Source organism: Sturnira hondurensis, unplaced genomic scaffold, assembly GCF_014824575.4.
Source record: "Sturnira hondurensis isolate 20B ecotype Veracruz unplaced genomic scaffold, ASM1482457v3 Scaffold0010803, whole genome shotgun sequence".
Lineage (NCBI taxonomy): Eukaryota > Metazoa > Chordata > Mammalia > Chiroptera > Phyllostomidae > Sturnira > Sturnira hondurensis.
This window is the reverse complement of record NW_028083434.1, coordinates 1098047-1170135: the sequence shown is the minus strand read 5'-3', so window position 1 is coordinate 1170135 and position 72089 is coordinate 1098047. Positions and strand designations below refer to the sequence as shown.

General features: G+C 39.1%; 3 protein-coding genes across 5 annotated transcripts in view; 1 reads left to right on the top strand and 2 right to left on the bottom strand.

The window, feature by feature from the left end:
• The window catches only part of RBMX2 (RNA binding motif protein X-linked 2), a 17386-nt gene extending 5783 nt beyond the window's left edge, over window positions 1–11603 (bottom strand). The window contains exons 1-3 of the mRNA XM_037059334.1: window positions 11517–11603; window positions 11174–11289; window positions 9393–9444 (exon numbers count right to left, since the gene is read on the bottom strand). Coding sequence (XP_036915229.1) covers window positions 9393–9444; window positions 11174–11289; window positions 11517–11521 — 173 coding nt within the window. The 5' untranslated portion in view covers window positions 11522–11603. The remainder of the gene's footprint in view (window positions 1–9392; window positions 9445–11173; window positions 11290–11516) is intronic.
• Window positions 11604–25414: 13811 nt separating this feature from the next.
• On the top strand, window positions 25415–26422 carry GPR119 (G protein-coupled receptor 119). The gene has a single exon (XM_037059337.1). It carries the CDS (start codon window positions 25415–25417, stop codon window positions 26420–26422), a length of 1008 nt encoding a protein of 335 aa, XP_036915232.1.
• Window positions 26423–39865: 13443 nt separating this feature from the next.
• SLC25A14 (solute carrier family 25 member 14) lies at window positions 39866–71132 on the bottom strand. 3 transcript variants are annotated; one of them, XM_037059332.1, is made up of 11 exons: window positions 70798–70861; window positions 70412–70658; window positions 66229–66322; window positions 65287–65434; window positions 62297–62391; window positions 60440–60525; window positions 57649–57744; window positions 52176–52300; window positions 50953–51088; window positions 41259–41339; window positions 39866–40305 (listed from the first exon to the last, which is right to left on the bottom strand). In XM_037059332.1, exons 2-11 carry the CDS (start codon window positions 70484–70486, stop codon window positions 40264–40266), a joined length of 978 nt encoding a protein of 325 aa, XP_036915227.1. In that variant the 5' UTR covers window positions 70487–70658; window positions 70798–70861; the 3' UTR covers window positions 39866–40263. The 3 variants fall into 3 exon arrangements, with proteins under 3 accessions (XP_036915227.1, XP_036915228.1, XP_036915225.1); XM_037059333.1 differs by having other exon boundaries at window positions 70421–70658; XM_037059330.1 differs by lacking the exon at window positions 70412–70658 and having other exon boundaries at window positions 70798–71132.
• Window positions 71133–72089: the final 957 nt, after the last annotated feature.

The following is a 72089-nucleotide window of genomic DNA, read 5'->3' as shown; positions in this document are numbered from 1 at the left end:
CTCCAGGGCAAATGCAACTAAGCAAAGAAAAGATAGCCAACCTATCAGGTGCATAGTTGAAAACACGGGTGACTAGGATACTCACAGAATTGGTTGAATTTAGTCACAAATTAGATGACAAAATGAAGGTTATGGTAAGTGAAACGAAGGAAAATGCACAGGGAACCAATAGTGATGGGAAGTAAACTGGGACTCAAATTAATGGGGTGGACCAGAAGGAAGAAAAAAATAACCAAACAGAAAAGAATTAAATAAACAAGAATTCAAAAAAATGAGGAGAGGCTTAGGAACCTTGAGGACATCTTTAAACATACCAATATCCGAATTATAGGGGTACCAGAAGGGGAAGAAGAAAAGCAACAACTGGAAAACTTATTTGAACAAATAATAAAGGAGAACTTCCCCAATCTGGCAAAGGAAATAGACTTCTAGGAAGTCCAGGAAGCTCAGAGAGTCCCAAAGAAAGTGGGCCCAAAGAGGAACACACCAAGGCACATCATAATTACATTAGCCAAGATGAAAATGAAGGAGAGAATCCTAGAAGCATCAAGAGATAAGGGGACAGTCACCTACAAAGGAGTTCCCATCAGATTGTCAGCTGCTTTCTCAAAAGAGACCTTATAGGCAAGAAGGGGCCGGAAAAGAAGTATTCCAAGTCATGACAGGCAAAGACCTACATCCAAGATTGCTTTATCCAGCAAAGCTTTCATTTGGAATGGAAGGGCAGATAAAGTGCTTCTCAGGTAAAGTCAAGTTAAAGGAGTTCATCATCACCAAGCCTTTATTTTATGAAATATTAAAGGGACTTATCTAAGAAAAAGAAGATAAAAAACATGTATAGTAAAATGACAGCAAACTCAAAATTATTAACAACCACACCTAAAACAAAAACAAAAACTAAGGAAACAACTAGAACAGGAACAGAACCACAGATATGGAGATCACATGGAGGGTTAGCAACAGGGGAATGGGAGGGGAGAGAGGGGGAAAAGGTACAGAGAACAAGTAGCATTGATGGTAGGTAGAAAATAAGATGGGGAAGGCAAGAATAGTATGGGAAATGTAGAAGCTAAAGAACTTATAACACATGGACATGAACTAAAGGAGGGAATGTGGGTGGGAGAGGGTGTGCAGGTTAGAAAATGGGACAACTATAGTAGCATAATCAATAAAATATATTTTAAAATATATTCTTCTTCTCAAGAATCTATGACACATGTATTAAAATTGAGTACAGCACAGGCCTCAAAATAAACTGAGAACCTGAAACCTACTATCCCGGTTATCAAATGAATGAAAGAGAAAATGAAATACAAAAAAGAAAAAGCCAGTGACAGACTGTTTAGAAAATTACAAAAATTAGAATAATAATATATACCAAAAGTTATGGGATATAGCTACAACAACACTCAAGAAAAATCTGTACGCTACTAAAAGTGAGGGGCTGGAAACAAATTTTCCAAGCAAACGGCCAGGGAAAAACAGGCGGGGTACCAATACCCATCTCAGACAAAACAGTCTTCAAAAAAAGTGCCATAGCACTGGCTGCTGTAGCTCAGTGGATTGAGTGCGGGCCTGGGAAGCAAAGGATTGCGGTTCGATTCCCAGTCAGGGTACATGCCTAGGTTGCAGGCCAGTTCCCAGTGGGGGACAAATGAGATGCAACCCCACATTGATATTTCTCTCCCTCTCTCCTTCCCGTCCCCTCTCTATGAAAATAAATAAATAAAATATACAGTTTTTAAAAAGGGCCATAAAGAGAGACCCAGAAGGTCACTTCATAATACTCAAGGGAAGAATCCACCAAGAAGACACAAACATTGTAAATATATATGCACCCAACATAGGAGCACCCAAATATATAAGAAAAAATCCTAGAGGACTTCAAGAAAGACATTGACAGCAACACAATTATAGTAGGGGATTTTAACACCCCACTGCCAAAAATGGACAGATCTTCCAAACAAAATATCAACAAAAATATAGCTGCACTAAACAACACCCTAGATGAAATGGACTTGACTGATATATATAGAGCCCTTCATCCCAAAGAAGCTAAATACACATTCTTTTCAAATACACACGGAACATTTTTGAAGATAGACCACATGATAGGACACAAAACAAGCCTCAACAAATTTAAGAAAATTGAAATCACCCCAAGCATTTTCTCCAATCACAAGGGACTGAAACCGGAAACTAACCCCAAGACCCAAAACATTCAAAATCACGGAGATTGAATAGCATGCTATTAAACAACAAATGGGTAAAGAATGAAATTAGAGAAGAAATCAAAAATTTCTGGAAACAAATGAAAATGAACTCACAACAACCCAAAACTTATGGGACACGGCCAAGGCAGTCCTGAGAGGGAAGCTCATAGCCATACAGGCCTACCTAAAGAAGATAGAAACATTTCAAACAAACAACCTAACCCTACACCTACAAGAATTTGAGGAACAACAACAATATCTGAGATTTGTTTGAACAACAAAGAGAGCCCAGAGCAAGTAGAAGGAAGGAAATAACCAAGATCAGAGCAGAATTAAATGACATAGGGACTAAAAGCACAATTCTAAAAATCAATGAATCCAGGAGCTGGTTCTTTGAAAAAATAAACAAAATAGACACGCCTTTCGGCAGGCTCATCAAGAAAAAAAGAGAGAGGACCCAAATAAATATAATCAGAAATGAAAGAGGAGAGATTACAACTGATACCACAGAAATAGAAGGGATTGTAAGAAATTACTATGAAGAACTTTATGCCAAGAAATTTGAAAACTTAGGTGAAATGGACAAATTTCTAGAAAAATAAAATCTTCCAAAACTCAATGAAGAAGAAGCAGAATGCCTGAATAGACCAATAACAGCAAATGCCCTTGAAGCAGTAATCAAAAATCTCCTGACCCACAAAAGCCCTGGAACAGATGGTTTCACAGGAGAATTCTACAAAGCATTTAAAGAAGAGCTAACCCCTATTCTTTCCAGACTATTCCAAAAAATCCAAAATGATAGAAGACTCCCAAACTCTTTGTATGAAGCCAGCATCATCCTAATTCCAAAAGCCAGATAAAGATACAACAAAGAAAGAAAACTTCAGGCCAATATTGCTATTGCTGATGAACATAGACGCTAAAATCCTCAACAAAACATTGGAAAACCACATCCAAAAATATATTTAAAAGATCATACAGCATGATCAAGTGGGATTCATCCCAGGGATGCAAGGATGGTTCAATATTCACAAATCAGTAAATGTAATACATCACATAAACAAAAGCAAGTACAAAAACCACATGGTCATATCAATAGATGCAAAAAAAGCTTTTTAAGGTACACCATCCATTCATGATAAAAACACTCAGCAAAGTGGCAATAGAGGGATCATTCCTCAATATAATAAAGGCCATATATGAAAGACCTACAGCCAACATCATACTCAACAGGCAAAAACTAAAAGCTTTTCCTCTGAGATCAGGAAGAAGACAAAGTGGACAAAGTTGTCCACTTTGACCACTTCTATTCAATACAGTATTGGAAGTTTTAGCCACAGTGATCAGACAAGAAAAGGAAATAAAAGGCATCCAAGTCAGAAAGGAGGAAAAAAAACTGTCACTGTTTGCAGATGACATTATAGTGTACAAGGAAAATCCTATAGACTCTACCCCAAACCTGCTTGACCTAATAAATGATTTTGGCAAAACAGCAGGTTAGAAAGTCAATATCCAGAAATCAAAGGCATTTTTGTGTACCAACAATGAAATGCCAGATGCATAAATAAAGAAAAAAATCCCATTCTACATAGCAAAAACAAAAATAAAATACCTAGGAATAAACCTAACCAAGGATGTAAAAGACCTGTATGCAGAAAACTACACAGCACTGAAGAAAAAAAATCAAGGAAGACACAAACAAATGGAGACATATACCATGTTCATGGATTGGAAGAATTAACATCATCAAAATGTCCATACTACCCAAAGCAATTTACAGATTCAATGCAATACCTACTAAAGTACCAATGACATACTTCACAGACATAGAACAAACACTTCAAAAATTTATATGGAATCATAAATGACCCCAAATAGCAGCTACAATTTTGAGAAAGAAGAACAAAGTAGGAGGGAATCACAATACCTGATACCAAACTATAGTACAAGGCAACTGTAATCAAAACAGCATGGTACTGGCATAAACAGGCACATAGACCAATGGAACACAACAGAGAGCCCAGCAATAAACACAAATCTCTACGGCCAATTAATATTCCACAAAGGGGGCAGCAACATAAAATGGAGTAAAGATAGCCTCTTCAACAAATAGTGTTGGGAGAACTGAACAGCTACATGCAAAAAAAAAAAAAAAAAAAGAAGAAAGGAAACTCCAGCACCAACTTACACCATACACCAAAATAAATTCAAGGTGGATGGAAGACTTAAATATAAGCCGTGACACCATTAAAGTCCTAGAGGAGAACATTGGCAAGAAAATCTCAGATATTTCACGCAGCAACTTTTTTACTGATAGGTCCCCTAGAGTAAGGGACATAAAGGAAAGAATAAACAAATGGGATCTCATCAAAATTAAAAGCTTCTGCACAGCTAAAGAAAACAGCATGAAAATAAAAAGACAACCAACTGTATGGGAAAACATATTTGCCAATGATACCTCAGACAAGGGTTTAATTTCCAAAATATACAAAGAACTTACACGACTCCACTCTAAGAAGACAAGCAACCCAATTAAAAAGTGGGCAAAGGACTTGAGCAGACACTTCTGCAAGGAGGACATACAGAAGATCCAGAGACACATGAAAAGATGCTCAATATCACTAGCTATCAGAGATATGCAAATTAAAACCACAATGAGATCCACTTTACACCAGTTAGAATGGCCATCATAAACAAAGCAACAAACAACAAGTGTTGGAGAGGTTGTGGAGAAGATGGGACCCTAATCCATTGTTGGTGGGATTGCAGACTGGTACAAGCATTATGGAAAACAGTATGGGATTTTCTCAGAAAACTAAAAATGGACCTGCCTTTTGACCTAGCAACTCCACTGCTCGGATTATATCCTAAGAACCCTAAAACACCAATCCAAAAGAACCTATGCACCCCAATGTTCTTACCAGCACAATTTAAGATAGCCAAGAGTTGGAAGCAACCTAGGTGCCTGTCAGTAAATGAATGGATCAAAAGATTATGGTACATTTACACAATGGAATTCTATACAGCAGAAAGAAAGAAGGAGCTCCTACCCTTTGCAACATCATGGATGGAACTGGAAGGCATTATGCTGAGTCAAATAAGCCAGGTGTTGAAAGAAAAATACATATGATATCACATTTAAAAGGAAGCTAAACAACAAAACAAACAAGCAAGCAAAATATGACCAAAGACACTAAAATACAGAACAGGGGGACAGTGACCAGAGGGGAGAGGGGAGGGAATTTCAGGGGAAAAGGGGAAGGATTCACAGGAACAAGCATAAAGGACACATGGACAACAACTAAGGGGGGGGGTGAAAATGGGAGGGAGGTGGGGAGCACTGGGGGGCGGTGGGCTGGGATGGGAGTAAAAGTCAGAAAATTGTACTTGAACAATAATTTTAAAAATTAAAATTAAAATGAAAAAAGAAAATCTGGAAGCTTAAAGAAGTTCACTGTTAAAAAAGGAAAAATGAATATAAAAGAAAGCAAATCTAAGGAAAGCAGATGAGAGTCAATAAAATTTTACCTTACTCCTTATCCAAAAATAAATTCCACATAATTTAAAGCATCACAAATTTAAAAATAAGCCATAAAATTAAAATGGGAATTGATGGATACATTATATAACATGATCACATACACACACCTGGGCGTGAAATCTAGCATCTTACTTAACAGAAATTACTAGAGATGATTCAACGAAGATCAGGAACTATTTAACACTATTTAACACTGTGGGTATTAGCCAATGCAATTAGTAGAAAACAGATAAGAAATGAAAAAAGTAGTAAAATTATCTCTGTTTTAAGATTACATATAGTAGTAGTATAGAAAACCCAAGAGAATCAATGATAAGCAATGATAAAAACAAAGAGTATAACAATTCAGTAAGGTGCCAGGATATGAAGTTAGCAAAAATAAACCATCTTCTTCATATAAGCAACTATCAGATTAGATCAATATTAAAACATATAATCAATGTACAAAGCCTATATAAAGAAGAAAAATTAAAGATTTTATTTATTTTTAGAGAGAGGGAAAGGAAAAGAGAAAGAGGGTTAGAGAAACATCAATGTGTCGTTGCCTCTCACGTAGCCCCCACTGGGGACCTGGCCCGCAACCCAGGCATGTGCCTTGACTGGGAATCGAACTGGCAACCCCTTGGTTAACAGCCCACACTCAATCCACTGAGCTACACCAACCAGGGCTAAAGAAAATTTTTTAAACTGCTGAAAGATACAAATATATGTTTAAACAAATATAAAGACATCCCTTGTTCTTGTATAGTATGAGTCAACATCATAAAGATATCAAAATCTTCCCCAAAGTTAATACTGAAATCTAATATAATTCCAATTTTAAATACAAGTTGTGTTTTCCCCCTGGAGCTGGATAAGTTGATTCTAAAGTTATTATGGAAAAATTAACAGAATAGCTGGAAAAACTTTTAAAAAGTATGGAGGAGTAACTCTCCCAGATATTATACACACTGCAAAGTTTCTTTGATTAATTAGTGTGGTACTGGCACATGAAGAGACAGAGAGACCAATAAAACAGAATATGAAACCAAGAGACAGACTTAGGTATTTATGGAAAAATAATATATGATAAGGATGACATCCCGATTTGTTGGGGGGAAAATACAGGCACTTTTACAAATATTGTTGGAACAACTGGATACCCATTTGGAAAAAAAAACAGAACAAGAAATTGGATCCATATCTCACACTATATATCAAAATAACTCTAAATGGATCAGAGAGTTCAATGTATGAAATTGAAACCATATAAGTACTACACAAGAACACAGATGGGTGGGTAGGGAGAAATACTTTCTAATTATGACTCTAAAACCAGAAGCAATTAAAAAAGACCACATAAATTTGACCACATAAAATACCAGAGGGGGAGACTATAAAGTGACAGCATGAGGGAATTTTGGGAACTGTTCTCCATTCTAATTGTGGAAATAATCACACAAATCTTTCCTGTATTAAAACTCATAGGACTGTACACCTCCTAAAAAGTCCACTTTACCATCAGATAATTTACAAATATGAATATATAAAATAAAAATAATAATTCTGCATAGCATAAAATCATAATAAGCAAAGTATGAAGACAAATGACAAACTAGGAGAAAATATTATTTGCAATTTACTTCACAGTTTAAGGATCAGAAAGCTATTTTTTTTTCCTTTTGCTATAAAGGACATTATCAGGATAACTGGTCAAGTTGAATAAAGTTTATAGATAATACTATTTTATCAGTGTTGGTGTCCTGAATTAGATCACTACACTGAGATTAAACCAGAGAATGTCCTTGTTTTGGGAAAATACATATTGAAGAATTTAGAGATCAATGGGCATCAGGTCTGCAGCTGACTCTCAAATGGTTCAGAAAAAAAAAATATGTATCCATGAAGAGAAGTAACAATAAAGAAAACATGGTAAAATGCTAACATCTGGGGGCTCTGGGGAAAAGGGATAAAGGTATTCTTTATACCATTTTATATCTTTGCAGTTTGAAGCCTGAAATTATTTCAAATGAAAATGTTAAAGAAAGAAGATTATAGGAGCTGGCTTGAAAGGACTCATAATAGACCAAATTGGAACAATTTGTGCATCAAGAAATAATAATGACGGCACTGCAGTGTAACACACCAAATGTTCAAAAAACAAGTCCACAGTAATACAATGCATGACAAAGTGTTATAACAAAGTTAATATCCTTAATAAATGAAGGACTCTTGTAAAGCCAATAAGAAAATGAAGAACACACCAGTAGAAAAAAATAGGCAAAGGATATGAATAGACAATTGACAAAAAAGAAATAATAATGGCTTGTAAATCTATGAAAAAATGTTCTACCTCACTGATGATGAAATAAAGGCAAAGTAAAATAAAATAAGAAGCCATATGGCAAGTATTTTTTTAAGATAACCGTTGCTGGTTAGGAGTCAGAAAAATGAGCATTCTAGTGAGCGTGGAAACTGATATAACCTTTTCAGAAAGCAATATGGCAATGTTTTAAAACATCTTAAAAATGCTGATGTCTGGATCCAGTGATTTCACCAAGGAAACCATCAGGAATGCATACAAAGATGTAGGTAACACAATGAACGTGGCAATATAAATTTTGTAACAGCAAAATATTGAAAATTATGCCCAACATTTTTAAAAAGATGATAAAGAAGTACACCAAATTGTTAACAGTTTTCATTAAAGTACATTTTATTTTCTTCTTTATACCTTTTCTTTTCACCAAACTTTCTATAATGACTATACATACTTTGATAATCAGAAAACCTGCTACACCCTGTTTGCCATGGTCCTCTGCCTGTACATGCTATCCAAATTCTCTGCAACAGTCCTCTGTTCCTGTGGCCTCACAACCCAGAAGCCATAGCCCTCTGCTCTTGTGAGCTGCCGAGGCCCTCTGGCCCTATGAACTTTCTAATCACTCTGTGTAGCTCTAGGGTTATACCCAGCCCCTCTTCTACCAGTTGCCACTATCACTGTGAGCTGCCAAGTCCCCGTCCCACCCAGTGCTGCTGCTATCATCTCATAGAATGAAGACCATGAGGTTCTTCTATTCATTTGTGTTCTTCATCAGCCAGTGATTCTCAGCCTCTGGGTAAAGAGATCAGTTCTGCTCACCAACCATACACTCATTTAGAAACAAAGAAAGCAAACAACTGCCTAAACCTTTTGCTTTTTTCCCACCAGTTACTCAGTGCTTTGCCCCCAATTCTACAAGGCCACAAAGGTGTGCACCCAGAAGCACCCTGTCACCATGAGTTAGTTACTCCTAGTTTGTAGGAGTCTGAGGAAGATTGGTAGTATCTTCGTGGGAGTGGCAATCTGTTTCAGTATAGGCTCATGCTGAACAATCCCCAGTGAAAACAACAGTAAAAAACAATCCCCCGTAAAAATAGACCAAAATTCCCCAAACTGCCTCCCAAAACATCCAATTTCTTGGATTTTGCACATTGGAAGAATTCTAGAACCACGTCCTGTGACTGACCTAGACTAGAGTAGAAGCTCCAGCCCTCCCCATGCAGGCATGCCAGTCAGCCTAGAACTAAAATAAATGGCTTTTGTGATGCCACAAAAAAGCATTATGGAAGTAAAATACTCTGACAACATTGAAGGCAGGAAATGAAAGGGGACTTACTGTGAGAACACACAGATGATGTCCCCTTCAGTCAGTTCATAAGGAAGTCCTCCTAAAAGAGAAAACCACATTTCAGTTCTACAAACACCAAGTATCTATAACATACCACGCATGAAGCCAAGTGCAGAGAGTGCAAACAAGAGTAAGCCATAGGACCTGCCCTCAGAGAACTAACAGTGTGATGCAATGACAGAAGCATATATACACTGCAACAATAGTACAAACATGGGGTGAGTGAGTGGAAAGGTCACCACTACCAAACTAATCCTCCTCATACCTAAACTTCTATGGACAAAGCAGACTGTTTTCAGCACAAAATTCTCTTCCCACAAACATATCTTGAACTCGCCTGCTCTTTACTCAAAAATTCACCAGTAAGATCCAAAATCACTTTAAATATGCAAATACTAACTCCACCTCACACAGACTAAGTATTTTATACAGACAATTGTTAAGCATTTCACAGAAAATAAGTTCCCCTGCAAATGTTTCCTTCCTCACCTGTAAAGTGGGGATATGAATACTTACCTCACAGAATTGTTATAAAAATTAAATAAAACAATGAATATAATGTGCCTAGCACCATGACTGATGCAACTGTCTCCTTGAATAAGCTGTCAAATTACTGGATGTGACACAAAGTGAATGTACAGATGGTAATATGACCATGGACAGAAGGCAGCAGCTAATCAGATGAGGAAAATTAATTCTGAAGGAAGGGGATGGAGGTGGGGGGCAATTAACAGTAATATGTGATAGTGGTTAAGACCATGAGTTCTAGAATCCCATAGTTCTGGATATTTCACTTACTAGCTATTTGACCTTAAAAAGTCCATTAACTTCTCAGTGCCTCAGTTTCCTCAGCTGTATGAGGGGAAGGGGATGATGATAATGATATCAGACAAAGAAAGACAAACGCCATATGATTTCACTTATATGTGGGATATAAACAGCAAATGGACAAACAAAACAGAAAAATTCCTAGATACAGAGAACACACTGATGGTTGCCAGAGTGGAGGGAAGTTGGGGAATGGGAGGAAAAAGGTGAAGGGATTAAGATGTACAAATTGTCCCCTGGCTGGTCTGGCTCACTGGATTGAGTGCTGACCTGTGAACTAAAGGGTCACCAATTTGATTCCCAGTCAGGGCACATGCTTGGGTTGCCAGTCAGGTCCTCAGTAGGGGGCGCCCAAGAGGCAACCACACATTAATGTTTCCCTCCCTTCCCCTCCCTCTAAAAACTAATCAATAAAACCTTAAAAAAACAAGTAAGTACAAGTTGGTAGTTACAAAACAGTCACCCGGACATGAAGGACAGCATAGGGAATATAGTCAATAATATTGTAATAACTATGTACAGTGTTGGATGGGTAGCAGACTTAACCAGGTGATCACTTTGTAAATTATATAAACATCTAATCACTATGTTGTACACCTAAAACTAATATAATATCGTACAACAACTGTACAGATGTATAACATCTGTACATTATTTTTGTAACTGCAAAATAAAAAGCTATAAAAATATTAACAGTCTGAGAAACAAAGTGGCAAAATTCTTGGTACAGTAAATAGCAGACTATAACTATGAGACCACTGATTTGGTAGGCAGAGCAAACTAGACATGAGGGAGAAAAGAGATGGAAAACAGATTCATGGGCAGACAGCAGAAACAAAAGTGGGTGATGAATGTCAGGAAGAACGAAGAGCAGAAAAACTGAAATGTTACGAAGCAGGGCAGGAGAGAACGAGGAGCACTACGAAAGAGGGGAACCTCACCTAGGAAGATCCAGGCGCTGTCCTTGTACTCGGAGTGCCAAGACACCTCATCTGCCACACCGAGCTGGACCTCACGTTCATTCAGCTCATTGATCAGCTTCACTTTAGTTAAAGGGCTGCACGGGGGCGGAAAAATGGACAAGTAAGTGCGGCCTGGCCTGGGGCAAGGAGAGCAAAACTAGGAGTCTAATTTTCTCCTCTTCGAGCCACTCCCGCCCCTCGGCCGGATGAATGATCTACCACATCAACCCAGTGGGTCACTCCCAGCGGCCCACCCCCAACCGACCCTCACCGTCCCCACAGCTCACCACTGCCCCCCCCTTAAAAGAAGTGGAGGCCTTACTTCATCTCCTCGGGTTCGCGCTCAAGACGATATTTCCTATGGGCGTGGCTGCAAGGCGCACGCGCAGCCCTGGCGTGGCGCACCCGTTAACTTTGCGTAGCTCGTTCCGCGCCGGAAGTGCTCCGCGCCGGAAGTGCTCCGCGCCTCTTTCACCGCTCGCGTTAGCCCCGCGGCCCAAGGGCACGACGCCTGCGCAATACTTCTTGAAGCGGCTACGTTCTTCAAGCGGCAGGGTGGAGTTTGAATTAGCTCTTCCAGTAAATTTTCCTCTGCTACCTAGCTACCTTTCTCTGTGAAATGGGGCAGGGTGTGAGCCTGGCGCACTACAAAACCCCCAGTTCCTGGGCGATGCCTAGCAGTGATTGGGTTAACTCTAAATGTTTGGTGAATGAATGTTTGAAAAAGGCGCCTGATATAACGACTTTACTCCCAGCCTTCCCTCCCGGTGCAAATCCCCATTCAGGCTAACCCCCGCCCCCGCCCCGCTCCCGACACACACACACACACACTCATCACTCACAGTAGTTCAGAATTCACAGCAGAAAAGTAAAAATGATATGTGAGAGGGTAAATCTTTTCTGTTCCTCAATTCCAAAGCATAGGTAATGGACCACTCGGCTTTTACAGGCTTACTCGAATACATTGTTTTGTGTGAGAGTTGCTACACTCGCCCTTTTCCATAGTCTGTCTCACTTAAGCAGTAGGCAGAATTTATTTATTTTATTTATTTATTTTTTATTTTTTTATTTTTTCCTTATCCCCTTTTATTCTCATTTCAAAAAACAGCTCTTTGGGGGAACTTTAAATTTAATATCATTTTCTCTAGTCACCAAAGGCCTAAAATCCTTTCACAGACAATGCTTAAAATTACTCAGGGCACTTGATATTCTGATCAAACCTATTTAGGGTTTTTTTTAAATAATTTTTTTTATTTAATTCTTGTTCAAGTACAGCTTTCTGTCATATTCCCAACCCTGCCCACGCCCCCCCATGCTGCCCGCCTCCCTCCCATTTCCGCCCCCACCCTTAGTTATTGTCCATTGTGTCCTTTATACTTGTTCATGTGAGTCCATCCCCTTTTCCCCTATGATTCTCTCCCCTCTCCCCTCTGGACCCTGTCAGCCTGTTCCATATTTGAGTGTCAGTGGTCATATTTTGCTTGTTTGTTTTGTTTAGATCCCTGTTAACGGTGATATCATATGGTATTTGTCTTTCACCGCCTGGCTAGAAGGCAGAATTTAATATTGTTAAATTAATACCTCACACTTGAGTAGGTAATGCTAGGTTATGTGCTAAGCCATTTGCATATATTGGCTCCTCAATCCTCACAATAACCCCATAAATTCTGTAGTTACCATCACCATTTTATAGAGGAAGAAACTGAGGTTCAAAGGAGTTAATTAACTTAAAAGGTACTCCGTCTTGATTCATAGGGTCTGGTTGATTTAATCAGTCCTTACTGAGCATCTATATTTGTCCTTTACAGCAAGTCTGTAGACAGGAATATAAGGTTGGGTTCTTGGCCCTCAAGGAGCTAATAATATTCCAGAAAAGACAAGATATATTTGCATGATAAACTTTATACCAGAAATAATCATTAAACCATAGAGGAGATGGTGGCATATCATGTGTGACTTCAGCCATATTGATGATTTGAATCCATCCTGCATGAGTCCACATCGATATCTGTTCTCAAACCATGTATGGTCTAAAAGTGAAGGTCCAGAGCTGTGTAGTTCTGTGTAGGCCTAACTCTAAGCCCTTCATAAAAACATTTTGATGATGATGGTGATGATGACAACTATACCCTCAACAAGTCATCATATACCTAATGTCCTTACAAGAAGCAGAACAGAGGCTTCATTCATTCTCTACCCCTCCCCACTCTAACCCAGCTATTCATTAACTTTGTAGAATTATCTTAGCAATGAAAACTAAACAGTGACAGATTGCATATGGTTTTATTTGCTCCTAGGAATCTTAGGTTGCTTAGCTGTACAGTTGGAGTAGCCCTTGCAAAGTGGTAAATTAGGATGCAGCATTATCTGGTTGGATTCTTCAGGCCACTGTGAAATGAGAGAATTGAGGCAACACCTGGGCCTTTCTCATCATAGTTCAAAAAGAAACTGACGCAAAAGAGAAGAGTAAGACCAATGAAAAGGAAAGACAATTTTGGTTGAGGGAAACATGAGAAGACTGCTACTCTCCAGCTGGTGGGTTCAGCAGAGATTTTCAGAAGCTAAGAGAGCTCAAAACTGTCCCAGTTTGCCTGGGACAACTCAATGGGTGTGCTTGCAATTGTTAAAAACTGGTAGGTTAAATGATCCCTAGAGATTTTCATAAGTGAGTGGAAAGGAGATGGGGGTCCAGAGAACCCTCTAAACATCATGTCTGAGAAGAGGACCAGAGTTTGCCATCCAAGGTGGCTATTAGTGATCTTCACCAGTAACATTCATTTAGGCCCTGGCTGCGGTAGCTCAGTGGATTGAGCACAGGCCTGCGAACCAGAGGATCGCAGTTCGATTCCCAGTTAGGGCACATGCCTGGGTTGCAGGCCGGTTCCCTGCAGGCCAACTCCCAGCAAGGGGATGCACAAAAGGCAACCATACATTGATGTTTCTCTCCCTCTCTCCTTCCCCTCTAAAGAAAAGTAAATAAATAGAATCTTTTAAAAAATTAAAAAATAAACATTCATTTAGCACCCACTGTATGCAGAGCTCAGTTCAAGATTCTGCAGGTAATGCTAAGGAAGCCAAAGGCAATCCCCACATTTAAGGAAAAGCTGTACAATGTGTCTAGCCAAATTAATCTCCCCACTTCACAGTCCTCCTGTTTCAAGTGATTATTGCACACCTACTAACTCTTTCAGCACTCTCATAATTGCCCCAGCCCCTATTCTCCAGCCTTTCCTCCCACTGGTTCCCAACACAACTCTTCAATTTCAGCCAGACTTCACTTCTATTCATTCACTCAAGGGCCCCTTTCACTATTCAACTGAGATACCCTTACTGAGAGAGCCCAACACCTGGGACCACTCTCTCACTGAATGAAAGCTGCCCAAACTCCAAACTCCCATCAAGGAATCTTTCATGCAGGAAACCTTTCCTGACCTTGCCAGCCCACAGTGATTGTTCCCATCTCTGAACTCTGAAGCACATCATAATTCTTTTATGTTCTCCCCAGCCCCGGAAAGACTTGAAAATATGAGAAAGTAAATGCTCTGCATTTTTAATTGCTCAGCACCAGACCTCAAATATTTTCCTGCAGCCCTGGCTGATGCAGCTCAGTGGATTGAGCACGGGCCTGCAAACCAAAGGACAGTGGTTCAATTCCCAGTCAGGGCACATGCCTGGGTCATAGGCCAGTTCCCAGCAGGGGATGCACGAGAGGCAACCATACACTGATATTTCTCTCCCTCTCTCCTTCCTTTCCCCTCTAAAGGTAAATAAATAAAATCTAAAATAAAACAAAACTATTTAAAAAATACATTTTCCCGCACACATAGCAAGCAACCAATACACTTACTTGGTTAATGAAATTGAAAGTACACACAACTTTGGTTACTTTTAGGGAAACAGATGGTTACAGGAGGAGAGGGGCTTTTCCCTTTCTTCCTTTCTAAACTTAACATTTTCTTACTTTTATCTAGATATTGCTTACATTTCTATTGCCATGTTTTCTTGGCAGAGAGATCATAACCTTTATATTCTCACTTTTGTCTTTCATTCATCCATTCAAATATCTGTTGAACAACTATTATATGCTAGACACTGTTTTAGGTGCTGGGGTTATAACAGCAAACAAGGCAAGCAGAGTTCCTACTCTCCTGGAGTTTACATTCTTGTTGAGAAAAAGGAAAATACACATATAAATATATACTTAATGTTGATAAGTACTATGAAGAAAAAATAAAGCGGGGTAAGGGGACAGAGAGTAAGAGTGTTGCTACTTTTATAAAGAGTAATCGATCAAAGAAGGCCTCTTTGATAAAGTGACATGGAGGCAGAGACCCACAAGAAGATGGGGAGCGATCCATGGTAAATCTGGTAGAAGAGTGAAGGTCCTGAGACAGGAGTATATTTGAAAAACAAGAAAACCAGAGTGTCCAGAGAGGAGCAAGCAAGGGGGAGAATATTGGGAAATTTTTTGTTTATCTAACAAAATCTGATTTAGTACCCGCCATGTATCAGACACTGTTCTAGGTACTTTACACACATTAACTCATTTACTTGTCACAACAACCCTATGAGGTAGGCACTATTATCCCCATTTTTGAAGATGAAACTGAGGCACAGAGAGATTAATTCATTTACCGTAGGTCACTCAGCTGGTAAATGGTAGAGTCAGGATTTGAACCCAAGTAGTGTGACTCCAAAGTCTGTATCCTTAGCCACTATGCACAATATAGGTGGGGATAAAGGGAGCAGATCAGGCAGGGCCATGTTGGGTAGACACTTTGCATTTTGCTCAATGTGAGGTGAGAATCCACCAAAGAATTTTATTCTGACTTACATTTTAGCAGGATTACCTTAGCCACAGACAGGAGGGGCGGGGAGAGCAAGCAGATGGTGGGGGGCATCTGGGATAGAAGCAGTAGAACTAGTTAGGCAGCTCTGTGATAATTCAGGCAAAAGATTATGGTGGCTTGCCTCAGGATGACAGCAAAGGAGGTGGTATTCCTCCCTTTTCAGCTAAAATGCATGTTAAAATAAATAAGAACACTCATGAAACCAACATAAAGGCATATACTGTGTTTGTGAGTGCTTAGGTGCTGGGCTAGATGCTGGGACTACTGCAGCGAACAAGACCATAAGACCTAGTCCCTGCCCTTGACCATCTCACAGTGTTGCCAGATAGTTACAAATATGAATAAATACAATACAGAGGGATGAGTGTCACAGTGAAGGTATGAGTGAAATGCTCTTGGAACCAGATGAGGAATTCTTTCATTCTGACTCTTGAGGGTTAGAGGGAGCTGGAGGTAGAAAGCCGATTGTTGGGGGGACACTATAGAGGCAAGTGACAGTTGAACTGGGTCTTAAAGGCAGTCACCGTGTAGTTGGAAGACAGGGGATGGGTGCCATGCAGAGAGAGCTTTTCGAGCAGAGGAACCAGCAGAAGAGCCTCCATAGGCAAAATCATCAGTGTGAAAAGGATATGGTATGACCAGATAATAGGATGGGGTAGGGCATCCCAGGAAGATGGAAGAGTTTAGGCCATTTTGTGAAAGGCCTCATAGATGAAGCAAGAAACTCAGATTCTAGCCTGTAGGCACTGAGAAGTGATCATATGGTTCAATCATTCAGTCATTCAGCCTACCAACAGGCAGCCACTTTTGTTGAGAAACTGCTATATGCAGACACTGAATCAGGTGCTGAGAATATAAAGGTGAACATGCTCAGTCAGTCTCAAGGGAAAAAAAATATATGTGAAAAATACAATCCAAGTATGCTCCCTTGACTCTGGGAATGCAATGGTCATTTTATTTTAGATCACCTTGAAACCAGTATAAAGGATGAATTGAAGACACACGAATCTTGATTTGGAGAGACCAGTTGACTGTGATGAGCAGGAACAAAGTCAACAGATTTCCATGGCATAAAATGTTGAGTAAAGCAGATGTGGGTAATGAGGAAACATCTAAGAATGACGCCTAGGTTTCTGGTTTGAGAGACTAGTCGGGTAGTGAAACTCTTTGCCAAAGTAAGGAAGGCAGGCAGGAAGATTGATGTGGGGATGTGGGGGGAAATGATGAACTGAGCTGGCAAATTGTTGAGTCAAAAGTCCCTGAGGACTCTGGCTGGTGTGGCTCAGTGGATTGAGTGCCAGCCTGCGAATAAAGTGGTTGCTGGTTCAATTCCCAGTCAGGGCACATGCCTGGGTTGCAGGCTGGGTCCCCAGTGGGGGACACACGAGAGGCAACCTCACATTGATGTGATCTCTTTCTCCCTCCCTTCTCTAAAAATGTCTTTTTAAAAAAAACTTTTTAAAAAAGTGCCTGAGGAGACAACAATGGAAACCATGGAGGAGGATGAAAAATAAGGATAAAGCAGCAGGAGAAAGTAAATTTGGGAAGAGAGCAAGAGGTAACTAACATTGTCAAACACTGCAGAAAAGTGTTCTTGGTAGAAGGACCTTTCGTTTTTCATTGTTTTCACTTACTTATTTCAGTTGATCCACAAACAATGTCACCATCACAATAGTGGACTCTAGAGGACACATAAATCTAACCATCAAGCAATCCTGTACTTGTTTGCCCCCACACTGAAGACTTTGGGGTAATGCTATCCGATGGAAGCAAAATAGAAGCCTAAAAGGGTGGGTGTGTTTTCTTCAACACTTCCCTTGAGTTGAAGAAAACTGATTAAATGTATTTGTTTAAAGATCTGTTTCTTAATCGTAGGTTGCCTAGAGAAATAAAGGGAATAAGAAATGATGCATCATGTTAACAGAGGATCTGTTCCAGAGATAGTAACCTAAATTATATATATATATATATATATATATATATATATATATATATAGTGCATTTTTATTTTATTTTTAAGTGCATTTATTTTTTAAACATTTTTATTATTGTTCAAGTACAGTTTTCTGCCTTTTCCTCCCATTCCTCCCCACCGTCCCAGCTCTCCCCACCTCTCTCCCCCATTTCCACGCCACCTTGTTATTGTCCATGTGTCCTTTATAACTGTTCCTGCAATCCCTTCACCCTTTTCCCCTATAATCCCTTCCTCTCTCCCCTCTGGTCACTGTCAGCCTGTTCTCAATTTCAGTGTCTTTGGTTATATTTTGTTTGCTTTGAACACATGCATTTTTAGAAGGTCCACAGTTTATATCAGATTCTTTTTTTAAAGATAAAAGATATTTTATCTTTATTTATTTATTTTTTTAGAGAGGGGAAGGGAGGAAGAAAGAGAGAGAGAAATATCAATGTGTGGTTGCCTCTCACATGGCCTGCACTGGGGATCTGGCTTGCAACCCAGGCATGTGCCCTGACTGAGAATCGAACCAGCGACCCTTTGGTTTGCAGTCTGCACTCAATCCACTGAGTTACACCAGCTAGGGCTATGTCAGATTCTCAAAAGGTTCCATTGTTCAGAAACAACAGCTAAGGACCACTGCCTTAGAGCATCTAAGGATTTTCTGTGAATATCATCATCCACAGATAATTGAGAGCAGTTTGAAAAGCTTAGCTGGAAGCTGATGCAGGAAAATGTGCATGAGTCATATGAAGCAAATATTGATGAATTTGAAACACAGCTGTACCCCAGTGGTCTGCCCCCAGGCTCAGCTCCGCTGCTTGCTCCCAGCAATCTGATATGTAGGTAGAATTTTGAATAGGTGGATAGAGAATTCCAAACCTCTGAGGAGGAATCCAAGTTTCTTTCAGGGGAAAGTATGCTTTCTAGAAGACACACAACAGATGTCCTCATACTATCTGGCTTTCATTTTTCACCCTTCCCCCCCATGCCCAGGCCAAAGCACAAGCTTTCCATACCTCAATCAGCACAAATTTCAGAATCTGCCGAAGTTTCTGATGAGCTGACTTAAAAAGCAGAATCTAGTTCCAGGGAAGAAAGGGACAGAGTAGAGAAGAAATTGCTAAGGGAGTATATGGCTCTGATCCAAGTGAAACCTACCTGTCATCGCAAATCACATTTACTCTAAATTCATAATGAGAAGTCTTCATTGGCATGCAAGCCTCAGTAGCATGCATGTGGAATTGAAATGAATACAAGAAACAGACCCAGTGTGATGAGGAGCAGAGCTAGGCTGATCTAACTGGAGCTGAATGGAAAAGAATTTTTGAGGGATGATAGGAGCCTGTCTAGAGCAGGTGTTCCAAAATGGTTATCACAATTGCATCTAAGCAGGTAAATACGGAGTAGACACTCGATAGACTAATGACTAATGTCCCACTTCCTATTCTCCAAAAGATTCCTTCCATAGTCAGCTTTTACCTTCCCCTCAATCATTTTCACTATTCTGAGCCAGACATTTTCTGGGGTATTCTATTGCTGAGACAGGTCATAGGATGCCATGTTGAGATCAGGATAAAGTTACCTGGAGTGCCAGATTAAACACTGATCCAGGGAATAGGAGATACTCTGCACATTAGGGCAAGGAGTAGGTGGGCCATGGGGCAGAGAAGCCAGATAACTGAAACATATCATTGTGAAGACAAGAACAGATGGGTGGTCAGGGAGACCAGCTGAGGGGCAAGCAAAGGACTCAGAGATGAAGCGCAGAGCAGATTTGTCTCGACTCAAGTCACAGTGACATTGTATGTTGGCCTGCAGCATTCTTCTTGTGCATGGTGGGGGCTAGCATCCCTTGAGAGGCTGAACACAGATTTTGAAAGCTGTAGAATGATGCTACACGTTTTTCATTTTATTTCTGTTCAGCAAGTTACTCTCTGGAGAGACCAAGTTAGTAGCAAGTTAGAAGAATGTAGATTCTGAGACTTGTCAGAACTTGGGTTCAAATCCAATTTCCACTATTTTCTAGCTATAAAACCTTGGGCAATTTAGTTGGCTTCAATTAAGTTCTTTGTGCATTGGTGATAATATCACCTCACAGGGATGTTGTGAGAATTAAATAATATCATGCATGTAAAGTTTGTCTGATAAGAGGTAGGTATTACCAATTTAATAATAATTTCTCAGGTTCCAAATACCCCCAGCCATTGTTACAATCCTTCAAATTGTTGCCCCCAAATCTTAACCCCAGCTCTTCCTCACAGAAAAGTTGGAAATGGCTCTCTGAGACATGGAGGCCTGCAATATATGATTCAGGGTTAAAATAACAACCCCCCCCCCACCGCAGTCTTTCTTAAAGAATGGCCTTCAAGAAAGACTTTCCCTGAAAAAAAAAGTATCAATTGAATGTATATTTTTAACTCTCATCCCACCCCATTCCATAAGCCATGGGAATGAATCAGAAATGTGTGTGCCTATTTACCCAACTCCTACTTTGCAGGAGAAGGAAGGATTTTAATGTACTAGCCCAATAATATAAAGAAATGAATGAAGCAAAAAGGGTCTGAGCCCTGAGTGGCAAATGAAAAGGTTTTCGTACTCATCATGCTCCTCTAGCTTGCATGAAGGTATGGCTAAGATGCAACACAATCCCAGCAACCCAGAAATGCCTAGAAGTATCTTTCCTTTTAGAGGCCCTTCAGGTATATATAGCTAGGTGGGAGCAAAGCCATTCCAAAGATTGCTTTCTCCTTGCAGATTGCCTGCCCTCTGCTGGGCTCCCTGGTCATTGGCATTTTGGCATCTCAGGCCTTCAAAGTGCTCTTTTCTGGTTAAGTAGAATCCTTTGTAGTATCACAACTGAATGTCTCTTAGGCAGGAGGCACTGCCAAGCAGCAATATAACCAGGACCAAGTTTTTGAATATTAACCCTTTAGCTCAGTCTATTAGTTTCCTATTACTGATGTAACAAATCATCACAAACTTAGTCCTTAGAACAACACACATTTATTAGCTTAGAGTTCTTAAGATCAGGAATGTGAACTAAGCTTCACTTGGCTAACATCAAAGTACCAGTAGGTCCGGTTCCTACTGTAGACTCTAGGGGAGAATTTGTTCCTTGCCTTTTCCAGCTTCTAGAGGCTGCCTGCAATCTTTGATTTATGACCCTCTTCCTTGATCACTCCAAGCTCTTGCTTCTGTCATCATATTCCCCAATACTTCTCACTCTGATCTCCTGCCTTCTTCTTTATAATGATCCTTATGATTGTATCATTGGGTCCACCCAGAAAATCCAGGATAATCTTCCCATCGTAAGAGCTTTAGGCCCTGGCTAGCGTAGCTCAGTGGATTGAGCGCGGGCCTGCGAACCAGACGATCGCGGTTCGATTCCCAGTCAGGGCACATGCCTGGGTTGCAGGCCAGTTCCTTGCAGGCTAACTACCAGCAGGGGACGCACAAAAGGCAACCATACATTGATGTTTCTCTCCCTTTCTCCTTCCCCTCTAAAGATAAATAAATAAATAAAATCTTTAAAAAAAGGGCTTTAATCACAATTACAAAAACCCTTTTGCCATGTAAGGTAACATACTCACAGGTTCCAGGGATTAAAACATTTACATCTTTGTGGAGCATTATTCACCCTACCATACTCAGACTTCCCTAACGTAAGTTGCAAAATGACCATTGGACCAGGAGTGAGGATAACTGGATTCCATACCCAGTTCTGCTACTCCTTCCCAATTGGGTAATTTTAGGCACATCCCTTTGACTCTCCAAGCCTTAGCTTCTTTACTTGTAAACTGGGAATAATAACATCTACCTCACAAGGTGTTACTTAAATGTATGAAAAGCTCTTTCCAATCATAGTAACTAGCACAGAGTAAGCACTCAATAAACAGGCTTGAAAAGGGATGCCAGCATGGGGAAAGATAGGATGAGCAGTTAGAAGGCCATAACAGTACTTCAGATAATGAAATGCTAAATAAGAGAGGCAATAGCAAGAATGGAAAGCAGGAGCAGGAAAACAAATGGAGAGGTATATATGAATTCAGATTTATATACTTCCTTGGGCTTAGGGCAAAAAATGATTCTCATTTTCCACAATCATTTGGCTTTAGCAACAACAATAACAACATAAAGGGCTTGTACTTAATCTCAGCTCAAGCACCTTAAAAAAAAGCCCAAAACATAAAAATATCAACTTGAAAGTCACAGGAAGTAGGATGTGCAAAGGCACAGAAGCACATAACTGGCAAGAAAAGGAGACAACATGTAGTCTCTATCAAGAGATATGACAAACTCTTGCTGGCTGTCCCACACAAGCTTCTGGCCTGTGTGCCAATTTCCAACACCTACAGCTCACAAGCTGTGAGGTGTTGGGCAAATAAGTCATCTGGTCTGTGTGCCTCGGTTTCCTCAACTGTAAAATTGAGGTATTAATAGTGTCTGCCTTATGGAAATGTTGTGAGGATGAAGTGAAAATCCATGCTGCATGTTTAGCACAGTGCTCAGTACTTACAGGCCCTATAAGTGTTAGCTGGTATCATTATTACAAAAGGCTCAGATGCCCCAGAAGGCTAGGTCTCTCTCCTCAAAACGACTCCCACTTCAAGGGGAGACTAAAGCCTCAAATACTGATTCTCCAACCCTATCTTGCCCTATCCTTTCTCTGTCCACACACACAGGTAAAAACAATATGAGCCCAAGCAAATATATAACTATGTATATCAATATATACATATATGCACATATATAAATATATACACATATACATATATAAATATACATAACTACATCACATAAATATACACACATATAAAATATACATATAAATACATATATAAATATGAATATACACCACATTTTTGTGTGGTCTGGAAAAGACCTTTCCAAAATGGTGGCTAAGCTGGAATAGGGAGGGGGAGTTTTGAGGAGGTTTTTTCCTTTGAAATTACTTGAATACATTCTCACTGGGAAACTATATATAACAACTCAGAAGTATTCAAAGTAAATTGTGACAGTGACTCTTCACTTCCCCCGCCAATCCTACCGCCCTCCTTAAAGTTATTCATTGTCTTAACAATCTCCTTTCTATGCATTTACACACAAATATAGATGGAGTCTGGGGGTTTTATTTTAATAAATGAACCCAGACTCTACATATTGATGTGTGACTTGATTTATCAATCAACAGTATAGCTTGGAGGTCTCTCTGTGTCAGGACATATAAAACCTATCCCATTTTTTCTTCACACAGCTGCATAATATTTCATAGTTATGGATGTAACAGTCTAGTCATTCAGGAAAATATATTAACTGTCACTGCTGCTTTTGTCCTTGAGCAAGATACAACTAAACAGGTGGATGGTCTAGGCACCATGAGAAATCAGGCACCATGTGCCTTGGTTATCTTCCTAGAGCTCCTTTTCCAGGGGCCTGGCTCCAAAGGTGGGCTGTGTTGAAGCCATGTGTGTCCCACATTCCCATTCCAGCTGAAACCTCTGGTCATCAGCCCCATGCAGTCAGTGTAGATGAAGCACTCTTTTGTATCCTTGGTGACAGCCCAGTATGACCAGCCTTTAGTGCACTCATTATGGGATAATTTGACCAGGGAATAAACCCTCTTATCCTTTTCTTTTTCCCTATATTTTACTTATTTATTTTTAGACAGGAGAAGGGAGGGAGAAACACAGGGAGAAAAACATCAATGTGTGGTTGCCTCTCAGGAGCCCCCTACTGGGGACCTGGCCCACAACCCAGGCATGTGCCCTGACTGGGAATCTAACCAGCGACCCTTTGGTTCACAAGCTGGCACTCAATCCACTGAGCCACCAAATGGTTAGAAATGCAGATTCTCAAGCCCACTGCAGACTTAATGAATCCAAAACTCTGGAGAGGAGGTCCAAGCCCTATAGGGGATTCCAATGCACTCTTAAGTTTGAGCATTGGCTTGAAAAGGGCCATCTTGACTACATGCATGGAGTCTAGGCTGGGGAAACAAAAGCATACCTTATATCCAGGTATAAAATTAGGCCAAGTGCCAAGCGACTGAAATCAGCCTTCTAATGGATGTTACAAAGAACAGTTACAAGGCTGGCAACTGGAATACCAAGTCCCCACACCACAGCCTTTCTGATCCTTTATAGGAGAGACATCTGCCAAAGGCCCATTCATTCTATTAAAACATCTGAATATATTTGCCTCCAACCCTGCAGCTTGCTCCACTCTGTCACTTAAAATAATCTTTCCCATTTGTGCTCTCACCTGAAATGAGTAAATAAGCTTCTAGCCACCCCTTTCTCCACCCTTTCTTCTTGGTATCCATGAAGAGAGCAGGGGGCAAAAGGTTAGTTCTAATGTACCCGAGCAAATGGATAGATATACAACCTAAAATAGGAGTGACCTACAGAGCTGCTCTCCAAGCCCATCTCACCTGCTTCAATAATACCAGCACCCTTTGTTGGCAAATGGAAAATTCCACAACCAAACATTAGAGCAGACACTTTTCTAGAATGCAGTCCACCTCCTCTTCTCCTGTCCCAGAAATACCTCAGGTCTACAGGATTAAGAAAGGCAAGAGTACATGATAAAGAAAGGCAAGGCTGGCAGCCACTACTCATGACCAGAAAAATGGCCTGACATGGTGCAGAAAAATTCTCAATGAGTACATCCAACAGAAACGGATGCCTTAGACAGGGATGGGCTCTATTCTAAATGGAATGAAGGCTAGTAACAATTTTCAGCTTTGTTTTTTTCCACCCTTATAGGTTCTCAACTAATTGAATTCCGAGGGATGAGAAAGAGGGGGACAGCACACCCCGTTTCAGAGAATTAGAATCTGAGGCATTAGAAAGCAGTAACTGAGAATTGGTTATTAAGCAAATGCTTGATTAAGCTGAGGTTAGTTAGTTGTTAAGCTCATAGTTGAGGCTGAGGAAGAAAAGAAGTGGAAATTAATATCCAGCTATGGTGGAAGAAAAAGGGTGGTTAGAATCAATTACATCTTCTGCCAGACCAGGAGCCCTGCTGAATGCTCCAGTCCCTCCAAAGTCCATCAAGCATCAGTGAAAGGAGAGAGAGCCTGGTGAGACAGCATGTACTATGTACTTGAGAGTTGTCTAGTAACTTGGTTGTTGGAGGGGGAGGGACTAGCTCAGGATCCAGGGGAGATCTGCACGGAAATTGCTGACTTCAGAGAGCTGGGGAGGCAAGAGGCTGAGGTCTGAAAAAGAGAGGGTGAATGATTATTAATACCCAGCAGGATCCCAGAGATGGCAAGCTGTCAGCCTGGACTGCCAGTGATGACCAGAACTGTGCTGCAGCTCTGAATTCACAGCTCATTCTCCCTCAGCCCACAAGAATTTGAGTTGGAGAGCCAGCATGCTCTGGTAAGTGGAAATCCTGACACTTCCAGAGATGGAGTCATCTTTCCCATTTGGAGTGATCCTTGCTGTCCTGGCCTCCCTCATTATTGCTGCTAATGCACTAGTGGCCGTGGCTGTGCTGTTGTCGATCCACAAGAATGTTGGTGTCAATCTCTGCTTCACCTTGAATCTGGCTGTGGCTGACACCTTGCTTGGTGTGGCCATTTCTGGCATAGTCACAGACCAGCTCTCCAGCCCAGCTCAGCCCACACAGAAGAACCTGTGCAGTCTTCGGATGGCATTTGTCACTTCTTCTGCAGCTGCCTCTGTCCTCACAGTCATGCTGATTGCCTTTGATAGGTACCTTGCCATCAAGCAGCCCCTCCGCTACTTTCAGATCATGAATGGGCTCGTGGCTGGAGCCTGCCTTGCTGGGCTGTGGTTGGTGTCTTACCTCATTGGCTTCCTCCCACTTGGAATCCCTCTGTTCCAGCAGACCACCTACCAGGGCCCCTGCAGCTTCTTTGCTGTGTTTCACCCACGCTTTGTGCTCACACTCTCCTGCATTGGCTTCTTCCCAGCCCTGCTCCTTTTTGTCTTCTTCTACTGTGACATGCTCAAGATTGCCTCTGCGCACAGCCAGCAGATCCGAAAGATGGAGCATGCAGGAGCCACGGCTGGAGCTTACCAGCCCCCACGGACTCCCAGCGACTTCAAGGCTGTCCTCACTGTAGCTGTTCTCATCGGGAGCTTCACTCTATCCTGGACCCCATTTCTTATCACTGGCATTGTGCAAGTGGCCTGCCAGGAGTGCCACCTCTACATAGTGCTGGAACGGTACCTATGGCTACTTGGTGTGTGCAATTCCCTACTCAACCCACTCATCTATGCCTATTGGCACAAGGAGGTGCGGCAGCAGCTCTATCAGATGGCCCTGGGAGTGAAGAAGGGGCTTGCTTCATTACTTCTCCTTCTCTTGGGCAGGGATGGTGGCCCAGAGGTGTCAACGGAAAGTTCCGGTCACATTGCCACTATCTCCCACCCACAGCTTGATGACTAAGATGGTAAGGACAAAGAAGTTCAAAGTGCCTTTCCCCTCCTCTCTCAGGGTCCCAAATAGTAGATCAGAAGGAGCAAGAGGAATGAGAACACTTATTTCAGGCAATGGACCACCCCTCACACTACCTCACCCCAGGCTACTGAGAGGTAACTGGTCCAGAGAGCTGACTTTCTTCTATAGTGTTTCCTCACTTGAAAATCTCCACTCCTCTTGGTCCTTCTCTTGCAAAATGAGTCTGTTTCTCCTGTACAAGTATACTCACTTAAAATGAGAAATGTACTACTATAAAGATGCTTAACAGTCAAACTCTATTTTTTATTACACTAGAGGAGCACCATTCAATAGGAATGTAATGCAAGCCACAGATGTAGGTTTAAATGTTCTAGTAGCCACATTAAAAGGATTAAAAAAAGAAACAGGTGAAACTAATGTTAATGCTTCATTTAACCCAATATTTCCAAACATTATTTCAATGTAATCAATATAAAACACTGTAACATTATTTTTCATGCTAAATCTTTGAAGTTTTGTGTGTATTTTACTCTTACAGAACATCTCAATTCAAACTAGCCATATTTCAAATGCTCAATAGCCACATGTGGCTAGTGGCTACCATATTAAACAACATAGCACTAGAGAAAAGAAGTCCTGTTGTTTTTAACTATTTACTATAGTGATTGCTTTGGTAAAGCAAAAAGTCCTGTCCCCTGATGCAAATCAGACATTTTAAGTAGTGAGTTTGTATAAAATGTAGGAACCTGTATTAGATTCAAAAGCATGTCTTTCCCCATACTTCACAGTGTTCAAAAACAGTGTTTCTTTGGGAAATAGCCTATCCCGTGATTTTTTTTCTATTAAACCTCCCAGTCTACCACCTTTCTAACCCTGTGTTGCCTCTTTCCCTCAGTTGGCCTCTTAATTCACTTGTAGCTACTTGATGACAATGCTGAACCACAAATTCTGAGACACTGGAAGGGAAAGGAGAGGAAAAGGGGGTAGATGACCAAGGAAAGCACTACCAAGCTCTCCACACTGGGCCCACTTTGCTCCTCAGAGCTTGACCTTCCTCCATTTGCTCCCAAACTTTCATTTTCCTAAGAAACTTGATCACATACGAAGATGTCTCCAAAATGGCTCAGGAGACCAGCAGAGGAGCAGGTGCCTCTTTCTGCTCTCTGTGGGTACAGAAAATGACTGTTGGCATCTGGGAATTATACTCAGGCTCTCTCTGGGAAACCTGGCAGCAGAAATTCAAAAACAGAGTGGGGAAGAATCTCAGGAACTATGCTCAGCCTTCCTGAGCTTCCCTGTAACCCTTTCTTCACCCTCCTGGTCTTCACAGTGATTCACAGTGAATTCCTAGAATGTTTGTCTCTTAAGACCCCAAACTAGATTATCTCCCTAGAAAGCTGAATAAAGAGTGCAAGAAGAAACCTCAACAGTATGGATTAATTTGTCTAGGATTTGGTGCCAAAACCAAAAACCATTAGTTAACCATTAGTTAACCCTGGAAAGTTAACCGCTCTGTATCTCTAAAATGATGGCCTGAGAATACATTTGAGTCCAATGTCTAATTTCCAGAGACCTGTGAAAATTTTCATTCAGATCTCACTGTGATGTTCAGAAGCTGGAAGGAATCTGGCATTATCCCTCTCAAAAGGATAGCACCACACCATGACACTTTGCACTTCGGTTTTAAATCCCCTTCAACCTTAAATAAACTCCTAGTTTGTTTTCCCTAAATTGTTCAAAGGTTAATGATCATCCCTTTCAATTTCTATATTCTTGAACATTTCCCCTATCTTCATCCTCTACCTTCAGGACAAATGATCTGTTTCTAATTTATTCTACTTTTTTAAGATTTTATTTATTTATTTTTAGAGAGAGGAGAAGGGAGACAAAGAGAGGGAGAGAAACATAGATGTGTGGTTGCCTCTCATGCGCCCCCTACTGGGGACCTGGCCTGCAACCCAGGCGTGTGCCCTGACTGGGAATGAAACTGGCAACCCTTTGGTTTGCAGGCTGGCACTCAATCCATTGAGCCACACCAGCCAGGGCTCACTAATTTATTCTAATATGTAAACCCTCCTTTGTCAGATCTTTTTGCAGTGGCTTTGCTTACCCCTCTGGCACAGAGGAGGACTGTGCTTGCCTTCACTGTGCTTGCTTTGTGTTCCTTGACAACAGGAGAACTTTTCTGCTGTCAAGGAGATGATAGAAGCCAATTTGATTTGAAGCGTTGACTGCCCAGCAAGGCCCAGTTACGTCAGGAATAAGGCACACTCTTGGATTGGATTATGAATTACTGGGAACTAGGTAAAACAAAAACAGTAACTGGGTTTTTGGACAAAATTGGAAGCTGCCTCCAGTGAGTGCCCTTCTTACTGGTGGTTCAAGGCTTAATTTCCTGGCTTTGATGCAAAGAATTTATCTTGCCAAGGTAACACAAGCAAATTATAATATAAATTAGTTAATTACAGGGTAAAGGCAGGATCTGAGGGGAGGCTGGGTGATTATTGTGTTATTAGATTCAGTCTGAGAAACCCTGCTATCCCTGGAAGTCAGTACGTGCGGTGGAAAAATTACGGGCTTTGAAGTCCAACAGGCCAATGTTCAAATTATGACTCAGTCACTTAAATTCTCAAAGCTGTAGTTTCCTCATTTGTAAGACTGGGGTAATAATGTCTGCTTTCTATGGTTATAGTGAGGACTAACTCCAATAACATATGTGAGAAATGCCTAGTAAACTACAGCCCATTGTTAGTGCTCAGAAAATGTTCTCTTTCTTCCTTAAAAATCCAGAAGAATAAAACATCAAACTGGCCAATTTAAGGGTGCCCCTCATATGTGTAGATGTTATGACCTCCGGGACAAGGATAATTAGACTCTGAACTGTGAATTCCTCAACCCTTGAATAAGGTTTATTAAAATGAGTGATGAGAGGTGACTCAGTTTGAAAAACACAAAAAGTAAAATCTAATAGAAATATCAAGGCAGAGCAGATACAAGCAATACACTATTATCATACACTTGGGCTTAAGAGTAACTGAACTTAAAAACACTGCATATAAAAAGCCACCACAAGCAGAGATACAGAATGCTATGCAAAAGTCCAGTGGCTTTCTTTGACACAGCCTCCTTCACAGATAAGAGAATGCACTGGAGAAGAGACATTTAGATTTCATCCATGCGTCCAATGTTGTCTCTGGGTAGATTTGAAAAAAGCCAGATCCTGTTCAGCAATTTGATCAAACTAGCCAAAAGATATTAAGATCTTGTAGGACAGAATGTAGGTCAATTGGTCCCATGTATAATTTCTATAAACAGCTTATTGTGAATTTGTTATGAAAATTGTGACCACTAAGTTTTATACTGATTCCTCAGGTAGCTAACATTGTACATAGCACAACTCAGTTCCAGAGGGCTACTCTTGAGAACATTAAGAACACACAGCACTCAGAACATGCCCAGGGGCATTTTGAGTGGTCTCACAAGTGTTAGAGGCAGGTTTCCTTAATCCACCAACACTCGCCTGCTTGTCCACATAACCAGTAAGCCCATTTCTGAGAGTTGGCTCCCCAGAGTTAGTCTTGGGATATCTTTTTCCTATATGGAGAAGTGATCATGGTTCAAATGGGAAATGAACTCATGACTTTTATTTCATTTTCACTTAGTAACTGACAAAACTGAATAGAAACCAGTGAAATCAGCAGGCATCAGAGATACTTCACGGACACAAATATAACAAGAGGAAAAATGGTGTTGATAGCTGAGCAACAAGAGCAACAACGGACCTAAGGCCAGACCACAACCCCTTGGCTGCCATCAGCCACTCACTTATTCTGTGACTCTCCCAGTACCTTCCATGTCATCCTTCAAACTGCTGACTGATATGGAATTTCTTCCTTTTAATTGAAAAAATCTTCATGTTATTTCTGCAGTTATATGAACTCAGTGATGGTGCCTACAGGTGTCAATCGTCATTCATTCATCTGTCTGCCTACCCCACAAACATTCATTCAGAGTGAGATATTAAAATTGCCCCAGCTTTCCTGGGATGTTAGAGATATACATTGATGCATATATAGTTGTAATGATTCTTTGCTGATTATAAAAGCAATTTTTGCTTATTTTAGAAATTTTTGAAAATATATAAAATAACCTATAATTGCATCATCCAGAGATGATCACTGTTATTCTCCATCTGTTTTCTTCACTTAACATTATATTGTGCACTTGTTCTATCATTAAGTTTTCCTCAAAAATATGTCTTCTAAAGGTTATATGTTCTTTTTCAGCATGAGCATATAATATTTTAACCATTTCCTTATAGTTGTACCTTTATTTTATTTCCAATTTCTCACTGTTATAATAGCACTATAGATATCCTTGTGTATAAATATTTGACATGTCTGTTTAATTCCTTAGGATAAGCAGTATTACTAGGTCAAAGAGCATTAAACATTTATAAGAATTCTGATTCATGTTCTTGCTGGCATTTCTTAAAGTGTAATGTTTCCCTAAGGTATCTGCTAAGAAAAGTCAAAAGTGAGCCATAAATGAACAGACTACACTGATATGAGTATCTCAAAGAAATAAAAGTACATGATTTTCTCAGAATATAAACCATACAGAGGGGGTTTATCTAGTTGTTTTTCAGAAAAGAAAACTTATTAATATGTCCTACTGCTAGAGTTATGCCAAAGTTAGAAATCTGGACTAATGGGGCACAGCACTTTAAGAACAACCCTCACAGTGCAACTAGATCATCAACCCAGCATTGTATGATATACAGGTATTGATTTCAATGTATTTTCACTCTTAAAATTTTCTGAGGTAGTTGCTTTGTACAATATCATAAAATGCTAAGGCATGAGAATATGAAAACATAATCATATGGAGCCAGGAGACAGGTCTTGATACATTTAAGCCTTGAAGCTGTAGTCTCACAGCCTTGCAGAGAGTGAATGGTGTGCTGCACCTAATGGATCAACTGTAGTGGGGTAAAGTGCATGAGACCTTAACATGCTACTACCCAGCCATATGTTCACTGGATTTATAAGCTGTTGGGACCATAATCAGCTACTGGGCTCAAAGAGGCATCTCATGAGGAGTCCTAGAAACGAGCAGTGCAGCTGCTAAGGGTCTCAGAGTCTGTTTCAATGCACAAAGCAGCTTCTATTTTTTTTTCAAAGCATTTTCTATACAACGGGACAGGCAGAATTCATTTGCTTCGGAGCACTGGAGGGGCTAAAATCATGTAAGACCAAGAGCCTGAAGGAAGGGTCTCTTTTATTTGTTTAGGTTTGTTTATATTTGGTGTGTGTCACCCAACAACCCTGTGATTGAATCATATTTCCCACTTACTATAATAAATCCACATCAGTTCCAGTTCTGTCTCAATTGTGTTGACATTACACACTAAAAAGCTGATAAACACACCAAGATAACTCAGTCATTGGCCCAGTAAAATGCCACGCTGTCTTACAAAACTGTTCATTGTGCTTTTATCACTCATAATATTTTTTGTAGATTTGCCCACTGGGCCATTTAACAAATACTAAAGCACTTCCTACAGAAAAGCAAACTGGTGTCATATTGTCTCAGAGGAGGTTTAAAAAGTGAGAAAACTGGCCGGCAAAGATGGAGGCATAGGTGGAAACACTGTGCCGCCTCCCACAACTAAATTTAAAGACAGCTAAATTTGAGAAACAAAGACGCAGCCAAAACAGTGAAAATTGAACTGTACAGAAGTCCAACAACAACGATCCACTCAGCCAGCCTGGTAAAAGGGGCGGAGGCAGCAGTGGAGCAGGGTCCAGCTGGAAAGATCCTTCCATCCCACCGACCCAGGAGCAGAGGCGGAGGCAGTTCATGGATCCCAGGAGTAGGGTGGCGACAGGCAGACCCAGTGAGGGCGCAGGGCAGTTGGCTGACTGCAGTCACACATTCGCGTACAGATAAACCAAGTGAAGGAGTGAACAGTGAGACAGACCCTGCAGGCTAGGGCCCCAACGACGGGAATTAGAGCCTGAAAGCACCAACTAGAAAGACTTTCTCAGGGTTGAAGGGCCGGGAGAGGCTCCCAGGCCCACAGAGAGTTCGTTGGAGAGATCCACAGGGTCCTGGAGAGTACTCGGGCCCACACACCCAGGAACCAGCACCAGAGGGGCCCAATTTGCTTGTGGGAAGCCTCAGAGGGGACAGAAATCTGAGACAGAGCGGAGCAAAGTGCCACTTTTTTACCCTCTCTGACCCCGCCCCCACGTACAGGGTCACAACCCAGCGACTGGGTCGCCCCGCCCTGGTGAACACCTAAGGCTCCACCCCTCATACATAACAGGTGCGAACAGACCAAACATTATGACTCAAGAACAGCTCAAAGCCCCAGAGCCTATAATTCTAAGTGAACAAGAAATAGCCAGCCTTTCGGATGCACAGTTCAAAATACTGGTGATCAGGATGCTCACAGAATTGAGCATCAAATTGTGGTTGATTTTAGCCACAAATTAGAGGAACATATGAAGGCTAAACTGATTGAAATGAAGGGAAATGCACAGGAAACCAACAGTGATGGAAAGGAAACTGGGACTCAAATCAAGGGAGTGGACCAGAAGGAAGAAAGAAACAACCAGACAGAAAAGAAGGAAGAAACAAGAAATCACAAAAATGAGGAGAGGCTTAGGAACCTCCAGGACATCTTTAAACGCTCCAAAATCCAAATTATAGGGGTACCAGAAGGGGGAAAGAAACAGCCACAAGTGGCAAACATATTTGAACAAATAATAAAGGAGAACTTCCCCAGTCTGGCAAAGGAAATAGACTTCCAGGAAATCCACGAAGCTCAGAGAGTCCCAAAGAAGTTGGACCCAAGAACGAACACACCAAGGCACATCATCATTACATTGCCCAAGATTAAAATGAAGAAGAGAATTCTAGAAGCAGCAAGAGATAAGGGGACAGTCACCTACAAAGGAGTTACCATCAGACTGTCAGCTGATTTCTCAAAAGAGACCTTCCAGGCAAGGGGGCTGGAAAGAAGTATTCCAAGTCATGAAATCCAAAGACCTACATCCAAGATTGCTTTATCCAGCAAAGCTTTCATTTAGAATGGAAGGGCAGATAAAGTGCTTCTCAGATAAGGGCAAATTCAAGGAGTTCATCATCACCAAGCCCTTATTATAGGAAATGTTAAAGGGTCTTTTCTAAGAAAAAGAAGATAAAAAATATGAACAGTGAAAGGACAGAAAACTCACAGTTATTAACAACCACACCTGAAACAAAAGCAAACTAAGAGGACAGCTAGATCAGGAGTGGAACCATAGAAATGAAGAACACATGGAGGGTTAGCAACAGGGGAGTGGGATGAGGAGAAGGGGGAGAAGGTACAGAAAATAGCATAGACAGTAGGTAGAAAATAGACAGGGGGAGGGCAGGAATACTATGGGAAATACAGAATCTAAAGAACTTGTGACACATGCACATGAAGGAAAGGGGGGGAATGGTGGGGGAGGGGTGTGCAGGGTGGAGGGGAGCGAAGGAGGGAATGGGACGACTGTAATGGCATAATCAATAAAATATATTTTTGAGAAAGTGAGAAAACTGAACTAAAAAATTATTGCTGAATGGTGAGAGGTTATTTCAAATGTGTAAAAGACTTACAATCCAAAATTTCAACTACTAAAGTATCTAAGATTATCAGATCCCTCAGTAGTCTTATACACTGATGTGTTAAATTGGTTTCCTTATTTACTAAATAAATGGGACAGACAAGGATGCATGAGAAGTGTTTAGAGTTAGTTAGGCTCAGCCCAAAATACAACAGAATTTTGATACTGTAATACTGAATAAAGAGAATAAATATCCTTTACTGAAACCTTAGGAATTAAGATTAATACAATGTGGTCATTCTGAGAAAATATTAATATATTTGTTTTTTAAAGCAATATTATTTTAACTTACATGTAACATCCTGACTGGCTAGGGTAACAAAAATATTACCCCTTATATGATATACTTTAGTGAACAGGAAAAAAAGTATTTATAATCAGGTTCATAATACTTTAATCATTCCTCCCATAAATTTATAAGACTAACAACACACTTCTTTGCACTGGATGCGAGAGGGTGAGAAGCCTAGCCCCGTGTTCACATTATTCAATTTCAAACTAGAGGCATCTGTATCAATAATTCCAAGTTCTTTAATAAATAGTAAAACACACAAGAACAAGGTCCTCTGTGTGTTGGGCTAGTGATGAAAGAGGTCCTGGAGAAGAAAGACCAACAAAGAAAAGAGAGAGAAAGCAGTAGAAAGTGAAGAATAAAAGTTATACATTTTACCATCACATGCCTCCAGGAAAATAGTTGAAGTGCAGTACTATAGTTAAGTGTCAGAGAGTGACCAACCACAACTACTGACCTTCTTTCTCCCAGAGCACTATAAAGATAGGGGAATAATGAAATCAATATTCTTTACTGCTCACCTGCCATAAACTTTAAGTGAGCCTAAACAAGGCTGAGTCAGTACACCTCTAGCATAGAGATTACGAGCATGGGCTCATGAACCAGACTGCCCGGGTTAGAATCTTAGTTCTGCTATTTCCTAGTAACAAAAGTATTTTACCTTTCTGTACCTCAGTTTTTCATTGAAAAATAAGAATAGTACCTACCTCATAGGGTGGTTGGAAGAATGTAAGCAGAGTTTTATAAACACAATATACTTATAACAGTATCTGGCACATAATAAAGCAATATTAAGTGCCAGCTGTTATTATCATTATCATCATCATCATTATTATAGTTGTATCATGCTCTAGCCTCTCAAATTAAAAAAATAAAATTAAAGAAAAAAATAAAACTTTTTCATCATATAGCCTACAGACTTTGATCATTATTTTATCCCTTCAAACCCAGGGGTTCCTAATCAGAAATGTCAGTCATTTGATCTTCAGGTCACTGGTAACATGGGGCACTGGCTTATTCCAAAGGAAAAATATCCATGTAATCATCTGGAGTTAATATGAATCAACCTGTATTTTGTTACTAAGCAGCTTCATTGAAATTCCTCACTAGCCATCCCAATCACATTCTAGTCTTTAGAAAAAAAAACTTGCTTGAGATATAACTTACACACCATAATGATTGCCTATTTAAAGCATATAATTTAATGTTTATTAGTATATTTAGAGTTGCGCAACCATCAACATTGTCAGCCCAAAATGTAATTTTATACCCATTTCCAGTCCCATCCATCCCTCCCACAAGCCATAGGCAACCACCAATTTATTTTCTATCTTTATGGAATTTCCTATTATGGATATTTAATTTAACTGGGATGATATCATACATGGTTTTTTGTTTGACTTCTTGCATTTATAATGTTTTCAAGATTAATCCATGTCATAGCACATATCAGCACTTCATACCTCTATGACTGAATAATACTCCATTGTATGGATAAACCACTATTTGTTTATCCATTCACCAAGTGATAGACATATAGGTTGTTTCTTCCTTTTCATTTTCACTTCTCTCTTACAATCCAAATCCTATCCTTTAGCAAGTCATTATTTACTATTCTCCAAAATATAGGTATTTCAACCACTTCTCACAGCCTCTACTGCCACTACCATCATCCAAGCCACCATCCCTTCTTGCTTGTATCATCACATTAGACTCCAGGTACATGCTCCCCTCAGGGCCTTTGCATTTGCTTTAAACCTATATTGGCTTTTATCTCACCTCCTATAGACTTCAATCAAATTTGGCTATCTCAATGTACCACCTTGCCCCAATAGTCCCCATTCCTCTTCCCTGCTTTATTTTTCTACAAAGCATCTATCACTTTCCAATATATTACATGTTTACTTGTTAATCTTTTATTATATCTCCCTTCTATACACAGTAAGCTCCATGAGACAGAGATACATGTTGAATAAATATAGTTAAAAAGACCAGGTGTATTTCCCCAAGCACTTTTATTTTCCCTTAAAAACCTACTATTTATCTACCATCCCATTATCAATAATTCAAAATTTAACTTCATGCCATTTAAATCCCACAGTATTTGCTGAACCCTTGCTATATTTTAGGCATTTTATCAGACCTTTGGGTATTGATCAATTCACTTATTCATTTAACAAATATTTATTAAATAATATAATGCTATGCACTGAGAACACAGCAGTAAACAAAATCAACAGAATCCCTATTTTTTTCTTAAGCTTACAGGCTGATAGGAGATAGAGATATTAATCAAATAATCACACAAATATATAGTTATAAATAGATAGTATGAGAAATTATAATGAGCCCTGGTTGGGTTGCTCAGTTGGTTGGATCATTGTCCCATACACCAAAAGGCTGAGGGTTTGATCCTGAGTCAGGGCACATACCTAGGTTACAGGTTCCATCCCCAGTGGGGGCACATACAGGAGGCAACTTTTTAATGTTTCTCACCTCCCTCTCTCTCTCTCTCTCTCTCTCTCTCTCTCTCTCTCCCCCCCCCTCCCTCCCTTCTCTAAAATCAATAAACATATCCTCGGGTGAGAATTAGGGGAAAAAATTATGAGAAAAATTCTTTAGATCGGTAAAGAGAAAAGGAATGGAAAATTCCCCTGAAGAAATTACATTTACCTGGAGGTGAATGAAACCCAATTTCCAATATATATAAACTTAAGAAACTATCTTTCATTCTAATACCAGCGATTTTCAACCTTTTCCATCAAGTGACACACAAAAACTAATTACTAAAATTCTGCAGCACACCAAAAATATATATATTTTTGCTTATCTGACAAAACCTAGGTATAGTTTTGATTCCTTCACACTGGACAGCTACTGTTGTGTTGGCTGTTGTCATTTCTTTATTTGATAATCTAAGGAAAAGAGGTCAGTGCCCCTAACTAAATAGTCAGGTATTACATGTTTTTTTTTAAACACACACCCATTTTTTATTAGTAAGTATATATTTTAAACCTAAAATACATATATATTTTAAATTTTTTTATTGTTGTTCAAGTATAGTCGTCTGCATTTTTACCACACCATGCCCCCTATTCCACCCACCCCCACTTACCACCCTCTAACCTGCTCCCCTTTGACTTTGGAAGACATTTTGGAACTTTCTTATAAAACTAAATTTATTCTTACCATACCATCCAGCAATTGTACTCTTTGGTATTTACCCAAATGAGCTTAAAACTTGTGCTCACACACATACACACACAAAAAAACTGCACATGAATATTTATAGCAGCTTTATTCATAATTGCCAAAGCTTTGAAACAACCAAGACATCATCCTTCAGAAGATGAATGAATATACTGTGATACATCCAAATGCAAAAAAAAAAAAAAGAGAGAGAGAGAGAGATATAAAGCCACAAACAGCTGTGGGGGAACCTTAAGTGCATACTACTAAGTGAAAGGAGCCAACCTGAAAGGATTTCATACTGAGTGATTCTAACTATATGACACTCTGGAAAAGGCAAACCCATAGAGACAGTAAAAGGATCAATAGATTCCAGTGATTATGGGAGAGAGAAGAATAAGTAGGCAGACAACAGAGGATTATCAGGACAGTGAAACTATTCTGTATGATTCTATGATGGTAGGTAACATGTCATTATACATTTCACAAAACCCACAGAATGTGTAACACCAAGAGGGAACCCTAATGTAAATGATGAACCCTGGCTGGTGTAGCTCAATGGGTTGAGCACGGGCCTGCGAACCACACGATCGCGGTTCGATTCCCAGTCAGGGCACATGCCTGGGTTGCAGGCCAGTTCCCAGCAGGGAACTCACTAGAGGCAACCATACATTGATATTTCTCTCCTTCTCTCCTTCCCTTCCCCTTTAAAGATAAATTAAATCTTTTTAAAAAATGATGGATTTGGGGTGAAAATGACATGCCAATGTAGGTAGGTTGTAATAAATGAATCACTCTGGTGATGAATTTTGTTGGCGGAAAGCTGGGCACATGTGTGAATACGGAATATATGGGAAATCTCTGGACCTTCTGCACAATTTTGTTGGGAACCTAAAACATCTCTTTAAAAAGTCTATTAAAATTAATTTTGAAAAAGTAGTACTTTAGACTGACAGTTCAGGAGCCACTGTGGGGTGGTAGAATGAGACAAAGAAATATGATAACTCTGTTTTAGTCTCAAACCTGCCACAGTCTGGCTATGTGATTTAGAACAAATTTTCTTAGTTTATCCGGACCCAATTTTGTCTACCTCTACATAAAGGAGAATAGATTTCAGTGTGCCCGAACCTTTTTAGGGTTGTTCTGTTCCAGATTACCCTCCACACGAGGGTTACCTTCCTAAAAAACAAAAGCTGGTTATATTATTTACCTATTTTAAACTTCCTTTGTCTGCCCCATCTCTCAGGATAAAAGTCAAACTTTCCTTGTGCATATAGAGACTCTTCATAATTTGACCCTTTGGCCACATTATTCTTATTTCCTTTCATTCTAGCCCACATTTCTTTACAAGTGTTTCGCAAAGTATAATCTAAGGTCCCCCCTCACTGACTGCCTATAACAAAAGCAAAATGGCTTTGACCCAAGTAAGGTTAGGTTCTCAGATGATGGGACACAAGCACCTACATTTGCACAGGATTTCCAAGTGATTCTGCCCCACATGGTTTTTGAAAACCACTGCCCTACATCTTTGCCACTCTGAACTATTCCCCATTCTCCCGCCTGGAATTGTCATTTCCTGCATCATCCACATGGTAACTAACATCTGCTTTTTAGCACAAATGTCACCTCCACTATGAAGCCTTTGCCCAATCCCCTAGGTAACTGGCTATTCCTTCCTCTGTGCTCCTTCAGAAATTTATCTTTCACATAGTACTTAGTGCCTACTATAATTATTGACTTAAATTGTTTCTCCTACTATGATGTGAGTTTGGAAACAGAGGTTGTCTTAACTTTTTTATATTCCCAGCATCTAGTACATAACACACACATAATGTTTTCTTGAACAAATAATGAATGGATAGACATGAAGAAACTAAACTACTCATTCCACAAATATTTGAGTGCCTACAATGTGCCGGGCACTCTTCTAGTACAAGAAAGTAGGCAGAACTTCTGCACATAAGATAATTAGAAGCCTAGACACAGGGTTGTAGTTTAAGCCTTTTTAAAGCACTCTATCTGAAGAAACTTCCAAATGAGTCAACTTGTTTTTTTTATTATTTATACTTAGGAATGGACCATTTGCCTGATGTTTACACGTGAGTGGCATTATGACAGTGGAAAAAATATATACGTAGTCACACTTAGTCTGTTCCCATAAATGTCCTTAGGTGTTCAGACTCAATTTCATAGTCACCTTCTCTTTACCACTTTCAGGAAAATGCAACTTATAAAGAGGAAAATGTAACTTAGCAAATGAGAAAATACTAAATGAAGACAAAGCCAAAGTGATTCTTGCAATAAATACTTTAATGAGAACCAAGGTCAGTAATATACATAGCCGTAACTGCCCTAGCCTATGCCTTCTGCTCTAGTCTGGGCTAACCAACTACATTTAACCCACATTTGAAAAGAAGGCCATTATCAGTGTCACCCATCAGTATCCATCTTCACAGAAGATACCAATCAGGGTCCAGAATCTCAATGTTAATACCTCCTCTCGGGGAAGTTAACATGGTAACACAAACAAATGAACAATTTTGAATCATTCTATTGTTCTTCCATCAGGAGGCTCTTGGGAGACCAACGGTTCAGTAAACACTTACAAGTTTGTCAAAATACATTTGAACAAGGAAACAGAGAAAAGAGTAAAAAGGTTGGCAGGGCTTGGTTCACATATAATTCAGTCCTTAGATCTGAAGCCTCTTAAGCTGCTCGTACGTGATAAAAAACTGAAGATGAAGTCATGGAAGATCACTGACATAACACTGAAAGCCAAATCTAAAATTGTGCATTGCATTCTTAAATTAAGGTACTTAGACTGTGCTATTCTAAGTTGCACTTGCTTAAGTTTTTTTAAAGAACAATTCCTGACAAATCAAGCATGCACTGAGTGCCCACCATGTGCCTGTTTTCATCATTGGTATTTAGCAATATAAACAGATTAAAACTCTAACGTACTCATAGTCTTCAGGGACACACAACACACACACACACACAACCAAGAACATCAAGGACAACAAACATATAGTTCAGCGCTAGAATGACTGTTACAAACATTAGGTGATCAGAGCAATCCCAAGGAGGGAGAAAGATACTATTTCCATTGACCTATAGACTCCATGATGGCAAGAAATTACTGTTCGATCCTGCAGTGCTCACCACTACACACACGACACCACACACAGGGTCCAATTCATGGCTCTGCATGTAGAAGGCACTCAAATGTAGCTAAAGGAAGGAGATTCACCCCTGAGGAAATATCCCTATTTGACCCTGGATTCTTTCCCCCTACCAATGTTTTCTGTCTTACAATTTCCTTAGCTGCTTGGCTCCTATAGTTAGGGGATAGGAAATATGGACCTCCTCAGCATGGGGTTTTCTGTGGCATCTCCCAGCAGAGTTTCCAAAAACTTCACAGCACCTTCCAGATTTTGTTGTTACAGTTAGTGCTTTGTTGTTGTTTTTTTAAGTGGAAACTTTGCCATCTCTTTTCTAGTCCTTTCAGTTTGCTTTAGACTCTAACTGAAAGTCATTTCTCAATTCCATCATCAATGGTCACTATTAGAATGCTTGAGTTTCTCACCTGCCTAAAGGCTTCCAGAATCAAATTTTCCTTCCTATAGCCTAGAATTACCTGGGAGCTTGAAACATTTGCTTTCATTCTCATGTTCGAAAAGGATACAATGATGTTCCAGGGTCCAAGCCGAAGCCAGTTTGGCCAAAATCCTTTATAGAGTGCAAAAAAACCCTCGTGTTTCCACATCTGAGAGAAAGATAGTAAAAAATAGTGAATTCCCTTTACTGTTTACATCTGATAATTACTTATATTTTAGTGCTCATCTTCTAAGCCCCTCCCCAACAACTTGTGGCTCCATGAATGGTCTCTTTTGTTTCTAAAGACACACATTTGAATTCATTTATAGTCTAAATCCACCCACCCATTCATTCAACAAATATTTATGAAGCACCTAATATATGCAAAGTATTCTTGATGCTAAGATAATAGTAATACTAGTAAACAAGAAACAAAAAGTATTTGTGGTAGAGAGCTTCCAAGATGGTCCCCAAAGAAAGCCACCTCCAGTTATTCACACACTTGTGTAGGCCCTTCCACACATATCGGGATTGGTCTGTATCACCAATAGAATAAGGCAGTAGTGAACACATGTCACTTCCAATGCTGATATATATATATGGCTTCTGCCTCTTGGATCATTCACTCTGGAGGAAGCCAGCTTCTGCGTCATGAAGAGAGGCCCACATGGTAAGAAACTAAGGCCTCTTGCCAACAGCCAGAGAGGAAGAGAGATGTCCTACTAACAGCCACATGAATCATCTTTGAAGCAGATAACCCAGCCCCAATTAAGCCATCAGATGACTGAGGCCCTAGTTTGGACAACACCCTCATGAGAATCTAAGTTAAAATCTGCCCTGGCTGGCATAGCTCAGTGGATTGAGCACAGGCCTGTGAAGCACGGGGTCACCGGTTCAATTCCCGGTCAGGACACGTGCCTGGGTTGCAGGCCAGGTCCCTGGTGGGGGACGCATGAGACGCAGCCGCACAATGATGTTTCTCTCCCACTCTTCCTCCTTCCATTCTTTCTCTAAAAGTAAGTAAGTATTTTTAAAAAATCCCTAAACTGCTTCTGAATCGCTGACCCACAGAAAAATGTGAGATAATAAATGTTGGTTTTTTAAAGATTTTATTTATTTATCTTTAGAGGGGAAGGTAAGGAGAGAGGGAAATATCAATGTATGGTTGCCTCTCGTGCGCCCCCTGCCGGGAACTACATCCCCTGCTGGGAACTGGCCTGCAACCCAGGCATGTGCCCTGACTGAGAATCGAACCGTGATCCTCTGGTTCACAGGCCCGCACTCAATCCACTGAGCTACACCAGCCAGGACTAAATGTTTGTTGTTTTAAGGCACTGAGTTTTGGAGTAATTTGTGGCACAGCAAAAGATAACTTATATAGTCCCTGCCCTCATGAAGTGCATACTCCAGTGGAGGTGACAAATACATAAACTTATGTACATTCAGAAATACGCACTAATAAGAAAAGTAAAGCAAGGTAGGTGAATAGGGAGTTGGGCAAGTCGCTATCCTCTGAGTGTAGTTCATCATTGTAAGTTCCGCGTAATGCCATGGCCTACCTCATATCAATGCTTTGAGGATCTGAGTTTGCATTTCCTGTTTTATACAAAGGGCTCTACACACACCAAGTGAATGGTTATTATGAATTAAATGACAAATCATGTATATCAAAGGTCACAAACTGGTGGTGAATTTTGAATTCAACTTATAGAAACAGTTCCTATTTCATTGACAAATATCTATTAAGTGATTCCTGTGATTTAGACATTGTATTAGACATAGAAAAAATGTGATTTTGCCTTTCCACTGATGAAGTGAAACCATTATTCTAGAAATGGATATCTCTGGATTAGACAATATTATCAGAATCCAGGTTTATAAATATCCCTTATCACATCCTATAGATTAAGAACACTCAACTTCTTTGGACAAATATCCAAAAGTGGAATTGTTACATTGTATAGTGGTGATCATATTGTAAGGTATAAAAACGTTGAATCACTATATTATACACCTGAAACTAATATAATATTATGTACCAACTATACTTACATTTTACATAACAAATAGTCAAGATAATTATCCTTACCATTTTTTAGAGGACATAGCAATTCAATAAGGGCATTATTTCTGAAAACATGATGGTTAATATAGTTTCCCCAATGGATCACCAGCAAATGCCCTGGGTCTCAGATGAAAACAGATGTTGAAAAATTGTGAAAATCAGCAAAAATAAAGCCCAGATGCAGATAACCTACAATCACAGATTGCTAAAATTACAAGGCATCTTAGAAATACAATCCAACCACATCACCTCTCACCTGAACCACCACAATAAGCCTCCTAACTAGTCTACAATCTCCACCTAAAGAATCTTTTAACAATCTTTTGAAATTTCAAATCAGACAGTATCACTTTCCTGCTTGATGCTCTCCAATGATTTCCCAGTGGAATTCATTCTAATTACAAGTTTTCTGTGATGACCTATAGGATCCTACATGATTTAGTCCCTGCCTCTCTCTCTGGTTTCATTTCCTGCTATTGAGTTAGCCAAAAAGTTCATTTAGTTTTTCTCCACAAAAGACACACTTCTTCATTTTCACCAATAACTTTATTGTTTTGGATATTTTGAGTATGTCAGCTATTTCCCACATGGTATAAGGTCAATTGTTCTCACTTACTGTCTTAATTTGATCACTATCAACTTCAACTGGTCCACCTGACCATGGAGCATCATTCAGTGAGAAACTTCCAGCACAAAATTTCGCAAACCACTTTTGATGCATTTGATCAGTCACAGTACTTTCTCCATACACTGCAAATTTTTTTTTTGCATTTCAGTTGTGTTTTTCCTTTCTTGCAATAATAAAGCATAGTGTGCCAAAAATACTGCTTATTTTCTTCCATCTTCAATATTAAAATGGCTACATAAAAATTCACAAATTTTGATGAGTTTTTTTTTTTTTAATGAATAGTGATATGAGCCCTGGCTGGTGTGGCTCAGTGGATTGAGTGCTGGCCTGCAAACCAAAGGGTTGCCAGTTTGATTCCCAGTCAGGGCACATGCCTGGGTTGCAGGCCAGGTCCCCAGGAGGGGGCACGAGAGGCAACCACACATTGATATTTCTCTCCCTCTCTCTCTCCCACCCTTCCCCTCTTTCTAAAAATAAATAAAATCTTTCAAAAAACAAAAAACAAATAAATGCACACTGATATGACAGCTGTCACAACACAATCTAACACAATTGTTTCAAATGAAGTTAAAGACAACTAACTATTTTTTTCCATAAGATGGCTCTAATAACTAACCATTACTAGAGCCATCTTATGGGGGAAAAAAACCCAAATGAACTTTTTGACTAACCCAATACTTTCTCCTTCATTTACCACACTCAGCCACATCAGCCTTCTTTTTAATGCTTGAACATGTCCAGCTCATTCCCAACTCAGGGCCTTTGTACCTGTTCCTTCTTTATGAAATACCTTTCTCTCAGATCTTCATGTGGCCACCTTCTTCTTTTCACCATTCAGACTTCTGCTCTAATATCACCTCCTCCCAGCCTTTTCCTGTCCACTCTAGCTAAAGTAGTTTTCCACCATCATCATGGAGTCACTATCTCATTATGTTGTTTGTTTCTTCATAGCATTTACTGCTATCTGAAATTATACTGTTCATTATTTGTCTGTTTATCATCTGTCTGCCTCAACTACAACATAATCTCCAGGAAAGTAAGGACTACATTGTCTCATTCAACATTATATCCCTACCACCTAACATTATCTGGCATATAAAGTTTCCAATAAATATCTAAATACATATGTATTGAGTACATGAACACACAAACACAGTGAGAGTCTCTAACACTCCCATGAGCCATCTGAATCCTTATAAAGCTCCAAAACATTGACTAATTTCTTTAGAACATTAGAACTAGGAAGCACATTTTTTGGCTTAGGCAGTTATGTGGAAACAAGAATTTCTGTAAATAAACAGAGACAACAGGGTACTTCATAAAATTCATTCATTCATTCATTCAACCAATAATTTGCTGTGAATAAACATTATATCCCTATAATGTTGATAAACGAGATGCACACTGCCTTGCCTTCAAGAAACTTACAATCCACTGGGTCAAGCAGATAGACATAAAAAGTAATTACAGAGAGGAGGGTTGTTAGGGAACAAGGTGAAAAAAATGAATGGATTAAGATTATATATATTTATTTATAATATACAATAGTATATTATATAATACATTTATTTTATCATATGCAATACATAATATAGTATAACTATATTACATATTATATGACATATTATATACACTATATATCATATAATACAATATACTAATATATTATATGTTACAAAATATTATGTATTATGTGTTGTTTTATTATATATCTATAAAATACATAGACATAGACAACAGCATTGTGTTAACCAGAGGGAAAGGGGGTGGGGGGAGGTAGAAGACAACAAAGAGGGGATAAATGGAGAAGGAAAGAAACTTTGCTTTGGGTGATGGGGAGACAATGCAGTGTACAGATGGTGTTTTGTTGAGTTGTACACTTGAAACCTGTATGGTTTTGTTAACCAAATATCAGCCTAATAAATTCAATAAAAAGAATAAAATTAAATTAAAAATAAAAGTAATTACAATAAAATGAAAAAAAATGTGAATGTCATTTAGTCACACGATGGTGTATTATCCAGTTATAAAAAGGAACAAAGCAGTGATACATGTTACAACATGAATAAACCTTGAAACATTACAGTAAATGAAAGGAGCCAGTCAAGCCCTGACAAGGTTAGGCATAGTCCCGATATGCCAAGGTTGCACGTTTAACACAGTCAGGGTACATACAAGAAATCAGCTGGTGAATGCATAGCTAACTAACAACATACTGATGTTTCTCTGTCTCCCTCCCTCCCTCTGTCTCTCTAAAATCAAATAATTTTTTTAAAAAAGAAAGGTAGAGGATTCCAGCCAGGGTGAAGGCACAGGCAGGAATGCTTCACTTCCTAGCACACCAAAAGAGGGATAACAATCACTTTAAAAACAAACAACAACCAGAACTGCCAGAAAAAAAAATTGCGTGGAAGTCCAACAACCAAGGAGTTAAAGAAATATTCATGAGGATTAGTAGGAGAGGCACACAAGCAGCCAGGGCAGAGACGGGCAGCCAGCATGGACAGAACATGGGGAAAGGCAGCAGCTGGCAGACTGGGTGGGTGATTTCACATTCACATGCAGATAAGCCAGGAGGAACAATGGGGGAATGAGACAGACCCCCAAACCCAGGATTTCAGTGCAGGGAAACTAAAGACTCAAAAACCCTTGCTATAAAAAATCTGTGGGAGTCACGGAAAAGGGGAAACTCCCAGTCTCACATGAGAGTCTATTGGAGAGGTCCACGGGGTCCTAAAACGTACACAAACACACCCACCTGCGAATCAGTACCTAAAAGGGCACAATCCACTTGTGGGAAGTGAGGGAAGTGATAGAACGTGGGGACGGGAACTGAGCAAGTGGCATTGCTCCCTCTTGGATCCCTCCCTTACAGACAGTGCCCCAACACAGCAAAAGGGTTGCCTCACCCTGGCAAATACCTAAGGCTCCACCCCTTACTATATAACAGGTACACTGAGAAAAAGAAATATGATTAAATGAAAGAACAGATTAAAACTCCAGAAAAAGAACTAAGTGATGAGGAGATAGACAACCTATCTGATGCAGAGTTCAAGACACTGGTAATCAGGATGCTCACAGAAATGACTGACCTCATTCACAAAATGAAGGAAGAAGTGAAGGCTATACAAACTGAAATAAAGGAAAAGATACAGGGAACCAACAGTGAAGGAAAGGAAACTGGGACTCAAATCAATGATTTGGAACAAAAGGAAGAAATAAGCATTCAACCAGAATAGAATGAAGAAACAAGAATTCAAAAAAATGAAGAGAGGCTTAAGCACCTCTGGGACAACTTCAAACACTCCAACATCTTAATCATAGGGGTGCCAGAAGAAGAGGAAAAGCAAGAAATTAAAAATTTATCTGAACAAATAATGAAGGAAAACTTCCCCAATCCTGAAAAGGAAATAGACATGCAAGTCCAGGAAGCTCAAAGAGCCCCAAAGAAGTTGGATCCAAGGAGGAACACACCAAGACAAGTCATAATTACGTTACTCAAGATTAAAGATAAGAAGAGAATCTTAAAAGCAGCAAGAGAAAAGGAGACAATCACCTACAAAGGAGTGCCCATAAGACTGTCAGCTGATTTCTGAAAAGAAACCTTGCAGGCAAGAAGGGGCTGGAAAAGTATTTGAAGTCATGAAAGGCAAAGACCTACAACCAAGATTACTCTATCCAGCAAAGCTTTCATTTAGAATGGAAGGGCAGATAAAGTGCTTCTCAGATAAGGTCAAGTTAAAGGAATTCATCATCACCAAGCCCTTATTATATGAAATGTTAAAGGGACTTGTCTAAGAAAAAGAAGATAAAAAAATATGAACAGTAAAATGATAACAAACTGACAACTATCAACAACTGAACCAAAAAGAAAAACAAACTAAGCAAACAACTAGAACAGGAACAGAATCACAGAAATGGAGGTCACATGGAGGGTTATTATTGAGGAGGGATGGGGGAGAATGGAGGTAAAGGTACAGGGAATAAGAAGCATAAATGGTACACACAAAATAGACAGGGGAAGGTTAAGAATAGTATAGGAAATGGAGCAGCCAAAGAACTTCTATGTATGACCCATGGACATGAACTAAGGGGGTGAAAATGCTGCAGGGTGGAGGAGGATAAAGAGGAGAAGAAAATTGGGACAACTGTAATAGCACAATCAATAAAATATACTTAATAAAGAGAAAAGTAATGGAAATGTTATAAAATTGTAGTGATGAAAGTTGCACGTATCTGTGAATACACCAAAAGCTACTTTGACTAGATTAATTTTATGATATGCGAATTGGTCCTCAAGAAAGATTTCTTTTAAAAGCAGTGAAACCTCGGCTCTCTGCATTTCAGTCCCCCATCTCAAACAATTCCATTCTTAACCAAGTTGTTCATGGAAGAAATTTCTCAGTTGTCAAACAAAACTTCAGTTCTTGGGTTCTCAGCCCAACAATCCTTACATACTGATACCGGTATGATCAAGCACGTTTCTCTCAGGTGACAAGCAAAAAAGATTCAGTTCTTGAACAAATTGCTTCTCAAATAACCTTGCAAAATGAATTATGTTCGAGAGCTGAGGTTCCACTATATAATAAATGATACAATAGAGCAAGTGCACAAAACTTATGTACCCATAATCACGTTTAATACTCTGAGAAGGCCTTTAAAAAAGTAATGAGATCTAAATAATGAACAGAAGCTAGCCAAGTGAAAGAGAGTTAGGATGGAGTAGGGGGCATCTAACTAAGTACATGGCATGGGTGAAAAGTTGGGAATGAGAGAAAGTCTAGTACTAGAAATTGTTCAGTACATCTGAAATGCAGAATAAAGGTAGCAAAGATAAGGCTGTGGAAGAAAAAAGGGGTCAAGTCACATAGATCATTGGGTGTATGACAAGCCATTCATTGGTTTTAAGATGGAGGTAACAAAATGAGATTTGCAGTTGCTCATTTCTATGTCAAAGATGAATGCATAATTTCATTCACCAAAGTGTTTTGGGACTCTTAGAGATGAAATAATAAAGTATGATGCTATTATATATAATGACAATGTAGAGTGTAATTGTTTTAAAGAAGTTTAATAGCAGGTAAGTAAATAAGTGAGTAAATATAAGTACTTAAAAGTTACTGCCAACATGAAAATATGTTTCTGCCAATACAACACAGAACAGTGATTACAAGTGTAAACTTTGGAATCAGACAGACCCTGGTTTAAATCCCAGAACTGACATTCATTCGGTGTGTAATCTTGGATAAATACTTAGCTACTCTGAACCTAAAATCCATCATTTATAAAATGGGAAAGATAATGGCTACCCCACAGGGTTGTTGTGAGTTAAAGGACATATTATAGTGTGTTGCACATAATAAGTGTTCAATAAATGCTAGCTATAACTATATTATTTTCCCTTTAGCTCCTAGTAGCCAACCTTCCTGAAGTAATATTTTATACTTAGTTATTTATCCTCACTTCCTGGGTATTTATCTGTCTCTTCCTATTAGAAGCATAATGTCATGAAAGGCAGGACTTTTTTTGGTCACCAACCTAGAAAAGTGCCTGGCAATAAGACACTTAAACATTTTTGTATTGAATGAATGAATGATTAAATTGAACCACTTAATGCACAGCAGCTGGCTTTTGCAAACACCAATCCAGCAAATACAATATCCAAGAGATACCTTGCAGTCCTTATACTGGATCTCTCTATTCCATTTCACAAATAATTACTCGTCCCTTCTTGAAACTCTTTACACCCTTGGCTTCCATGACACTATTCTAAGTTTCCTCAGACCTTCTGCGCTATTATCTTTGGGTGTCCTTCCTAGGTTTCTCATCTGTCAAATCCTTAACAACCAGCATTTCCTCAGAGTTATTTCCCTGGCCCTACTGTTCTCTCTACACCTGTGATTGTCAAGTGGAAGGGTGAGCATGTGAAAGACAGTAAGGGGGACTTTTGCCAAACTCTACTCTCCAGAGTCCAAGAATCACTGCCTCTGTGAATCACTATTAATGGAACAAATCTTATAATACTCCAGTGATCTAGAAGGCAAAAAAGCTGTGACTTCCTCTACCTGTTCTCCTTGGTCTCCCGCTCCACAGTTATGTAACATCTGGACATTACTGATTCCCAAGGCTCTCAGCTATACCCCTGAACCCTCCTCTGAGTGAAGACTAATATATACAAATATATTCACTGTGTCTTCCTCATGAACCTCAAACTAAGTGTTCATAACTGTCATGTCTCCCACAAAACCTGTTCCTCTTCCTGAGATGCCTCTGTCGATGAAATGTCACCACATGGCCGCCACTAAAATATGTAAGTCTCATCAGGATAGTTCCTGATACATAGTAAAGCACTCAACATATATGAGTTATTATTATTCAAGATGCCACCATCTACAGGGAGCCTATCCTAAACTTCCAAATTGGACTAAGTTTTCCTCCCATAGATCCCTGAGGTTATCAGTTACCAACTGTGTTAATTATTTGTTTGTACACCTGTAGTACGCTATAATTTCTCTGTGCCTACTAAAATGTGCCTGATATATAATAAATAGCTGTAACACTAAAGTGAACCACAGAGAAACCATATGGCAATATCATATTTTACCCTCAAATTTGCTTTCTGTAGTACTATCACCAGTGATTATATGACACATAATTCATTTACAATATTCAGCTCTCCACAAGAATAACACCGCAGAAACTTTCAGAGCAAAAGTGTGAACAATAGCCTGATGCCGAACTCAAATTGAGTGCCAGATTTTCTATCAGAGGGACTCTGTCATTTTTGAAGTGGGCAAATGTGGGGATATGTTAAGTGCTTTATATCAATTCCACATGGTGCTATTAATAAAAGTATCCTGCAGTCACAAGCGTTCGAATCAGAATAACAAGATTAAGGACAACTGTGCATCAGCGGATTGCCAAGGGCACAGCTTTTCTACCTGAGAATTACTCTGAGAGCCTATAAAAATGTATATAATGATTCTTCCATCTTCAGAATTATATGTAGCAATTAAGAATAAGGCTTGAAAGTAGGTCTGAGACATCAAAGAAGATGAAAATTTTAATCTAAGCCCACAGTGTGCATACCTTTAAAATACCATCCAAAGTACCCTTGTAGAGGTCCACATGTCCCACGATTGCCCTCTGGTTCATCATACGAGTTCGAACCACATCAACTGGATTAGAAGCCAGAGCCCCAGCTAAGCCGCATGTAAAGCTGGAACTAAAAAGGAAAACTTTAAGAATATAGATTGCCCCACTTCCATCCCTGCCCACTAAACAGAAATTAGGCCAAACTTAAATGTGTAATGAGTCAGACTCATCAGATAAAACCTGGCTCTTGCCCTTTCATTATAATCTAAAGAGTAAAGAAAACATTTTCTAAAGACACATCATTTAAAAGTTGTCCCCTTCACTTTTCAATCTGAAACTTAGATAGCTTTTTTCTTTTTTTTTAAGATCTCATTCATTCATCCCCAGAGGGGAAGGGAAGGAGAGAGGGAGAGAAATATCAATGTATGGTTGCCTCTCGTGCATCCCCTGATGAGAACTGGCCTGCAACCCAGGCATGTGCCCTGACTGACAGCTTTTTTCTTAAAAGGGGGCAGTTTATAAATCTAGCAAGATCCCTAAGCAGGAAGTGTCACACATTATATATTAGTTATGTAAATTTTTCAAAACATAGGATTACATGCCAAATGCATTTCAGTAGTAAAATATCATATAAGTTGCAAGATAAAGAAAATGTAGGATGACACTAGCAACAGTCTTCAGCCCAAAACCATGGTTTTGTTTCAGGAGCCCTATTAAATTATACCTTTTTTCTCAATCTCACTGATAAAAGTTTGCTTGCCAAAATAAACCAAAGCAACTAATAGATATTTAGGCTGTGTATGAACAAATGCAAACCCTACAGACATCTGATAGGCTGCTGTATTAAACACTGCCTCTAAGGACCTAAGTGGTCATAGCATCTGGGATATAAAACAAAAGTATTAGCCCTGGCTAGTGTGGTTCAGTGGGTTGAGTTCAGGCCTATGAACCAAAGGGTCACTGGTTCAGTTCCTAGTCAGAGCACATGCCTGGGTTGTAAGCCAGGTCCCCAATAGGCGGTGTGTGAAATAGGCAACCACACACTGATGTTTCTCTCCCTCTCTTTCTCCTTCCCTTCCCCTCTCTCTAAAAATAAATAAATAAAATCTTTAAAAAATAAAATAAAGGTATCTATTCTATAAGAGGATCTCACTGAACAATGCTTTTTGTGCTCAAAGTACTGGAACTATGGCATGAACACAATCTATTATACTTACACAAAGTGAGTTAAAATTGTGTCTCCCATCACCCCTGACAATATTAAGTGCTTCTTTGTAATATCATAGACTGGTAGCTCTACTCCCACAACGATAGCCGCCCGCTGAGCAGTTGGAACAACACCCTACAAAATACAAGTGACATTAGACACCAAGAAAATACACAGGTAGTATGACATAAGTCTAAAAGTGAGCAAAATAAGTTGTGAATTTAAAAGTGACAAAAAAAATTCAAGTCTGAAGTACAGAGGTCACTCTTTCAAATCAATACTGGAACAAGTCTGTGAATTACTAAAAAAAATTATGTACGCTTTGAGGTGGTGAATGTAACGGTATATGAATTATCTCACTAGAGCTGTTATAAAAAGTAAAATGAAGCAAAGTCAGTGGGGAGAAAAGAGCTTCCAAGTTTAATTCACAGAATTTTACTATATACATAAAGAGCACACTAGGGTGACAGCAAAGGTATGATGCAGCTAGGGAAAAGGCCACGGCAAACAGGGCTGCTACCTCACAAGTCCACCTGGGGTAACACTACCAGCATTTCACTCACTAGCATAATACTCCTATTACAGCTCACATGAAAACTCAGGGCTTCTAGAGGATTAAAAGAAATGTTTTTGAAGAATACTGACACAAGAAAATACTTAAGATATAACCTTAAAGAAGGCAAGACATAAAGTTATATATAGTATTCTAACTTAGGGAAAAAAGGTATACATGCATGCCAAATCTTTGTAAAGGGCTAGAGAGAAGTACACTGAAATATTTTTCTGCATCTGGAATTAGTATAACAGACCAAATGATTTCCATTTTAATGTCTTTGTATATTTTTAAAAATCACAATGAATGTTTTCCTTTATAAATTTTGTTTAAATGTTTACAATTGAAAATAACATACTATGGAGACAACTGCTTTCTGGCAGACTGATAATATTAAAATATTCAATCATCTTCAATATCCCTAACTCAATGTATGCAGTGGAAGTAATGTAGCTGTGCTATCACCAGATGCTTTATGCTACTGATCGGGCTCACTAGCCCAACACTGCCTTCCTCTCTGACCCCTCCATCTGCTCTAGTCTGTTATAAGACAACATTTACAGAAGGCTACTTTGGTGAACAGTAAGGTCCCAAACTGGAGCCCACAGGCTGAATTCAGATCACAGACATGTTATTTATATATAAATACACACACACACACACAAACATACATATGTGTATAGGTATATATGTGTGAGTGATATATACTGTGTCCAGAAGGTATCCAGCCATATAACATGAAAACCAAAGACATTCACTGAAGAGGATAGAAGATACAAGAAACATTATACATACGACAATTAGGGCAATGACAACTCAGTCCCTTCAAAGGAGGTACCTTGGGACATCACACAGTTCTCCCAGTTGCCATCAGCTGCCCTATCATATGTTCCTAAATCTCATCTATTATACAAAATCTCTCCCCTTTCAAAGTTGATTTTAGTTTTGGGAAAGGCCAGAAGTTTCAGGGCACCAAATCTGGGCTGTAGGGGGAGAGAGTCACCTGGGGGATTTGAGACATGCATGAGACATGATGCATGAGTGGGTGCATTATCCTGACAAAGCTGCCAATCACCAGTTGCCCATAGCTGTGGCCTTCTGGATCATCTGACTAGTTTCTACAGAGCAATGTTCAAGCTTAACACAAAATTTGATGCAGATTCTTTGCTCTACTTGCTCAGTCATTGTGAATATGATGACCACACAGTACTCATGCTCACTCAATGGCATCTACTGCCCCCACTGATGAGTACAGTGAAGTCATCATTATTCATGAATGCACATTCCAGTCCACTCTTCTTGGCTGCCAGGTTACATCGATGTCTCACAAACCATTTTTGTTATATTAACAATGGCTGGACTTTTTCCTGACAGACCTCATATATACACACAACAGAATATTATTCAGCCTTAAAAAGGAAAGAAATTCTGACACATGTGACAGCATGAATGAACCTGGAGAGCATTATGCTAAGTGAAATAAGCCAGTCACAAAATGACAAAAGTATGATTCCACTTATATAAGGTACCCAGAACAGTCAAATTCATAGAAATAGAGAGCATAATGTTGGGGGGAGGGGGAAATGGAAAGTTATTTAAGGCATATAGAATCCCAGGTTTACGAGATGAAAAGAATTCTGGAGGCTGGTTGTAGAGCAGTGTAAATGTACTTAACAAAACTGAACTTGAAATGGTTAAGATGGTAAATATTATATTATGTGTATTTTACCACAAATGTCCATAATACCTAAAGCAACCTACAGATTCAATGCATCCCTATCGAAATACCAATGATATACTTTACATATGTAGAACAAATATTTCAAAAATTTGTATGGAACCACATATGACCCTGAATAGCTCAGCAATTCTGAGAAAGAAGAACAAAGCAAGAAGAATCACAATACCTGATACCAAATTATATTACAAGGCCACTGTAATCAAAACAGTCTGGTACTGGCATAAGAACAGACCCATACATCAATACAGCAGAATAGAGAGCCCAAAAATGAACCCATGTCAATATGGTCAGTTAATATTTGAAAAAAAGGGCAGGAACATAAAATGGAATAAAAAGAGCCTTTTCAATATCTGTGGTGTGGGAGAGCTGAACAAGTACATGAAAAAAAATGAAACTAGACATCATAGACCAAAATAAATTCAAGATGGATAAAAGACTTAAGTATAACTTGTGGCACCATAAAAGTCCTAGAGGAGAGCATAGGCAAAAAAATCTCAGATATCCCAGACAGCAATATTTTCACTGATATGTCCCCTAGAGAAAGGGACACAATGGAAAGAATAAACAAATGGGACTTCATCAAATTAAAAAGCTTCTGTACAACCAAAGAAAACATCAACAAAATGGAAAGGGAATCAACCATATCAGAGAACATATTTGCCAATGATACAATGGACAAGGGCTTGATCTCCAAAATATATTAAAAAACTCACATGACTCCACACCAGGAAGACAAGCAATTCAGTTAAAAAATGGGCAAATGACCTGAACAGACACTTCTCCAAGGAGGACACACAGAGGGCCCAAAGTCACATGAAAAAATACTCGGCATCACTATCCATCAAAAAGAGGCAAATTAAAACCACAATGAGATACCACTTCACAATGGTGAGACTGGCCATCATAAATAAATCAACAAACAGTAAGTGCTGATGACATTGGTGAGAAAATAGAACCCAAGTACACTGTAGGTTGGAATGCAGAAAGGTGCAGCCTCTGTGGAAAATAGTATGCAATTTCCTCAGAACACTAAAAATGGAACTGCCTTTTGATCCAGCAATCCCACTGCTGGGACTCTACACTAAGAATCCTGAAATACCAATTCAAAAGATCCTATATACCCCAACCAGTGTTATTTACAATAGCCAACTGCTGAAAACAGCCTAAGTGACCACCAGTAAATGAGTGGATCAAAAAACCTGTAGTACACTTAAATGATGGAATACTATGCAGCAGAAAGAAAGGAGGAGCTCCTACCCTTCACAACAGCACAGATGGAACTGGAGCATTATGCTAAGTGAAATAAGCCAGGTGGTGGAAAACAAATACCATATGATCTCACCTATAAGTGGAACCTAATCAACAAAACAAACAAGCAAACAAAATATAACCAGAGATTTGGAAATAAAGAAAAAACTGACAATCACCAGCGGGGAAGGGGATAATGGGGAAAGAAGAGGAAGGGGTAAAAAAAGGAACACAAATAGAGGACTCGTGGGCACAGACAATGGGGGAGAATTGACTGTGGGAGTGGGTGGGGATGGGGTAGGGGTGAGCAATGGAGAAAAGGCAGGACAACACTAACTGAACAGCAGTAAAAAATACAAATAAAAAAGAATATATGCAAAAATAAAGTAGCTATGTTTCCCTGGCAAAATCTCCACTTCTGCTTATTGCTCTCTGTTTTTCCTTTAGCCTTAGTTTGTCAAAAAAATTCTAGCGAGTTCCATTTTATGATTTTATATTAAACTAATCAAGAAACTATACCCTGCTATTATCAAAAAGCAAACCTCAAGGATCATTAATGGATGCCAAGACCACTAGGTGAAAAGTTATTAGGTAATAGGATACACACATGATGCTAGAATATAACCCTATGAACTACTTGCTAATTGCAAAGGGGGAAACAACTTATCTTTTATAATGGTGAGATCTAGTAGATATCATATCACCACATAATCAAACTTGGCATCACTAACTGTGAGATAACCTAACACTATCTGCCTATTGGTGTGATGCAATATGAGGTACACAGTCTTGCCTATGAAGTTCTCTTACTAAAAAAAATTAACATGAATATAATCAAGCCAATGGATATAATTTTTAGTTTACAGGAAATGTAGGTGAAATGTGATGAAACATTCTATAAGAAAGCTGGTCTGGTCTCATCAATAAAGGAAATTTGAATATGGGCTGGATGTTAGGTGTTAGGGACTTACTGTTAATTTCCTTAGGTGTGATAATGGTATTGTTATTAGGTAGGAGAATGTCCTCATTCTTGGGAGATTCATAATGAAGTATTCAGAGGAATATCATGATGTCTATAACTTCCTTTCAAACAGTTTAGCAAAAAAAATGTGTGTATGTGTATACACACATAAATAGATAAATCAAATATGGCCAAAATTTAATAGTCATTTAATACAAGTAGGTGGATGTTCATTGTTCTACTCTTTCAACTTTTCTGCCTGTATATTTGAAATTATTATAAGAAGTTGCAGAAAATTATAAAGGAAGAAAAAAGAAAAGCTTTCTTTTTAAAGAGCCTATTTATTGAAAGATTCCCCATTTACTCTCTCTGAATATTCTACTAGTAGTCTTATTTAATATTACAATCTTAAGTGATTAAAATAGAATAAAACATTATAGGAAGAACAACAAAGTGTAGATAGAAGACTGACAGATAATACGACAAAATGTTAAGTGATTACCTCTAGCTAGGGAGACTTAATGGATTTTTTTCTCATTTATATATTGCCTCAGTATTTTATACCATATCTTTTACATTTAAAAAAGCTTTTTTAGGCAACATCTTTAGAACATAAGCACTACAGAGACTATCAAATACACATTGCTGTGTTAGTACAATGTTTATTTTTGCTGGTAAAAATATATATTGAAGAACTAAATTCACTGTGAACTTGAACAAACCAAAGTGGTTATCTCAAATAATGTAATATCTTCTCTCATACATACAACCCCCAAATATTAAGCAGAATATAAAAATCAAGTCAACTGATAACTTCTGGTCCTTTCATAGGTGATGAAGAGCTTCTTACCTTATTTTATGGGTTACCAAGAATCTTACATAGTATAAGATGACAATTCACCACTGTATGGCTTTAAATAAAAACCAGCCTTTGAAAATTCTAGGAGCTGAGTATAGAACAATAGGAAAAGAGTACTCACCCTCCACAGACCCTTGGTACCTTCCTGTTGGTATATATCAATGAAGCTGCCAATCATGCTGCCTTGGAACAAGCTTCCCTGAGCCTGCATTCGAATCTAAAATAAGAAGAGGTGAACATTTTTTTTTTGACAGAGAAACCAAAATGAAATGGCTCAACTCATTTAGAATTAAGAAAACAATATTTGGGAATTAAAGAAAAATCAGCCTGCTATTATTATGAAGTCAATGCCTTAAACTATACGGAGAAAGAATGTAATTTGTGTCAAAGTATCTTATAAACATGATTTTTATCATGTTCCTCATACCTAAGTTCATCTTTTCTAGAGTTGAAAGAAAACTTGGGAAAAAGGAAGAATAAGTACTCAGTGAAGGTAGTAAACAGTTCATCTAAAATATAATTAGTTTGTGAAAAATTCAAACAACCTACATGTCCAAAAACCGCAAAGGATTGGCTGCATGAATTTATGGTACATCCAGTTAACGGAATACTACGCAGCCATAAAATTTTGTTGTAGAATAATATTTGACATTGAAAAATGCCAACAAGTAACTGCTGTATAGAAAAAAGCAGGTTGCAAAGCAATATGTATGGTATGTGATTTTTATTAAAAACATCTAAACTTAAACCACATACACAACAAATAAACTGGATGAATATATATATACTCAAATGTTGACCATGGTTTATGTCTGAGTGATGAGGTTACCCATAAGCATTTTTCCCATTTTTGTCTTTTTTCCTGCCTTCCACTTTTTTCTACATTGATCATGCATTGCTAATGTAATCATAAAAAGCAAAAATGCTTTAAAATGTAATTTTATGCTAAAAAACATGAAACTGAGTTTTGTAAAAAGCATGATACTGTGCTCTGCAAAGTGGCCTTTGAGAAGCACAAGAAAGGAGATACAGCAACTAAAAAGCCATGTGAAAGATTTAATATGATTTCCCACTGACTCTGCACATATAGAAAGAATCACATTAGTCAGTCACTAAATACTAGTGGCCCAAATGCAGCCCTGATTTTCATGAAGCAAAATTCTACATTTCAATAAATGTCATGTGACAGAAACTTGTTTTTATGTAGAATGCCAAATGCTACTACTAAGAGTTGAAATAAAAACCTAAACCAAATTAAATCAGAATAGAAACTATCACAAAGACATATTGAAGACACAAATATCCTATGGTATGTCTTTTTTTTATTTAAATTATATTTTATTGTTCATACTATTATAGTTGTCCCAAATTTTCCCTTTTGCCCCCCTCTACCTTGGAACCGAATCAAAGATTTCTTTAAGGAGATGATTCCTGAGCAGGGCTGGGACTCAGGTGAAGCAACAAGTGTGGCACTTCCCTCCGCACAAAATATAGGAGGAACATGCACAATATCTCAGCAATCCAGATAAATAATCTCTTAATACACAAAGAACTAAATATCAAATGATTGTAACTAAATACAGGATCCAACATGGTAGGATTAGGATGAGGCAAGTGAGATAAATTGTATAAAATAGTGATATTTTGTTCATCAATTTTTTGCATTCATTTTAATTTTTGAAAACTATTGCAAAAATGTGTTATTTCTCTTGATTCCTGGTTTTTTTGGCATCCCCTTCCATTTTGCACCCAAAGAGGATACCTTGTCTTAGTCCTGGCCCTATTCCTGAGCAGTCTTGAAGGACAAATTCATGAGGAAAGTGAGGGAAGAAAGCACTGAGGCAGAAAGAGAACTAACTTCATGCACAAAGGCAAGGAAGCAACACATAATAAATGAGGGAAAGAGCTGTCCAAGGATAAGTAAAAGGACTGAACAGCCCAACTGTGATTATAAATCCTGTACTGGTATTGTCACAGTCTGACTGTGACTTGGGATCCTCTCACACATTTTATCATATATTTAGTGCCTATAATTAACCATATGTTTAAATAAATTAATAAATAGAAAATGTTTGCCATTTAATAAAATAAAATAAGATGGAGATTGGCATTAAAATAAATGTTTCATTCTGTTTTGATAAAATCTAAAAGAAATCCAATTATATTTTAAAACCTAAGCACCACTAACCTATACTGTTCTGGTTCTGAATTCAGAATATCCCAACAAAAGCCAAAATATACCATTTTACAGCCAAATCTCACTCTTAATAGAAATATGGATAAAACAGGAAAAGACAAATACAGTATAGCTTTAAGGTACCTCAATTAGTTATTAAAAGAGGCTTCTCCAAAAACTGCATTTCGATTTACCACTTTGTTTGGTACCCCAGCTTACACCACAGACCAACATACCATCCTAAGCTCTGGAAGGGGTAGGGAAATGTGCCTTGCTTTTGTAAAGTGGGGAAAGGACTATTATATATACAAGTTTACTCTCGGATAACTTTCAGAAAAGAATACAAATAGAAGTAGGGGATCTCAAAAATAATTTCCTTAAAATTGCATAGCCCTTGGAAAGAACTTATAGAGGTTTGCATATTCCAGTTTGAAGACCAATGGATTAAGCCATATCTTAACAAATTGACCGCTATTTATTGAGCATCTGCTACATACCAAGTACGATGATAGTTTATATATATATATTATCTATAATCCTTAACAACCTTGTGTGACAAACACTGAATTAATTTCATTTTACAAATGAGAAAACAGGTTTAAAGCAATGAAGCAATTTCCCCAAAATTTTACAGCTGTCAAGCGATAGCGCGGGGAATCTAAACCCAAATCTGACTCAAAACTCATGATCTTTTCACATCACACTGCATACACCCAATGCTACCAGACCACCTTACCTTTAGTACATCAGTGGGATTGGCTATAGTGGAAGATATCACTCCTGACACTACCCCACAGATCATATTAACTAGAAGAGTTTCATCTGTAAAAAGGAGCAAAGAAAGAAAGAAATGTCTGTACATATTAGGTACCAGTTTCTGAGAACAGAGTCCTAAGGTATCAGAAGGGAACCCTTGTCAGAGACATGACTGCAAAATGAAGCACAAAGCTTATGGGAAAAAAAAAAACCAAATATTTTTAGACTCCAAATCAGCACTGTAACATATAAAAATTGTAATATATAAGTCATTATTGTTTTAAAAAACTATTTCTAAAGGACACTGAAACATGTCCTGCTGTTATATGCTACTGCTAATACCACACACAAATTCAAACATGGTATTTACCCCTCAATCATTTCAAATATCTAAATAAAATTACTTTTTAAAGTCTTTTTCTGGAGAATCATCAATAAAATCTCAAGACAGAATGTTAAAACATAAAATCTTTAATAGAAAAATTTCTAAATACTAATTTTGACTAGCCTTAGTATTGGCTGGCCTCTATTTACTTACAGGTTTCTGTAGTCAAATGTGAAAAACTAGTCATTCGGAACTACATCCCATTGGCTACCAAAAACAAAACAAAACAAAGAAACCCAGAGCATATTATTCTAAAGTCAAAATTCAATCTTTACCATGCCTCTTCACCATGATGAGCCCACAAATAGAAACTACGTAAACCCAAGTGAAGAATCTGTGAAAGGAAATTACTTCAGGAAGCAAATCCTTCAGGATCCTCAAAAACAAAGCTCCAGAAAAAACTGATTTCGTAAAGTGATAGAGAGAACACTGCTAACCAAAAGGCTCTCCAGCTGTTCCCAACCATGTCAACAGCCCCAGGCCTGTAATAAAATAACCATTTAGTACAGCATCAGGCTGGCACTGTTGCAGCAGCAAATAAAGAGACATATAATACTAAAGTGGTTCAAGCATATAACACTAATGTGGATAAAGTTGCCCCGGGTACATCGGAATCTACGATATAATAGCATAAAATTACTCTACCTAACAATAACTTGTCAAAATCAGCAGCTTGGCCCTGGCTGGTGTAGCTCAGTGGATTGAGCGTGGGCCTGCGAACCACACGATCGCGGTTCGATTCCCAGTCAGGGCACATGCCTGGGTTGCAAGCCAGTTCCCAGCAGGGGACTCATGAGAGGCAACCATACATTGATATTTCTCTCCTTCTCTCCTTCCCTTCCCCTCTAAAGATAAATAAAGAAAATCTTTTTTAAAAAATCAGCAGCTAGAGCCCTGATTGGTGTGGCTCAGTGAGTTGGGCATTGTCCTGTAAATCAAAAGGTCATCAGTTTGATTCTGGGTCAGGGCACACAGGTCAGGGCACATGCCTTGGATGCAGGCCAGGTCCCCAGTTGGGAGCATGAGAGAGGCCACTGATCAACGATTCACGCATCGATATTCCTCTCCCTCCCTTCCCCTTTCTCTAAAAATAAATAAAACCGTTTAAAAAATATCAGCAGTTAGAAAAGTCCTTATAGTTGAAGTCCTCTTGTTGTTGAGGGCACCATTAATTTTCTGGACAAGCTTATTCCATGTTCCCTCTCTGGAGACCAGAAGCTTTTTTTTTTGTTTGTTTGATAGGAAAAGGGACAAACTTGAAGAGCAGATCCCTCTAACATATTATCACCTCTGCAAGGATTAAGCCCAAGTCAGTACAAGCTCACCTCACTTTATCCTTGCAGTGACTATCACCCATTCTCAGGCATCCCATAAGAAGCACTTTCCATTAAGCATAACTTCAATAATCTCTTTGAATATTACCCCAAAAGAGAATAAGGAGTCTACACTGACCTTCTAAACGTTCTACAAATAGTCTCTTCAAGCTTTGGTAAATGCCAATCTTAATGGTGCCATATGATGCCTGCCTTAGTAAAGCAGGAGCAATTCTGGAAAAAAAATAAGTCAATTATACTCAACATGCACTTGCAAATTATATAGTTCTAGGCAGCCTACTCATTTCTATTACCTTCCTCATTCCACCCAACAACACCAAAATATACATTTTTTTCAAGCACCCATGAAACATTCACCAAAATAGCATATCTGGGTCATAAAACAAACCTCAACAAGTGTTTAAAAATTGAAATCATATAGAGTATGTTCTATAACCATAATGTAATTAAACTAGCAATCAAGAAGGAAAATCCTTACACACTTTAAAATTAAACAATAGCCCTGGCTGGTGTAGCTCAGTGGATTGAGCATGGGCCTGCGAACCACACGATCATGGTTCGATTCCCAGTCAGGGCACATGCCTGGGTTGCAGGCCAGTTCCCAGCAGGGGACACACGAGAGGCAACCATACATTGATATTTCTCTCCTTCTCTCCTTCCCTTCCCCTCTAAAGATAAATAAATAAAATCTTTAAAAAATAAAATAAAACCTATCTTTAAAAAAAATAAAATTAAACAACACACTTCTAAACAATCCATGGATCATAGGAAGTCTCAAAAGAAATTTCAAAAATACACGGAACTGAATGAAAATGAAATATTCAACCTATTAAAATATGTGGGATGCAGCCAAAGCAGTGCTGTGAGAGAAATTTATAACACAAAATGCTTACATTAGAAAAGAGGAAAAGTCTCAAATCAATAATCTAATTTCCTACCTGAAAAAAACTACAAAAAGAGCAAAATAAATCCAAAGTAAGCAGAAAGGAAGAAATAATAAAAAAGCATAAATTAATAACATTGAAACAGGAAAATAGAGGAAAAATGAATGAATCAAAGTAAGCTGTTTTTGGGAAAAAAATCAATAAACAGGGTAAACCTCTAGCTAAAGAGAAGACATATGTCATCAATATCAAGAATGAGATAGGGAATAAATAACACTACAATTTCTGCAGCCATTAAGATAATAAAGGAATGCTATAAAAAAACTGTATGCTCTTAAATTCAACAACTTAGACAAAATAGACTGATTCCTTAAAAACCACAAACTTCCCAAACTACCAGAATCAAGATGAAACAGACAGTCTGAAGTCTCATAACCATTCAACATTTTTAATTCATAATTGAAAAGTTTCCAAAAAGAAAATCTCCAGGTCCAGATAATTTCACTGGGGAATTCTACCAAACAGGTAAGGAACTGACACCACTCTTATACAATCTCTTCCAGAAAACAGAAGGCGGAATGCTTCTCAACTCATTTCATGAGGCTAGTATGACCCTGATAGCAAAACCAGAAACAAACAGTATTAAAAATGGGAAATTATAGGCCAGTATCTCTCATGAACTTAGAAGCAAAATTCCTTAACAAAATATTAGCAAATTGAATCCAGCAATGTAAAAAAAGAAGCATACACCCATTACTTACCTCATAGGTTTTTTGGTTTGTTCGTTTGTTTTTTTAAATCAACCTTACTTCCTAACAGTTGCAGATACACCTTCCATTCTTTCAAGAAGGAAGTACCAGAGCCAAGATTTCACCCTATTTAGTTTTGCTTATAAACTGGAGACATTCTCACTTGTACATCCTTTGAGATTCTTCCAAATTACAGGACTATACTTTGGTAGTTATAAAAATAATCTTGTAATTATCCACACTGATGAAAGAATATGGATGTATTACTTGATTTTTTCCTCAAGAAAATTGTCTTTGAAATTCAGCCTAACATAGATTAGTAATAAAATTGATGTCCATTCTCTGAGCAATAAACTGGTAGCCTAGATGCAGGAGTGGCCTAGGAAGCTGGCAACAAATAAACAACAAACGGGACAATAAACTACAAACTTATGACTAATCAAAAGCAGACCAAAAAAAAAAAAAAAAGATGGGTCTCCCTCTCTCTCATTCTGTATTTTGTCTAAACTGCCAGAATATTATTTCTTTAAAGAGGAAAATTTTTAAAGAAGTCAGTATCCAGCAACTCAAGAAAAATACCACAAAAAATATACAGTTAACTATTGTTGCTATCCATAGTGTCTATCATAGACTCTTGGGAAAACAGGAGAAAGCCGATGCTGCAATGGACTATCTGTTTTATTTTTTTTTAAGATTTTTACCTATTTATTTTTAGAGAGAGGCGAAGGGAAGGAAAAAGAGAGGGAGAGAAACATCAGTGCATGGATGCCACTCACACACCCCCTACTGGGGACCAGGCCTGCAACCCAGGCATGTGCCCTAACTGGGAATTGAACCAGCAACCCTTTGGTTGGCAGGCCCACACTCAGTCCACTGAGCTACACAAGCCAGAGCTGGACTATCCATTTTAAAATGCATCACTAATAGCCTTGGCTGGTGTGGCTCAGTAGATTGAGTGCTGGCCTGTGAACCAAAGAGTCGCCAGTTCAATTCCCAGTCTAGAGCACATGCCTGGGTTGCAAGCCAGGTCCCCAGTAGGAGGCATTCAAGAGGCAATCACACATTGATGTTTCTCTACCTCACTTTCTCCCTTCCTTCCCCTGTCTAAAAATAGATAAATATTTTTTTAATTTATGCCCACAATCCAGGCATGTGCCCTAGACTGGGAATCAAACCAGCAGCCCTTTGGTTCACAGGCTGGCATTCAATCCACTGAGCCACACCAGCCAGGGCTAAAATCTTTTTTAACAAATAAAATAAAATGCATCACTAATAGCTGTACACACTTATAAATGGACCCCAAATCCAAAGGCTCAAGGCTTTAAAATAAGCGTGAAATATAAACTGGCATATCAATATTAAATTACAAGCTGAAATAGTGAATATGAATGGTAACAAACTATCAGACAGCTGAAATACATGGCTTCTTTAAGAAGTATTTCTATTGATGATGTAAGGAAAGAATCCAATCTTACCCTGAATACAGAGCCAACACACCTTCTTCTTTATAGATTCGAAACAAGGCATGAAACATTCCTCGGTATTTTATCTCTTTGAAGCGGGCATCGATGCTTTGGCCTTGAACTTGCAGTCTTGTTTTGGTTAAGTCCACAGGAAAAGTTCCTGTGAAGGAACACATTCATTATAAGTTTTTCCAAGGAGCCACAATTAAATGTTGGTCAAATGTATGCCAATGACAATTTTTAAAACAAAACAAATCCTTTTTGTAACACATAAAAGAACACTAGAATACCACTGCCAGAAGACAGAGTTGTATGTGGTAAAGCAAAATATACTACTGTATTCTATCTGGTCAGCAGAATTTGACCCACAGTATAATTAAAACTGTGATATAATATAGTACTTTAAGATGGTCTATATATAGTGAAAATGAAAAATAATTTAAATGTTTTAAAGTCAATAAAGTTTAGTGGATTGGAATCACTACTTTAGGAAGAAAAAAATTTATAAAATGAAAAAACACAATCTAAATAGAGAAAAATCTGTTTTGATTGTGATAGTTAATTTGCTTGTAAAATGAACAGAAGTTTGGACACTTATACTAAAATGTTACAAACAACTTATCATAAAGGAAAGACCATTAGTACGGGGATACAGCAGAAACCCCCATCATAATTAACTCCCTCTGTATTTTCAGGTATGTTACTTAAGCCTAGCAAATTAACAAATCATTAAACCATCAAAAATCTTCCTAAGTTTGACTTTTCTTAACTTCACTTTTCATACCACTAATGTACTTTCTCAGAAAATGTCATTTGATGGCTTTGAGACAACAGTTTTTAAAATAAAGAAGGCCCTTCTTTGTATTTTTTCTCTAGCAGTCACCAAAAAACCCTGTCACCACAAGCTTCCACCTATACCACAAGAAGCAGATTTGTCAGTTTTCATATTCTTACCAAACTCAGCAACAATAGAGGCAAGGCCGCCATATACAAAGGGTTTCCAATTCAGACCAGACATCTCATGGCTTACAGTGGCACTCCTCTGGGGCTAAAAACAAACACAAATCAGAACAAGGCACAAGAATGAGGGGCATTTGTTAGCGTCTGATCACAACACTTGTATTAACAAATTTGGCAAATAAAACAGACATACAAAATGGAATGACACAAAATGGGGGGTCCTATTTTATGTGATAGATGATCATGAATATGCTCTTTACTGCCATTCTGTAGGGGCGCACAGGTGAACCACTCAAAGATCAACCTGTGCCTTTCATTCTCTCTAGTTTTCTTTAATGCTATCCCCATCCCCACCCAAAGAAGAGGTTTCAGGCCACCGAGCACACCCAACTTAGACATTCAACAACACAATTACTAGTGAAGGAACCTGGAGTTTAAATTATAGAGGCTGAGGCATCTCATAAAAGCAGTTCATGGTATTCAGTCACATTGATCCAGGTGCAAAGCACAAGCTAACACCACTACCCTCTCATATACTGAGCCCTCTCATCTCTCCACTAAACTCTAGGGTTTTAGTTCATCTAGCTAGTTCTATCTATCCGCTACTCCCCCTGCAAGGCCCAGGTTGAGTTAAGCACCTTTTCACCTTCCTTCTGATTCCCAGAGGAATGACAGCAACATGGTGTCTCTATTCTGTACGACATTTAACTTCCACACATCCAGTTAATCTCCTTTTCCCTGGCCTTTTAAAGCACATACAAATATTTGTTTTTCTTAGAAGTTCAGGTTCTTTAACAACGTATTCTAGTCTTCATCTCCCTTTCCTCCTTTTTCATCCCACCCCACACAGAACCATCATCATCAGTCTTTTCAGCCTTTTTACCTGCTACTCTCAGCTATCTCTCTTAATTTTTCTCCCACAGCTCTGCTCTCTAGATCAGTGGTTTTCACATTTTAATGCACGCCAGAATCATCTACAACGTGGATTAAAACATAGACTGGTGGGCCTCGCCCTCAGGTTTTCTGATTGGGGGTCTGCACCTGGCCTAAGAATTTGCAAGTTTCCAAATACTGCTAATGCTTTCACATGTTAAGAAGTACTGCTCTAGGCATCACCTACTAAATCCTGGTCAAGCTGTAATCTCTTTGCTTAAGTTGGACTCTCAATTCCCAGCCGGGGTGCATGCTTAAGTTGCAGGCTGGGCCCCCAGTGAGGGGCGTGCAGGAGGCAGCCGCACACTGATGTTTCTCTCCCTCTCTTTCTCCTTCCCTTTCCCCACTCTCTAAAAATAAATAAATAAAATCTTTAAAATGAAATAAAATAAAATGTTTTTTAAAAGAAAGGTGAAAACATAACTGAAATGCAAAAAAAGAGATCTGTGCAGTATATGGAGAAGGTGCAGTGACTGATCAAATGTGTCAAAAGTGGTTTGCAAAGTTTCTCGGTATTATTAATATTTTGGCCAAATAATTCTTTGCTGTAGGGCTGTCTTATGCATTGGATGATGTCTAGTAGGCCTCTACCCACTAGAAGCCAATAGCAGCAGATAGCCAGCATACTCAAAATATCCAAATCTATAAACATTGGTGACAATGAAAATGTGTCTTTTATTATATGGAAGAAATCTAAATGGACTTTTTGGCCAACCCAATATATTTAATTTAAAGGATTATTAGGAAATCATGTTCTTCGGACTCCTGGAACATTTTTTAAAAATCAACTTTCTTATATAAAATGACAATAATAGTTGGTAGTTGATTTTTGCTTAATGTCTTAACAAAATAAGACTGGCAACCCTAATTTGTATCTCCTCCCAAAACTTTCATTTAAATTTTATTAGTCCATGAAATCCAAAAGTCTGGGAACCACTGGCCAAATTAACCTGCTACCACTGCTACCTCCCCACTCTCATCTGAGAGCAAAATCACTTTCCTTTCAATGTTAGAAAGAATCTTGCTATGAAGAAGTCCTGTATTACATTTCATCAGGTCTTATTTTAGACAACCCTTCCTCCTACTGAGCCAAAAGTCTGCCTTCCTATAGTTTTCACCCATTTTTTGAGGTAATATTGAATAACTTTACTCATTTTCCCTATGAAAGTCCTTCCAATATTTAAATACAGATATCATGTTGTTATCTCTCTCAGGCTACATAATCACAATCATTTTTGTCATTATTATACTTCAATTACTACAGCTGAAAATTGCAGTGTTTTTGTGAGGGCCACATCACACCACTGAATCATTAAAATGTCAGCTAAAACCTCCAAATGTTTTACTTAAGGCTATTCACAAACGTGCATGTTATGTCACACCTATTCTACAGCTATGCAATGTTTTCTGAACCTTCATTTATCCCTTCTACATCTTAATCTCAAGCATACAAGTAATGATTAGGATGTGGTTTATCTTCTAGTTGCCCAGGTTATTTTCTCTCTTAACTAGGCATGATCCCTGAAGGCAGAAACCATGTCTCACAGCAGTTTTTTAAACCCCTACAACAGCTTGCACAGAGTTGGGAACACATCCATTAAATACATGGTTGGTTCCAGTGTAATGTCCTTTATCTGTGAATGCAGCCTATATGTAAAATATTACAGAGAAATCACAAAAATTAAGTTGCTGTACCTAACCAATACTACACAGTCAGTACACAACACTTTGCTGATCTCAGAGAGTCTCTGTCTATTAATTCTGTTCCCTTGCTTCTTTTGCAGAGAATTATTTGTGTAAAATACCCCAAGTATTTAACAATGATTTTGACTTGTGGGGGTGATCCCCAGATATGGGTAATAGGAAAGAAGTCATACCTAAGTTCAAATAGAGTACCTTAAATATTTTTATTCTATAAAGAAGCCAATGAAAAATGTCTTCAAAATGCAGATATGTGTTCTGAATTCTAAGAAAAATTTGATAGCCTAAAAAGTGAGAATGCCCTAAAATACAAGTTACCTAGCCCTACACTACTACAAATATCTGATCAGAAAAATCTGAGTGCCTTTCCTGCTTTCTTCTTTAAGAAATAATAAGTATTAGAGCTTCTCAGATTCAGGAGGTAATAATGGAGAGTCAAGCAAATATTTATTCAATGGATATTATATGCCCAAACCTGCAATGTACTATGGTCTAAACAACATGTTAAAAAAAGAACAAATGTTCTAACACCATGACAATATTTATCATTCGACCTATATTTCCTGGATAATCAAGAAGGCTGAGGTGGGGATAAAAGTTCTATAAAATACCATGCTTGCCTTTCAAGAATTCATACTCTGGTAGAAGAAATCATAGTATCCCATCAGAGAAAAATTAAGTGCTAAACTATGTAACACAAACTATAAGGGCAAGGTAAGCATGGAAAAGGAGATGGATCAGCATGGGCTTAAATAATTATGAAAGGTTTGTGGAGGTGAGAGAATTAAAAATTAGCTTTGACAACAGGGCAGGAAGAAATCTGGATAGGTGTAGGTAAGAGAGAAGGCAGGGGGAGAAGAGCAGGACGAACAAAGGCACAAATGTGGGGAAAGCACAGCACGTGGAGACAGGCATCAATATGGTTTGTTCTGAGAAGGCAGAGTGCAACCGAACTGGAACAAAAAAATTCCTTTCTCTCATTGAAATAATATCAGTCAAGAAGTTAAGGAACAGATCATGTTGAAAGGCTTGAAACCAAAGTGTGTGTGGTGGGGTGTGATATATACTGTAAGATTTTGAACCGGGTAGTGATTTGAGGAAATCCTATTTTAGTTTGCCTATCAGGGCAAGCAGTGATTACAAATGGGAGAGGAAGGGAAACTAGCTTAGGATAGTGTGAAATAAAGCACACAAGGTGTTTGGCAATGAGGTTAGAGATAAACTCCAAAAATAGAGACACAAAGAAACTCGATGATGTAGGAAATGAAGGCGAAGGAGGAAGGGAGTTCATGATGATTCTAAGCATACCAAGCCTTAAAAAAAAATAAGGAAACACTGACAGAAAGCTAAATATCCCTGATGTTACCTTGTCTAAGAAACTAATTCGTGTTGATAAAGGCTGTCATCACAATTAGTTATCTGAACTGCGTTTTAATAGATGCCTTCAATGCCTTTACCTCAGGGTGTGGAAGAGGGTAAAAACTGAAGGGGAGCATCTTTCAACAGCACCCTTCACACTAATACAATGGAGGTGTTTGCTTACTCCGCTTACAATCACGGCCGCCGTTGCAAACTTCACCCTTAGAAAAATTAGGATTATTCCGGGAAAGATACCCATTCACCCTCTGGGTAGCAGGATCTTGCCAGTTCCTCAGCTGTCAGAGCGAGTTCGTGAAGAGAAGGGAGGCGCCTGAAGCAGGCGGCCTCCCAGGGGGGTCGAGGAAGCAGGGTTCAACCGAAGAAGTAAAACCAACGATGCCAGAAGAGTGAAAGACAGGGAAGGGACTCAGCTGAGGGGAGAGAGAGACCAAAGGACTGTTAAGCCCCTCCCAGGCCGGGAACCAGGCAAACCAGGCCAGCCCGGCCCCGCGCGGCCCGGCGCGGCCCAGCCCCGCTCCCCATCCTGGTAATCCAGGAGCTCCCCCTCACCTGCTCGGGCTCATCAGACGACTGGGAAGCCGAGGCCCCCAAAGTCGGAAACGCCACCGCAACGCCAACCCGGAAGCACTGAAACCAGCGGAAGTAACCAAGCTGTTGCCCTGGCAACGGTGGTGCAGGCATTTCAACTTCGCCTCCTCCAATCAATCCCTAGAAAGAAGGCGCGAAATGAGAGGCGAAAACAACAGGGGTTTTAACGGGGAAATCAGGCAGGCTGCCCAAAGGGGCACCCTGATTTTGGGGAGATGTAGGGAAACGAAGGTAAGGCGCCTTCTGCAGTTAACATGCTTGTCAGTAAGAGCAGATCTATCGTCTCCTCCTCGTGTACCAACTAGGCCCAGGAGAGAAGGGGCGGAGTGAAAGCCTGGAGTCCGCGAGGGGTGGGGTAAGTGGAGAGGCAAGGGCAGAGGAGTGAAAGGGCGGGGCCGCCTCTCTCAGAACAGGAAAAAAGAGGGAAAGTGAAGGGGCGGGGCAAAAAGCTTAAAACAATCTCAGCACCCACTAGGTTCCAGGCGTTAGGGACCGAAGAATAAGGTTCGGGCCCTGTACTCAAAGCACATGGTTGACAAAGAGCAAGTTGTAAACAAAAGAGGACCATAAAAAAAAATCTGAAGAGTACAAATGAAAACGGGGAGTTTCAGTTAACCTTTAACTCACAATCAGCCAGAAAACAATGAGGGCCTGCTGACCTGCTTTTGGCTCTAGACCACCGCGGTGGAAGGAATGGATGCAAAGCACCCTGGGTGATTCCGTTTACCCAATGGGCTTTATTCGAATTTTAAGCCTCTCCTGTGAAAATTCTGTAATCTTGAGAGATTATGCAATAATAGGGTTTATGTGTTGTGTACAGTATAACAGTTTATGTGTTGTGTCAGTCAGTATAACAGTTTAGCCAGTGCAAGGCATGTGCCTAAATGATTATTTGTTGAATTAATGCATGTTTGGAATACCTTTGTTCCCCTGTTAAATAAATTCTTAAGGCAGCACACATGTTAGCCGACATTGGGGAATAATTACTAAGGATGATGCCAAGAGCTTCATGTGTATACAACTACCCTATGAGACAGTTTCTATTATTTTACCTTTTTTGATAGATGAGAAAACTGATATAGTAAGAAGTTGAGAAAGTAACTTGACCTGGCTGGTGTAGCTCAGTGGATTGAGCGCAGGCCTGCGAACCAGAGTATCATGATTCCATTCCCAATCAGGGCACATGCCTGGGTTGCAGGCCAGTTCCCAGTAGGGGACGCACGAGAGGCAACCATACATTGATATTTCTCTCT

Excerpts from the sequence above, each read along its gene's own strand:
- GPR119 (XM_037059337.1), top strand. The coding sequence starts at position 25,415 with ATGGAGTCATCTTTCCCATTTGGAGTGATCCTTGCTGTCCTGGCCTCC.
- SLC25A14 (XM_037059330.1), bottom strand. The coding sequence starts at position 70,929 with ATGCCTGCACCACCGTTGCCAGGGCAACAGCTTGGTTACTTCCGCTGG. Across the intron at positions 57,745-60,439 it reads ATCCCACTGATGTACTAAAG|ATTCGAATGCAGGCTCAGGG; the intron begins GTAAGGTGGTCT and ends TTCTTATTTTAG. Across the intron at positions 40,306-41,258 it reads TTGGACCCTGGAACATCATT|TTTTTTATCACGTACGAGCA; the intron begins GTATCCTTTTCG and ends CTTCATCTTCAG.